General features: G+C 41.7%; 1 protein-coding gene and 2 long non-coding RNA genes across 3 annotated transcripts in view; all 3 read left to right on the forward strand.

Annotated features, from left to right (window-relative positions):
• The window catches only part of utp6 (UTP6 small subunit processome component), an 8174-nt gene extending 2193 nt beyond the window's left edge, over window positions 1-5981 (forward strand). Inside the window, exons 7-19 of the mRNA XM_034583793.1 lie at window positions 1-111; window positions 305-382; window positions 504-585; window positions 1133-1214; window positions 1344-1522; window positions 1814-1893; window positions 2115-2192; window positions 2940-3119; window positions 4059-4139; window positions 4423-4532; window positions 4633-4699; window positions 4949-5021; window positions 5383-5981. The exon at window positions 1-111 is cut by the window's left edge and continues 8 nt beyond it. Coding sequence (XP_034439684.1) covers window positions 1-111; window positions 305-382; window positions 504-585; window positions 1133-1214; window positions 1344-1522; window positions 1814-1893; window positions 2115-2192; window positions 2940-3119; window positions 4059-4139; window positions 4423-4532; window positions 4633-4699; window positions 4949-5021; window positions 5383-5537 — 1356 coding nt within the window. The 3' untranslated portion in view covers window positions 5538-5981. The remainder of the gene's footprint in view (window positions 112-304; window positions 383-503; window positions 586-1132; window positions 1215-1343; window positions 1523-1813; window positions 1894-2114; window positions 2193-2939; window positions 3120-4058; window positions 4140-4422; window positions 4533-4632; window positions 4700-4948; window positions 5022-5382) is intronic.
• Window positions 5982-15365: 9384 nt separating this feature from the next.
• On the forward strand, window positions 15366-45301 carry LOC117763376. The gene is made up of 3 exons (XR_004614151.1): window positions 15366-16456; window positions 44436-44598; window positions 44790-45301. It is a non-coding gene; the product is annotated as an uncharacterized LOC117763376 (long non-coding RNA).
• On the forward strand, window positions 33206-35104 carry LOC117763426. The gene is made up of 2 exons (XR_004614162.1): window positions 33206-34888; window positions 34945-35104. It is a non-coding gene; the product is annotated as an uncharacterized LOC117763426 (long non-coding RNA).
• Window positions 45302-68399: the final 23098 nt, after the last annotated feature.

A 68399-nucleotide genomic window follows, 5' to 3' on the forward strand; every position in this document is an offset into this window, starting at 1 on the left:
ATCATGGCCGCCAAGAGTGAGTTGGAGGATAGAAATTCTTCTGAAAGTGCCAGACACCTGTTTCTGAGGGCCCTGCGCTTCCACCCAGACAACAAGAAGGTTTACAAGGAGGTAGAAGAAGCAAATTTACATGTTTTACATTGAAAGTGATTCACTCTCTTGTAGTTTAAATGAGAAAACCTGTAGTAAAAAATGTGGTCCACTGGTTTTCTTGAATGAAGAAGCTGTTAAAAAGTAAAAATACTGATGATCATGGATTTTTTCAAATAAATCCTTTTAATTTTCTCCTGCAACTCTTTGCTAGTACTTCCGCATGGAGCTGCTGCACTGTGAGAAACTGAGGAGGCAGAAGAAGGAGCTGGAGCTGGCTGAGATGGACCTGGTGAGTGCGTCATGACCTGAATACAAACCGCGTGAAATTCAACAAACATGTACTCAGAAGATTTCACTCTATTATCTATTACTATTCAGTGCCTGAGTATCTGCTCTGTCACTCCCTTCAGGGTGAATATGAGTTTTCTCCAGAAATCCTGAGCGGTAAACTGGCTGAGGTCGTGTACAGTAATGCTACAGGGAAAATCAAAGGTGGGTTTTTTAAAATTGGTTTGTGATTCTTTGCAAAAATATAAATGCTCAGAAAGTTTTAGTGTTGAAAAATAAGATATCCTTGTTTGAAGTTCCTTTTGTAACATATTTGTTAGATAGACAGACAGATCGATGTAACATGGTGCCATGTATTGAAAACCAAAGTACCACAGAAGCACCATTTATGCTTGGGTCAGATGTTCTGTATTGATTACATATTATTTGATGCACATTTTTCCTGATTTACACCAGAATATTATATCTATTTATTCTCAAATACACTAATTTACTGGAGAAGTTAAGTGGAGGGGAGGGTGAATTACCTTGTTATTGAACCTGGCCAATTGTGCTCCACTGCTTCCAATTCTAAGCTAATTCTAAGCAAACAGGCTGCTGGAGCTTGAGATTTAAGCATTTAATACAGACATCAGAGTGCCATTGATCTTCTCTTTTTTCCCACAATGTCAAACTATTCCTGAAACAACATCTTTTCCTGGTCCTATCTGGTCATGTTAATCTTTGTGTTGCTGATGATTTCCTCCCACAGAGGCAGAGTTTGTCATCTCACTTCTGACCATCGCAGCCATCTTTGACTTCACCAAAGAGCTTCAGGACTCCATCCTGCAAGAGTAAGTTTTCTTCACTTACAAAATAGCTGCTTTTTCTCTCTGTCCCACACACACACTCTGCACTCTTGAACTCTAATATATCTTCAGCACCAAGGATGAACACACCCTCTCCCTTCCCCTTGTTTCCAGCTTACAGACAAACTACACAGAGGATAGCCTGACGTGGGATTTCATGGCCAAAAGGGAGCTGGAGGCTCCCGGGGCAGGGGAGGAGCTGACGTCTGCCAAAGGCCGAGCGTCAGATATCAACCGCAGAGAGGAGCGGTGCTGCCAGGTCTACGAGGAGGGCGTCAAGAGCCTTATCACTGGTGGGAACAACACTCATACGGAAAAAGTCTTGATTACAGTTACAATGAGACGAGGATTACTTTAAAAAAAACTTTTTGTATGGAAGTATCCAAATCCCTGAGCTCAAGTTGACTAAACTCCCTTCCCCTCAGTTTTGTGTTGCTGTCGTTTCCTTTGTGTAAAATGTTCTAAAACATCTTCGGTGGGACTTTCTGATGCCTGTAGGTGCCCTCTATGAAATCACTGCTGATGTATTCACTGACACCAGGTTGTGTCCGTCTAACACACGACTGCTGTGCTTTGTGCTCTAGAGCCCATGTGGACGTGCTACGCGACCTTCTGCTTGGAAAGGCAGAATCGAAAGACCAACGTCCAAGAGCTGAAGGAAAAGGTGAGTCTTTGATTTAGCTCTGAACAATATTTGCATTCTTTTATAATATACTACATCATTTACTTTCATAGCAGGTAAATGACTCTGCTTCATTCTCACGACGTCAGTACGACTGCTCCTGAAGTTAAAAAGTGCACATGTACAGCAGGAAAGTGTCTGTTTCTGGAGTCTGATGATCTAAAGTGTAAATACTGATATTTGTTCATGTGTTTGTTTCACAGAGGCAGGAGAGGGCGCTGGGAGTTCTGCAGCGTGCCCACGACTCCTCACTGCTGAAGGAGGCTTATTATAAGAACTGGGTAAGATAACGTCTTCATTTAACTAGAATCTTTGGGGCCTTTAGCTCTGCAGGGTTTGGTCTATCCTCCATTTGAAGACTTCATGTTTTATCACAGTAGTCCAGTTTGTTTGCAGTTCATAAGGCAACGTAACTTTACTACACTTAAACAAAGGGTGTGATTAGTAAGAGGAGAACAGTGATGACATCTCAAGCTAGAGTTACTAGACCCAAGCATAGTGACAGCACAGACAAGTGGGACTCTTTGCCAGGACAAGGACCTTTTAATGTCCATACAATAATTTTACACAGACCTCCTTTAGACCTTGCTGCCAAATTATAATTTGAGGACGCTAACACCGATGACACTGTTAAGTAAAAAAACAGAATTTTTACTACCAATGGTATAACTTACAGTGACTGAATTCTGAATTTTACTTTTTACATTCAACGTGAAGCTAAATAATTCAGATAAAGAAGTTGTAGACGTTTTTCCACCGCGATTTTGAACAGAATTAACAAAGTATGTGCGATGGCACCTCAAGACAGAGTATCTGGTGATAATGTGTAGATCTTAGAACACTTTCCAGGTATTCATTTTAAAAAGTATTAAATCATCTATTTATTTACCTGACTGAAATAACAAGAAAGTAAGTTTTATACATGATTGTAATCTTTCTTCATTTAACCTTTTCTTGATGGATAATGTTGTAACAAACACTCTGTACTGATATTTGGAATCAACGAACATTTTTCCCCATGTGACCAGCTGCAGATCCTGTTCTTATCTGGAGATGCTGAGGGAGCAGCCAGCGTCGCCATGGCAGCTACAGAGCGCTACAGCCAGTCTGTGTCAACGTGGCGCCTGAGTCTGCAGACGCTCATACAGCTTGGGAGCGGAGACATAGCGAGGCTATTCCAGGATGCTCTCACTCGCGTAAATCCCAAGGTACTCAGTTCACACACACAGGCACATGCACTCACTTTGATTTCACATAATTTGGTCAAAATCACACCATGTTTGATTAGTTTCTTTGCTTATGTGTATAGTGTAAAACATATTCACATCAGTTATGCTCCAGAATAATCCTTGGAGAATAGACACACACACACACACACACACACACACACACACACACACACACACACACACACACACACACACACACACACAGAGAGAGAGAACTGTAAAGTGGGCCATCTTCTTGGCCCAATTTGTCTCTATTCAGACACTTAAGCAGCCTTCAGCTAACATAAACCCAGAGAATCCTTATTTGTATATTTAAAGCCAGATTTAAGTTTTCTTTCACAATTTAAAAAAGTACTGGAGGGTCATCATCAATAAAGCATATTGATGATTTTATAATTTTCACGAATGTAACCTTTCCCTCTGTCAGTGTTGGACAGTACATGACAGTAGTGTTATACTGTGTGATTGTGAATACGAATGTCTTGCTCTGCTCCACGTGCCTCTACAGTAGTGAGCAGAGTAGCTGGTCGTGGTGGGGGTTTCATAAGACTGTGAGAAGTAGCTGTGTGAGGAGGATTACGACTCGTTGCTCATTACACAAGACTTTTCTCTCAAGATCAACACTCTCTGTTCAAGTGTTGGGAAACAGTATAAACCTCAAGGAGTTCATGTGTGTCGGACAATAAAATGTGACCATGTTGCACGATAATTACAGATAATTTCACGAAGAAAATAAAGCGTGTTCTAATTCATCTTAAGGGTTTATATTCATGCACTTTCTAAAAACAAAGACTGTTGAAGGTAATGGAGAATGCATTGACGACACAAATCTCCAGTGAGTACAGGTGTACTCCAGCTGGGCAAGATAGTGTTTAGAAATCCGCTAATAGCTCTATCTTCTCCTTCCTGCTCTGACAGGAGAGTTTACCACTGTGGCAGCTGTTGGTGCAGTGGAGCACAGCCAACCAGAGTCCTGAGGAAGCAGAGGCCGTCTTTAAGGTAGCCCACCCAAGTCCTTCCCTGTCAGTTTGACACCGACTCTCAGAACTCTCTGATTACAAGTCATATGTTTTGACAGCATCTTCAGTGTAATGTATTTGTAATCACTGACTGAATGGAAGAAGTAAACATCCTTTATGACCCCACTCACACCTGGTATTAAAATCCATCCTGGGGTATCAGACCTCTCAGGATGGATGTTAATGGCAGACCTGACCAGGGTGTAGCTGCTCAATGTTCCGGCTTCCAAACTGAGAGTGTTTGTTTTCTTGACTTTTCCCAGAGAGGTCTTGTGTCTGTAGTGGCAGCTGTTGCCATGGAGATGAAGGAGTCCTACCTCAATTGGTCCTTCTCCACTGGAGGCTACAAGAAAGCGAGGAAGACCTTTACAAGGTAAACACGAACCACATCTGCTGCTCTTGCTGCCGTTAATTTAAATGATATCTAACACAAAAGAAACACACATTTTTAAAACCTTTTTCTTCTTCTGTAGCTTACAGGAAAACCGTCCCTTGTCCAAGACTTTTTTCACCAGGATGATTGAGATCGAGAAGGAACAAGTACGTACATCAAACATTGTCACATGTGAAAACTTGTTAATTACACTTCATTCTAAAAACTTTAGGTTTTAGAAATTGAACAGATTCACAATGACGAGTAAGAACTCTTCACAATATTTGTTATTTTACTCTCTTATCTGCCACTGACTAAAGGTTTCTATGGATTTCACTGAAGGTTTGATTGATTATGAGGACATACTGACTGAATGATTAGGATTGATGAGCCAATAATGTTGTTTGTTCTTGTAGGAGAATCCAAAAATGAACAGCCTGAGGGACTGCTACGAGAGGGCCCTGCAGGAGTTCGGCACAACAGACGACGGTGAGTGGAGTTTCAATGTCTTAAAGGAACACGAGACAAGAGGAAAAGTAGTGTTAGTCAAAACAAATTTATTCACAATATCTTGTTATTCAAGTATGTAGGACAAACTTTCCATTTATAACAAAACTAAAAAAAAACAAAAAAGTTCTGATGATTTCAGGATATGAATATGTCTCAATGACAAATACTCAAGTTGTTCTTTAACAGAGACAAACACAAACTTTCAGTCTGGTATGTAGGCCAAGGGGAAGTTGGAATATGGCAAGTTGAAGAGCCTTTTGTTAAGCATTAATATTGAATCAGAGCGTCCTTGTGCATTGTCAGCTCAAATCTTTTTCTGTTTCTGTTTTCTTCATTCAAGACCTGTGGCTGCAGTACATCCAGGTGGAGCTGGGACCCGGCGGGCAGCCAGAGAACTGCGGCAAGATCCACTGGAGAGCCATGAAGTTCCTGGAGGGCGAAAGTGTGGAGAGATTCACTTCCAAACACACTCTCCTGCAGACTGGACACTTGTAACCACATATGTTAAGGTCCATTTATTCCAGATTAAGGCCTTCGAGTTCAGATTCCAACTACTCATGTGTAGAAGTTTGTGAGCTGAAGAAGCAGCACCTATTTTCAGACGGGGGTTGCTCTTCTTTTCTTCTCTGTGGACGACTGGTGTCATGTCCGCTTATGATTTCCAACCCAGTGGCGCAGTTTCTGAAGTTTGCAGTCGATTCTTCTTCAGTGGTTTTAGCAGATTGTTTGAAGAAATGTTCAGACATGTGATAGAAAAGCTTCTCATGGTCACAACTTCAATCAGAAGTGTTATATACTTTAGCTTTTCATTTTTGTACACAACACTGTGTTGGAAACTTGAACTGTTGTAAGAGAGGTGCAGTTTAATTGCATTGAATTCCACATTTATTTGACATTTTGAGAAGACTGTTAAAATGAAAATAAAACTGTTTCATCCTTTGCACGTTCTCTTGTGTTCCTTCTGGGACAGTAACACATTTACACAAAAATACACACTGATTTCTCTAATGCCAGGACTCGTAATGGTTGCAGATTCCAATGACTCATCACTCAGCAGGTTAGAGAAGCTGATTAAAGTTAAAATTACAAAAACATCCTTTATCCTGTAAAAGAAACTTTGATCAATGTGTCATTTCAGAAAGACACATTGATCCAGTGTTCGCAGTCGATACCTATTATCTTATTTAAACATGTTGATACATGGTACAAAATTTTGCCTTATAAAATATTAAGCAGCAGTAGTACTACATGGTAATTGCACATGTATGAAAGCTGAAAAACTGCTTGTGAACATTTAAATATATTTACAGTTTTTAAGGACACTTCATATTTAATTTTATACTGCACTCGCACCAACAGCAATGGGGATTAACAGAAATTTACTGTATATTTTAATCCTAATGTTGCACTGAAAATGAAGATGATGCACAAGTAAACCAATCATATTGAATCATAAGGGATTATATGAGGTGTCTTATCAAACACTCCCAAGACAAAACCAAATATACTTATAGTAACAGACAAGGTGTTTAAAAGGATTCATCAATTGCTAAATTTGGGGAATGTGAGAAACATCTGCTCTCTCCAGACTCTAGTTTCAATGGAATTATCGTCTCCTGTATCTTTTAAACTTAGGCTTCAAGAGAAATTATTGCAAACATGAAAACAAAAAGAAAAAAAAGAAGCCTTTTGTAAGTTAGCGAATTAAGTCAATGGAACTGTGGAGACACACACACACACACACACACACACACACACCCACACGCACCCGCACACACACACACACACACACACACACACACACACGATAGTTTGAGTAGGGGCAACTAATAATGTTGGTATATTTACTGGTTTACTGTTATTTTGAGCTGCTTCAACTATTCAAAATGTTGCAGTTATGTGTCAAATTTTGTTTCTCCCTATTCTTTAAACTACGGACATTTTGGAGTGAAATGTCTGTCATAGATGTAGAGATGCTTATTTAAGACAAATCTGGAGTGGTTTCTTATTTTCTCTGTTACTGCTGGCACTAGGTACGTTTTTATATATTTACATATTTAAGTCCTTTAATAATTTTAATTTAATCCAGTCTGTAAAACCTGCACTGAACTGCTGAGTCACAATGTCCTGTGATGATAATGATGATGTAAATGGTTTATTTTATGCTAAAAAAGGTTATAACTTAATCTTCAGGGGGGAACAATGAATCATTTTTTGTGCCTAAGCCATTCAAATGAGGTATTAAATTAAAATTTTAAATGAAACTGTAAAGATCCTGAATACTGGAGCATAAAATCTGTCAATGTTACTTTTTAGACTGGCCTTTAAAAAGCAGCTGGACCCTGTAGCCCCACATGCTCACCTCCTCCACAACCTGCTACACAGACATCAACATCAGTGTTTTTCCCCAAAACAGATTCATGCAACATGTGGCACCGCAATGAGGTTTTTAAAAAAGTAGCTTTTTAAAAGAACTTTAACTTAATGTTATGTGTCTGCTCCCTTGAAAACTGCACGTACCTTCCAGTTCTTATGAGCGAGTCTTAAGTACCCAAAGTGTAAATTTCCCCTTTATCTGTCTGATCAGTGTTTGTTTTACCACATTCAATGTCAGTGTCTGATTCTGTTCATTCCACCTCTCACACGTCAGCCCCAGCAGGCCCCTTCACACCTCCTCAGAGCTTCTTTAAGAGGATGTAAGTGAAGAGCGTCAGCACGCCGGCAGACAGCAGCCCGATCACACACTGGTGGATGGTGATGACGTTTTCCAGGGCGTGGATGCGCTCCTCCATGGCGTTGGTGTGGATGTAGTCATAGATGGAGGCCCCGATGCTCCACACCGCCCACACAGCATCCACCACCGCTTTCATGGTAGGAGAGACCATCGAGAGGGCCGCCTGCAGCCGGGCGCAGGACGAACCCGCTGCCGAGAGAAGAGGGTGACACACAGAGCAGTGAGGAGGGAGAGTCATGTGTGGGCAATGTGACGGCCTCTAAAACATCAACCACAGATAAGTGTGTACGAACAAGAAGCAAGATTGTTTGTGAAAATAAAACAAAAACTGTCTGTTAGGAACTTCTGATGGCACAGAAGTCAATTATTGTTTTGCATAAAACTCATGTGATTGTATTTTTAATATAGTAACTACATTATTGCTTTTGACTGATTAATGTCCCTGAAATCACAATAATCATCATTGATTAATCTGCAAATTATTTTGACAATTAATTGATTGAGTGCTTGGTTTATAAAACACCAGAAAACTGAAATGACTTTGCTCAGGAAATGATCATGCGCATTATAATCTCCTTTAACCTGATTGGATGTTTTCAAAGTCTTGTTTTGTTATTCTAGATATCAAACTTACTACAACAGGGATTTATATTTGTACCATGCTACAACAAGGAAAAACATCAAACTCCCACATTTACTCTGGAACCATGAAATGATTTGATATTTTTTGCTTGAAAACTGACTTAGTTTATTGATTGATTATAAATATAGTCGCTGATTAATTTTGTGCCAATCGATGAACCAATTGATCAACTGATCATTGCAGCACTATTATATCTCAAGTGCAGTTTTGAGGTACTTTCACAATGCGGATTTCCTTTTTGTTCTACTCCTTTTCTTTGATGAGTATAGCTGGTGCCGACATTGATCGTTCTTTTACTCATCTTATATTATCTAATAAACTTAATAAATATGACAAATCCCTTTCGATGAAATTACACCACTAGTATACATATCATTGCATCATTAATAATCATTGATAATCTGTCTGAAAGCTGTTATTCTGGCTGCTTTTACCTTTGAAACTGCATTTCAATTCCATAATGTACTTATATACCAACAATGGTATTGAAACAAAATTGGCCCTCATAACGACACACACACACACACACACACACACACACACACACACACACACACACACACACACACACTGTATCTTTGTTAGTTTTGGATTGTAACACTTCACTTCACTTCAAAGGACAATCATGTTGTCCTTTGATGGGGGGTATAAAGGCAGAGCTTTCATGGACAGTGTCTATTCCACAATTTGCAGTCGGAGAGAGACGCAGGATTTCAGATTGATTCTCAGCCTTCTCAACCACATTATTGAACTGAAAAGAGTTGACCCAACAGGATGTCATTGTGGGATTCCTCTGCTGCCTCAGGTAAAACCCTGAGAAAATAAGATGAAGCTGAATGTATCTACTGTGAAAACACACACAAATTTGTTTAAAACTGATCCTTAAAGGGAAAATTCTCTTTTATCTACTCATCACTATGCCAATGGAGGGGTGAGGGAAGTGTTTGAATCCACAAAACACTTCTGGAGTCTCAGGGGTAAACAGTATAAGAGCAGAATCCAATACAAATGAAGTCAATGTAAAAGAACAACAGAAAAAAAAACATAGAGTGCCTCCATACTGCTCCTGTGGTGTCATCCAAGTGTATGTAAGCCCCGACATTCAAATTAGACCCGAAACGACGTCATTTACCCCATGTTTAAGCCTAAAAGTCATTTACTGGAAGTAGCAATGCTAGCAGAAGTAGCGATGCTAGCAGAAGTAGCGATAACCATTTACTTCAACTGTATTGGATTTGGCTGCAACACTGTTTACCCCTGAATCTCGAAAAGTGTTTTGTGGACTCAAACACTTCACCACCCCCCCCCCAAGAAATGTCCAAGAAAGGATAACTCATTGTATGTTACTTGAGGCCAATGCTGTTTTTGCTGTTTTATCACACCATCAACATTATCTTGTCTGATCTGTTTACTAAAAACATAAATAATTTAAGTCATCAGAAAATCAGCACAATGTTGGTGATGTTTTTAGTCTTCACTTGGTCTTAAAATGACATCCGCAGGACTACAGAGACATGTGACTCCTGGTTCAGTTGTGCGTTTGTTCATACTGCGTTGACTGAACGAATCTCTCACAATGACATATTTTGTCTCCACCATCTCTCTCCACTGTTGCACTGACAGAACCTGAAGTTCAGGTAGGAGAAACGCTTCACAGCAGCTCTTCCTCGTATTTGGTCCTGGACTTTATAGGGCAAGGCGGCTTTGCCACAATCGTTGAGTCCATGAACCTCAGGACCAAAGAGAAGGTGGCTGTGAAAATCCTGATGAAGAACACCGAGTTAAACCAGGATGCTGAGGCTGAGGTAGATGACTGAAGTCTATGTATACAGATTCCTGTGCTCAGGTGTTGTCTGCTCCATCAGAAAATGTAGCTGATCACAAACTGTTGATTGTCTTGTCTTACCATGCCTCCCTTCTTCTCTCCAGGTAGCCATGTTGAAAGTCATCAGTGAGCTGGATTCAGATCGCACCAGCATTGTCAAGTTCTATGAACACTTCCAACACATGGAACAGACCTGCTTGGTGTTTGAGAGGCTGGACATGAGCCTCTTTGACCTGCTAGAGCAGCGAAAGTGGAAGCCCCTTCCTCTTCGTAAGATCCGCCCAGTTGCCAAGCAGGTATGTAGCCGCGATCAATGCATCATGAAACAAATACTCTTGTTAAAGAGAGTCCCAAAACCTGAACCGAACACCCAACAAAAGCACATGGAAAAAAGAATTCTAAATGTTATTTATTCCTTCTGCAGCTCTTGGTGGCCTTGGATGCCCTGAAAGATCTTGGCGTCCTGCATACGGACATCAAACCGGAAAACGTTATGTTAGTTAACATGCAAGTCCAGCCACTCAGGGTGAAGCTAATTGACTTTGGTTGCGCTCTGATGGAGTCCCAGGTCGAGCTGGGGATGGATCTCCAGCCGTATGGGTTTAGGTGAGTTCATCCTGCACAGTCTCTGGTTAGACACATTATTTCCTCTGCCCTGAAAATGTTCCAACAGATTTTTCATCTTTGGCTCATGTCTTTCCTTCTCAGGGCTCCAGAAATTTCACTTGGTCTTCCATTCACCGAGGCCATCGATGTGTGGGGGGTCGGGTGCACACTGGCCTTCCTGTACCTGGCTCAAAACCTGTTCCACGTAGATTGCGAATATCAAATGGTATATATCATCTAACCAAATGGATTTTTTATTTATTTTTCATATTCATAGAGAATGTAAGCTGATGTGATTCTCATAATGTGTATTCTGTCTGCAGATGAAGAACATGGTTGCAGTGCTGGGCCAGCCGCAGGACCACCTGCTCCGTGCTGGCAGGTGCACCAAGTTGTTCTTCATTGAAGAGAAGGCCGAAGGTGGCTCATCGTGGAGACTGATGGTAGAGTAACCACTTTCTTCTTTGTTTGAGAATTTTGTTGGAGTATTTTAAAATCATACTGCCCTCATCTCATCTTTTTTTCCTTTTGTTCCTTCAGACTGCAGAAGAATGTACTGTTGCAAATAAGAATAAGAAATCCAACAGCTTTATCAAGCTGCCGAGCTCTTTGAATGGCCTGATCCATGTGAGTACTCTCTCTCTGAGTTACTTATCTGGTCATTTGGGAGCTGGATCATCTGACCTGAAACCTCTTTTCAAATCCAGATCCATCCAAAATTGGGGGCCGCTGAGATTGAAGACCGCCTGGCCTTTGTGTCCCTCTTAGAAGGGTTGCTGCATCTTGACGGGGATGAGAGGATCTCTCCTCGTCAAGCTCTGCAGCAGCCCTTCATTTCAATGAGCCACCTGAGAGAGGACGTCCACAGCAGAGACTAGTGTGTGACCACATGTCGTTCCACACTGGAACTAAAACGCATTAAGTTGGATGGACTGATGGTTTTAATTAATTCACACTGACTGATTTACTAATGGATTGTCTTACCTCATCCAGTCTGACCAACTCCCAAACTGCAATGAGGGTCTGCCCGACTGAGGACTAGGTCCACTGTGCAGCCCCAGTCGGTGGTTACACTGGCTCCATGGACAACGTCTCCTGGTGTTCTGACGAGGCTGTAGACGTCACCGCTGCAGCCACAGCCTCACAAGCTGCTTCCGTCCAAACGTGGACTGAACTATTATTTCTTTCTTTATTGGGGCTTTTCTATTTTAATATATGTTTTACTAATTATCAATAGTCGTATCGTTGTAAAATACAGAATTTAACTGCACAACAGCTGTTTTGTGTTCTGTTGTGGTTCAGGAGGTAGACTGGATCCTCCAGTCATGAGAGTGTTGGTGGTTCGATCCCTGGCTCCTCCAGTTTGAATAGTGACAGAATCCCAAACTGCCCTACAAATGAGTGATAGTGAGAAGTGGTGTGTTAAGTGGAGAGAGAGAGAGAGAGAGAGAGAGAGAGAGAGAGAGAGAGAGAGAGAGAGAGAAATCTTCAAGATTTTACCAATAGATAAATAGAAATCCTTATGTGGTGGTATGTGGTGTTGATGTGGCGATGACAAAACACAAATCAAAGTATGGTCACTAAGAGGAGTAAAAATATATTTGATTCATTGTGCTGCGGGTCAGCTGAGTCGGCGTTTCTTCACATATGCCCTAGGATGCATTTTCGTTCACACAGCAAAAAAAGCCCCATGCATCCCAGAATGTGGTTTGAGTGACAGATCTCAGGATGCATTCAGGCGCATTCAGATCTGAATCGTAGCATCGACCACTTGTGACTGGATCACTCAGGATGGATGTTGATACCTGGTCTGAGCGGTGACTTAGTGATTCTCAAACCATTACCCTTCATTCCACCCACAGTTGTTCTCTGTTGTTCTCTCATTCTTAGTCTCCAACAAAACCAAATTCCCCTGATGAGGCCTTTCAGCTCCACCAGGCCTTCAGAATTAAGACACTCATCATTGAAGCTTATGTGACCTGAAGCAGTCAGCGTGCATGTCACCTACAGTATACACTGGTGAGAGAGATATCGTTTGACGGTGACAGGTGAACTGTTAGTCATTGGAACAGGAGATTATGGGTGAGAAAGGCACCTTGTGTCTGTCTGCACCCTGCTGCCACAGGGGAAAAGGAAAACACGCTTTCCTCTCTGCACAGTCTGATATATCAGATTTTGTGCACAGATTCAGCATTTTTGTGTAAGAGGTGCCAGTGTTAAAGTACAGTGGTCAGTTTCACACGCACGCACAAACACGCAGGGTCTTTACATTCCTGCCCCCCCCCCCCCCCCCCCTCTCTCTCTCTCTCTCTCCTGCTGACGTCATTGCAGTATAAATAAATGAACTCAGTGGATTCACGTGATTTGACGTTGGAGCTGCTCGAGATGAAAAACTCAAAACTCTGCAGAGCAACAGATAAAGAGTGTTTCTCTCTCTCTCTCTCTCTCTCTCTCACACACAGACACACACACACAGACACACACTAAGACGAAGAGTGACCGGATCAGAACTCACCTCCCTCTGTCAGATTTTACTGAGTGGAAGAGGAGGGAGAGGATGATGAAGAACATCCGTCCTGCTGTAGAGGGTGTGGTGGATGATCTTGTTTAGAAGGAGTCTTGTTGTTCCTGTCACAGACCTGCTGGTCGGACATTTCTATTTGCTGTCAAGTCAGTGAAAAATCCCACGAATAATTTCCGGTCACGTCCTACAAAATAAAACCGCCTCTTAAAATAAATGGCACCAGTTTAGCGTGACAGATATGTTCCAAATGTGTACGGAAGAGGGGGTGTGACGTTAAAATTGTTTCAACACGTAAAAAAGTCAGAATGTAAATTCAAATAAAGAATACAGCAGTTTTTTTCTATTTTATTTTGATAAAAATTAGACAACTTCCGGCATTACTGTGGAAGTGTCTTCCACACTGAAGCAGCTGAAGGCCAAACGAGAGAGAGCGTCACTACAGGCACTGAAGTAGAGCAAAACTTAGGCTACAGAATAGAAGAGAATATTTTACAATAGCTATAAGAAAACTAAATGCAACTTTAATAATAGAAAAGTAAACTATCAATACAATGGGATTAAATTATAATATAATATATTAATATTCACAATAGTTGTAAGATAATTGATTGCTAATCATCAATATAGTGTTAATAACGACAATAGGATAGAAAGAAACATATCAATAGAATGGGATAAAAAAATATGATAATGGAATAGAATAAAATAGAGTCAAGTCAAAGGCAACTTTATTGTCAATTCTGCCATATGTACAGGACATAGACGGGAGTGAAATGATGTTTCTCTCTGATCCCCGGTGTAAAGATATAAGTAGACAGAACATATAAGTACGCAACATATTAAGTACTCAAAACATAGTACACAGTACGACATAGTATGCAGTCATAAGGCATGCAGTGGATACGATAAGATTGGAATAGTGCAAAAATGGATTGAGAGTGCAAAAATACTTCATGGGAAGTTTTGTAATGTACATCCACAGGATGTAGTGAATCAGTTTAAGATAGCAGCATTTGTTGTATGATACAGTAGACAGCAACCAATGGAGAGAAGAGTCTGGGGTGACTGCACGACATGTAAGGTTGAGAGGGAGATGAACTACCTTTTAAAATGTGACAAATATATTATTATTCAAGTGGAATACTTCAAGAAGTTCGATTTGATAAACCCAAAATTTACAGAGCTTGATTAATATCAACAGATTATATTAGGAGAGGGTAAAGTAAAGTAAATTTCATTGTGACAGTAAAGACTTAAACTCTTAAACTAAGCTGCAAAATATGTGACTGTAAGACACACACACACACACACACACACACACACACACACACACACACACACACACACACACACACACACACACACACACACACACACACACACACACACGTTTGCCATCATTCTCATCTCATATTTCACTATGGAACTGGACTGAATCCTCACCTGACACCCATGCCAACAAAACACACTGAACTGAATCCAACTGAACAGAATAGAAAGCAAATGTGGGTTACAACAGAATACAATACATCTGAACAAAACAAGAGCATGCAAAAAATGCAGATTAGAACAGAGTTTAAAAAACACTGCTAGTAAATAGGGAAAATTCAGACCAGAACCACAGAATATACTGTACCTAAGGTAAAATAAAAGATTAGGATGAATGCAAAAGGACATAGTGAACAAACAGATTATAGAGTATAGAACAACCTAACATAACATCACATATCATAATACAAAATATATAATACATGTATGTAAACTTTGCTAACTTCATAGAAATCAGATATAAAGCCACTGGTTAAATCTTTCCAGCAGGCTCCAGCTGTCACGCTGTTATCGCGCCCGATGTGCAGCTTCACGTGATCACCCTCACTCATTTGCACAAGACAATGCAACTCGTGTTCGCCACATACGCGCACAGTGGTGTGCCACGGCGCGCCTTCGCCACCAGGAGGCGCAGCACGCTCACATGTTGCTGGTCTGGGAGGTAACGGGGGAGAGGTGTGTGATGAACCTGGGATGCATATAGTCCCCTGAGCAGCATCGATAAAAGAGGGGAACACCTTGAGCGCACCGCAGACGAGCAGCCCGACCCGGAGACGCAGACGAGCGGAGCGCGGGACCCGGCTGGCGCGTAACGGACGGAGGGAGCCCGACGCACCGCAGGCATGAGTGCAGTTCCAGGCAAAACACACATGCTCGGACATTACTCCATGTGAGTGCCCTCCGCCGTGTTTATCAAAGTCCATAATAATTGGAAATACGGTGCCACGCTGCTGCGCCCCCCACGGAAACCTATAATTGGAGACGAGCCAATGACGCGCTGAAAATAACCAGGTTACCACTTAGCACCGGTCCATTTTGGGGAGGGCCCAGCACGAGGGCGCAGCACCATATATCAGCTCCTTCCAGCTGTTTGGGAATATCCTGCTCACTGTATCGAGGCTGCAGCAGCAGCAGCATGGCAGCAGCAGCAGCAGCAGACTGCTTTCTTCTTTCGTCTCCCTGTCGTCCCGGCTGTCTCTTCCCACAATGGATATTGGGTGACTGACTGGGTGCTGGGGGCGCACCGGGGATCTCTCGGTGGGGAAGCTTTTCTTTAAAGGGAGGGCGAGCAACAGAGAGCGAGAGAGAGAGCAAGAGAGAGAGAGAGAGAGATAGGGGGAGACTGGCACAAGGCGCGACACAGTTTTTTTCCTCCCTGGGCAGAGGGGAGATAGGCCAGGGACTGTCCGACTTATTCCCAAAGACAATTTGTCCTCCCACCCACAAAGGGATAATCCTGCTCAATCTGGGATGCGTGGAGCGCCAAGTGATCAGATATGACTGGGGCGCCAGTGGTGCTGGTGCTGGGTGAACGGTGAAGTTCAACTTCGCTTGCAGACGATCTCCTCCATGCAGCCAGACAAGCTGCCAGACAGTCGGCGCTTCATTTTTTTTTTTTTAACGTGAGGTCCCCCCCCCCCCCCCCCCCCCCCACCCACCCACACACCATATGGCTACGGGATGCTGACACCTGCCCGGTGCGCAGGTAACACCGACCGGGCATCACCTACCTCTCCAGGCAGCAGATCTGTGGGTATGTATCGGCGCGTAAACCCTTCACGTTCCCTCCTTTACCTGGTGTGGAAGTTAAAATGCTGTGGTACAGAAAAGAAAAAGAAAAAAGACGTGTGTAGAAGCCACAGGTAAACCTCGGGAGGTGGTCCTCAGCGTGCATGGGACTGATGATGTTGTGCGTCAGAGGCTGGGTCTTTGCGGGCAAGGTGAGTCCTCAGTTAATTCAACTGGCCTACAAAGTCCCAGTTTCTGGCTCATGTGATCCCCCCAGATCAGACTATAGACTTGAGCTGCACACGAATCTTTTAAACGACAAAGCATATGGAAGAGATGGGAGGTTTTGATGGAAAGGACAAACGGGAAATCACTCAAATACAGTGATGTGTTAGAGGAGAAAGTCTCACTGTAAAGCACGCATGCAAAAACGTAATTTAAGACCATTATAGCCTTATCAATAATATATATATATTTATAAAACTTTACAAGGGAACTGTCAAGCCTAAATACAAAGAATAGGACGATAGGGTCATTATAAAGTCACTCTGAAACACCATATAGGCTTATTGTAAACCCCAAGTAATGTAATACATTACAATATATTAGATACACTTAAGACAGTGAACTAGACAAATAAAAAGGACAAAAAACTGCAGGTGCTCAGTCAAAAGAGAACCATGCATGTGAGGGTACGTACAATTCAGTATTTCATAGCTCAAAAGGCTCTAACCCTGAATGTCACTTCAAAAATAATTTGGCTAAAAATCCTTTGCCAAAGCTAAAAGAGAAGCGTGTTGCTCAACAGTGTCACAGAAAATCCAGAGCAGCGGCTGTCCTCTCACTACAGTGATGAACAACTCTCACATGCCAAGTGAAAAAAGTGGCTCTGCATTTCCTTAGCTGGCCTCATTCTGCTGAACAGTTTCTGATAAATAGTTTTTCGATACAAATCAAAAATATTCCAACCTTTTTTTTTTCCATCGCTCCATCAAAAATAGGCCAAATGATGAAAGAAAATAGAATAAAGTTAAACTTCCCATGAGAATCAGTTAATGTTATTTCATTAATCTCCCTTCAAAGACCGCACATGATAAAATCTTGAATTAGTACAGTCACAAGCAAATTCCTCCCTCCCTCCTTGAATTTAGATGAGCAATTTAATTAAAAGAAATGTTTAATTTTTTGGGGCATAAGCTCTACAAAAACATTCCTGAATTAAAAAAGACTAAGAGGCAGAGTTTTCAAAAAAATTTAAAAATCACAAAGTGCCAAAGTCTATTACGTTGAACAAGTGTGTCAAGTGGGGAAGAAGTTGTTTTGGAGGCCCGTTTCTATATCTGTCCTGACCCCAGCATGCCATACATACCTCACTAATGAATTTAGCATCCTGACACTAGATTCTTTATGTAATTAATAGAGTGGAGGGCCCGTGGTGCCATCTCTGTGCCGCAAGTGACACGTAGGTGAGACATTCGCTGAAGCATGGGATTTTTTATTTTAAAAACACACGAGACCTCCGCCATGTTTCAAACACACTCAAAACAGCCCTGCGAGCGAAGCACGTGCCAGCAGGTGGGGAGACGTTAAATCATTCTCTCTGTCAGCGTTATTTTATTTGTAAAATTAGTACCTGAGCATGACTTATTTGCAGGTTGTGTATTACACATCAGTGGCAGGTCATCCGTTTTTACACGCCTGCCAATTTCTTGTTCCGTCAGTAATGCGTTCCCTTCGGACAAGAAAAGGTTACGCTTTCTTTCTTTCTGGCTATAGATGACATCCTCACGCTAATTGAGAAATTTACATGTAGGAAATATTGAAATCACCCTTAACATCCTTGTGGTCACATGGTTATCCCGCAATATATATAAATTCAAATGTAGCGGATACGTCTCTAGCCCACCTCAGATCGGTCGGGATGCAGTCAGCCATCATTGCTGAGTGCCTCCAGAGAAGCCCACTAAAACGCAATGACGCATCGCAGAGAGCAGATAAACCCACTCCAGGCAGAAAGTCCATATATGCTGCAGGAGCGTGCGAGGCCGTGCGAGAGTGAGAGAGCGGAGGGCCTAGTAAGGGAGGCTTGGTGGAATGAGCCTGGTTTGAATAAGCAGCGTGGCTACGGGGAGCTCTGGGATAGTCACCAAGTGTGCTGATTAAAGTTGTGATATTAAACAGTGCTGGCTGCTGCTGCCTGCCAAGCCTCTCGCAGTGGCATTTGCCATTGTTTAAAAGGCCCAATTGGACTCATCTCACCACTTGCTGCACAGTGTTGCTTACATCTTGGTTTTCTTTTTCCACCATGCCTGTCTCATATTCTCTCCTCACACCATTCGTTAGCAGAGTTGTAGACTTGCTTTAAATAGACTTTTCCTCACATTTCCCCAGGTCGCTCCTCCGCTTTGGGTCACAGGGTTCGCTTAGTTCTCAAATTGACCGTCACAAGCGGCGCATGTGTACGATATTGGGAGCATCATATAGACCTTTCCGCTATAGTAAAAGCTTCAGATTGTGTTTACATTTGCTGTGAAAGCTGAACTTCTAATGAACACACGGAGCTCCCCTTCTTGGAAATGGTGCCCTGAACTCATTCAACCCACTTTAAAAACGTCACTGCAAATCCCAATAAAACTCTGCCATTATAAATATACAATTCATAAATACTGGAACGCTTGCTTGCTTTTTTTAACGAAATATCCTGCGTGACCCAGCTCCGTGGAAAAGGTCAGACGCTGTAGTCACTCCAGGTTGCTACATTTCTCCAGCCTTGAACGGATACCAAAGTTAAGCACTCATGGAGCCTGCAAACGTTGTAGTTTGATCTCAAAAGTTTGGAATGAGACATACAAAGATTAAGCCATGGAGGGAGGGAGGGAGAAAGAAAAGGCAGCAAGAAAAGTGAGGGACTTTTAGGGGCAGCTGTGTTTTATTAACCCAGTCATAATGCCCCTAAAAATCCTTATTGCTCTTGCAATGGTCAACAAATCCCCGATTGCAACATGGACAGGATCTCTGAGCGGCGTGTAGGGATTCACTATCAACAACCTGTTGCACTGCAGGGCCAGAGGGCGAGTCAGCGTATATGCATGAGTTTTATATATGTGTATATATGTATATATATACTCAGAGGTTTGTAAACCAATGGTAGAAGTCAAAGAACTGAGTGAATTGCATAACACATGGTTGGAAGGAGACAGCATCAAGGGAGCTGCTGAAAGCAAAGAGTAACCTTTGTCAAAAGTTTCATAACATGTTTACGGTTTCAGATAATCAACAATATGGAAATGTTAACAACCTTATCTGGGAACTGCACAGGTCGAATGAAAGGTTTGTCTTTACTAACATTACCAATGTTTACTTTTGTTGAACGTATGACGTTTATTGCACTGTTTTCATTTCTCTGCACGAGCCTAGTTGTAGTTTAAAATGCAGACGGGGCTTTGCGTTCTTCACTAGTTTGACTTTGCAACTGTGTGCCAGGGGACAGACTGACTGAAAGACAGAAAGGCAGAAAGGCAGACAGGCAGACAGGCAGACAGGCAGGTAGACTGACAAATAAGTCACGCTGTCAGAACAAAACAAATTCAGAGGGTATGAAGATATACAGTATGGGCTGCTGGAAATACAGGGAAGCAGAAAGGAGTGTGAAGAGACGTAAACAATGAGAAATCTTGACCAGACAGCGGCCGTACGGACAGACAGAAAATGGCAACCAGGCAGACAGGCAAGAGGACACCGAGGGATACAGGAAAACAGATATATAGAAATAGAGACATCCAGACAAGCGGGCCGTAGAGGACTGGGATCCAAGGCCTGGGTGTGGTGTGGTGGGCTGTCGTGGTTGGAGAGCGAATGGTGTGGAGCGGAGCTCTCGATGTTGGTGAATGAGTCATTGGATGGAGGCTATTCTGTTGAGCTTCCCTGTGGGACGGCTGCTGCTGAAGGAAGGAAGGAAGATTCCTCTCTGCATCGAGGGGAAAGAGAGAGAGAGAGAGAGAGAGAGAGAGAGAGAGAGAGAGAGAGAGAGAAAGAGAGAGAGAGAGGCAGACTGACAAGGGGAGAGGGAGTGAGGGAAAGTGTGGACGATGACTCAGGGCCATGAAGCACATGGTGATGGAGAGGGGAGGGAGGAATTACTCATCAGAGCATGTGGAATCTCATACGGCTATCACAGGACTGACAGTGTGCTTCCCCCATGGCTGCTACTGAGCCACCATCTCTCCCCCAAGCGCCAGCTGAACGCCAACCAGCCTAGTTCTTACCAGCCAAGAACAGAGGGGAGATAGGGATCAGGGTGAACCGCAGGTCAAATTGACACGAGAAGGGTTTTTTTCAATGCGACCCCCGCTTTTTCTTAATGTGCCCCCTATAGATTGGCCACCTCAGGGCGTCATGAGGGACAAATGACAATAAATTCGTTTTTAACTCTCTCATCAAAGTGGACTCCATACCAGCAGAGTCGAGTCACACGACATTCCCCCCCCCCCCCCCTACCAAATGTCTCCATTCTTGGTCAGCTGGCTCTGTGCAGCCTCTGTGTGACTGATGAGTGCATGTTGAAAATACTGTGCCATCATCTGACAAAGTCATCTGACCTTCAGCAGAGGCTGCAGCCGCCCTCCTGACGAGCTTTAATTCAGCTTCAAGAAAACCCAGCTTGAGGTTAGCAGCTGAAGTTTCTAGAAACACTTGAGTGTGGGCCGGCAGAGAGTCTTGGGTATAATCAGAAATGAGAAGTATTATTGATGTAAATATTGAGTCATTTTGAACAGGAACAGTCGCTTCAGTCCATTTGCTTATCAGCGAAGGTCACTCTGTTAATGCTCCAAATAAGGCAATAACTTTTCAAATAGAGAAGAGAAAATGTCTTTATTTATTTGTGGCCCTGAGAGCTCAACGCACTACAATTTAAGAAAACACAATTGATACACATGCGAATGGAGAAAACATCAATTTGACCACACGTACATGGCAAATAGAAAACACAACCACATAATCACAACACAACTAAAACACAACAAGTGTTTCCAGGGGACACTAAAAAGTAATGAACATGACTAGGAAACTTAAGCCTGCAAATTTATTTTTATTATTTTTCAACAACACTGAGGGATTGCAAACTTCGACTACTATCCATGATTCACAAACCATGGCAAAAAGTGGGTCCCAGCCATGTTAATCGCTTTTTAGTGTCTTCTGGAAACACTTTCAATGTGTTGTGAGTTTTCAGTTGTGCCGTGCAATTTGGTTGTGTTGTGTCTATTTGCATGTGTTTTCTTAAGTTGCTGTGTTTTGAGCTCTCAGGGCCACCGTACTTTATGAATCCACGGTGAACCGAGGTTGACATTTTCAGCCCAGCAGCTTATTTTTCTCTCTCTGTAGCTCAACTTACAAAAGAGCTTGTTCATGGCAACATAAATGCATCTTGACAGTGATGAATTGACAAAGTCGCACTGAGTGATGACAAGACATAGAATGGAAATGGGTGAAAGGGCATCACAGCCTCTGTTCATCTGTTCAAACCTCAGCTGAAGGTGTGGTGGTAGCGGGGAATTAAGCATTAACAGAGAACTGACACAGAGCCTAGGAGTCAGCAGAACGTTTTTGGTGACTTTGAACAAATGTACCCAGGTCGGCTTCATACTGAATGACTGCATGCATCTATGCTACTTATATCCTGTGCACCTGTCACATTGACTTCTGGTGTGCTACAACCTATTTTGAACTTTTAAATGCACATGCAGCGAAAACCGAGGGTGATGAGTAAATCGTGGTGGCATGACTCAACAGGTGAAAGAGGCACACCCATAAGACTAGTTTAGCCCCCACCCCACCCTCACCAAAGGCGGCACAGTCCCAGATCTCTCTCGCTCACAGAGGCTGCCATTAAGGTGTGGGCTGACGGCTCTCTAACTGCACAACACGAGAAATACTCAAATCCAGAGCAAACACCACAGACAAAAGGGCGAGGGCAAGAAAAACCGGAGCAGACCTTCCCTGCGTGAATCCCTCCAGCACCGCTCTTTAAAAAAATGAGAACGAACCCCCCTGACCTGCTCTGAGCCAATCAGCCTGTGAAACCTGGCTCTGGTATGAGTAGAGTAAACAGAGAGGAGTGTAATCTGCTATCACATATCTGCAATGGTTATTCCCCCCTCTTGCTAATCACCCATATTAATGGGATGCAGTTGTTGCTGTCCGCTGCCTTTGTGGATCCTCTGGAGGGGTTCAAACTGGAGGCCTAGTTGTAATAATCTGAGTTTATTAAGTTAGAGCATTGGCATTGCTAATGTAAAATAGGTTGCATCACATATTCAAGCTGCCAGTAACTGCCATGTGTAACAGGTAAACTAATCCCAACACAAAAAGTTAATGTGTGTAAAACTGAAGAAAATAGATTGTAAGCATTGTTAAGCGGCCTGTGTAGAAAGCTGGTTTGATTAAATTAGGAGCACATCTGTTCCAGCAAAGGTGCGAGACAGATGTGGTTGAAATGCCTCCTGAGTATAAATAATGTAAATGATCAAATAACTTGAGCCAGGATAACATGATCTATTTCCCTTTTATTTAAACTACATGGACACTATGAACTCTCCATATATGCACATACAACTAAACGATACCAATATTTCCAAAGTATTGGCAGTTAAGGTTAATATGTCCTTTGACTCCCCCTATAACTGTTATATGTTGGATGTAATGCTAGAGCCTGTGATGCTACAGTGACTTTGATCTGAAGTCTCTAATAGCGAAGATATTGTTCAAGTTTTAATGGTGTAACCCAATTTGGTGAGTCTCTATTTTGTTCTTTACTTCCACTTAGTAAAAGGTTGGGAAGAACTTTGTTGTGATGGAGTTCCGGGCCTTTCACCAACTGTTTGATAGGAGAGATCCAATTATGGATTCCAGCATCAGTAGATAGACTGTGGAGTAAACAAATTCCAGTTGCACCCTTTCAAAAGATGCTGGAATGGTAAACAAATAGAATAACTGGGCTGTGCAGTGCACTGCAGTAGGTTTAGGTGATAAGCAGGTGAAAGGTTAAAATAAGGGCTGCACATAACTGCCAGGTTTCAGCAATAGGTGCAGGAAGCGTGTCTCTTTCTGTCACACACACATATGGAAACGAGATCTCGGACTCAGGACTCAGACCTGTGTACACACAGATGTGTACTCAGCGAAACGTGCACACACAAGTGCACACAACCAGACACATTAACCCTCAAACTCTGACCCCGGCTTTATTCACAGTTTGCTTTTCATATGGAATGTCAAACTGCTCAAAGGTATTGAACTTTTCCGCACTGGGCTGGCAGCAGCTGTTTGTCTTTGTGATTATGTTTGCGAATACATAAGCAGAGGGCCTTTTCATATATTAGCCTGCTGATGTTTGTATTGTGTGAATCTCTGATAGTCTGAGGAGAACATATAGTTGAGAGGTGCTACATGTACAGCCAAATATATTTTTGGGACACTTCTTCTTTTTCCCCCTCGCTCTTGCCCACCACCACCCGGGGCCTTCTGGTTCCCTGTTGTTTCTTGGCTATCGGTGGATCGACCGTGCACATTGGCACACCTCGTTGGTACTTTTCTCTTTGCATGACAAAATCTGTTGGAAGCTGAACTCGGCTCAGCGTTTGTTTGCCCCGTGTTGAGAAACAAGGAGCTCCGCAGGGCGATTGGCAGATGTCGGTTTGAAACAGCAGATACAGTCATGTGGAGTCAGCGAGTGAATGTGTGTGTTTACGTGTATATGTGTATAAGGGGTGAGGGAAAATAAAGGGTGTTTGTTTTGGCGCAGAGAGCAATTGCCAAAGAAGCCGCTCCTCAGCCAAATCTTACCAAACACACCTGCGAGTGTTTTATTTCACCATCCTCTTCAGTCGGCACAATGGGAAGGTGGACATTTTGCTTCCTGCTCCCACCGCTTCACAGCCCTTCAGTGAGCTAAGGGGGCTAATGGTCGGCTGTGGTGTTGTTTAAAATAAAAAACAGACAGCAGTGGAGGTAAGACGCTGTTTCCCCCTCTGTAACGTTTGAAGTTAACAAGGGGACGAAGTTAACATATTTCCGCTAATCAGTGGCATGAAAGAGCCTCATGGTCACTCTGATCTTTTCTTCTACTGGCTGTAGCTCATTTGAAGGCCCATTGTCTGGCTCGAGCCAACATCCTCCAGTCCAGAGGTCCTCAGTGCCAAAGACTGGCTCCGAGGACATTACAAAAAGGGAAAAGCCATCCCCCCCCCCGAAAAAACCTTCTTCCATTACAGAGAGGAGGTTTTCCGCTTCTATCGAAACTGTCAATGGAAGTTATTCAAGCCACTTGGAAAACATCAACTGCTGCTTTTTTCTGTCTTTATGTTGGCAAAATCCTCAGTCACAAGGGCAGCAGGATCCTTCCATAGTTGGTTTGCAGAAGAAAGGGAATATTTTGTGCGAGTGCATGTGTTTTTCTATCCTTGATACTCTGTGGTGTTGTATGCGAGTACTGTTGATCTGCGGAGCACATGTGCAGCTGACAGGTCTGTGAAATATCCGCATCTACGTCGGTTTTGTCAATGTAAGCTCTGGGACTGATGTGGACGTGAGAACACTGCCTAAGTGCGTAAGGAGTATATATATTTATAAGTGTATATAAGTGTTGAATGAAGAGCTGTTTTGTGTTGGCAGAAGAGTGATGGGAGCCACAGTGTGACGAGTCAGGCCGTAGGCGACTTTAAACCCAGAGCAATGTGACTTCTTGGAACTTCATTATAATTCTTTGGGCATCGGAGCGGTGGTCTCGATCCAAAACCAACAGTTTGGGAAATATCTGTTACTTCTGCATCCCAAATATTCAGATGTGCCTTTTTGACGCTCTTATTTGGGTTGACAGTGTTTTATTTTTCTTCCTTCATGCCTCTTGTGTTTTTCTTGTCATACTTGGCTGTTTTTGTATTGACTCATCTCCTCTGCATACTGCACGAGTTATTTTGGGCAGTAAGGATGTGGGAACAGAAAAAAACTGCACCACATACAGTATGACTACATGCAAGAGCAGTATATGCATATTCGTATACCAGATTGATGGTGAGTAGCTCCCCTTGTCATGACTTGTGACTACCTCCGTGAAAATCATTAGTTGGACGTTTTGGAAAATATGCTTGATTGCTGTCTTGCGAGTTTTCGATGAGAAGATCAAAATGGCGCCCATGTTTGTCAGTTAAACACGAAGCTACTGCGCATCCAGCCAACGCCATCAGACGTGAACAGCTCTAAACCACCGTCAAAGCAGGCAGATTAATATGTTATATTTCAGTTGTGTAATCTGTACTAACACAGAAGTGTAAAAACTAAATTTTATGGTTTCACAGTGGCTTATGTTCCATGTCTTGGTTGAGCACATTTATTTCCTGGTTGTCACAGTGAGGTTGCCAGGCAATCAGAACCCAGCCCGGACACAGTCGCACACTTAATCCCTGGAAAACCACAACATGTCACTTTATTACGCTTGGATTTTGGTACCAACTACAGAATCAAGATATAATTTGTGATCTTTGGAAGTGGTAGTAAGATGGATTTTGTTACCTTTGGACCGAGCCATGCTAGCCGTTTCCCTGTTTCCAGTCTTATTGCAAAGCGAAGCTAACAGGTTGCTGGCTCCAGCTAGTGCTCACATGCTACTGCTACATTCACTGTATGGACGCGAGAGTGGCACCACTATTCTCATCCACTCTTTGCAAAAGATTGAATAAATATACATCTTGAAAAAGGCACCATTGCCCAAAGGGTTCATTATGTTTCTGACAAACTAGTTTGTCTGGACACATCTGAAAAGTGTTTATGCCTGTTCTGGATGGCTGCACTTGAATTCGGGGGTGAAAAGCCTGCTGTCATAGAGAAGGTCAAGACACAATGAATCATCCAATGGGGATAAGTTGCACACAGTCAAAGGCATTTATGCTGTTGCACCAGGCTGTACACATAAAGAGACTTAAGCTGCTCTCAGACATGCAGTAGAGGCATCTTCTTGAAATTTTCCAGGGGGGCTTTAGTTCGAGAATGCAAATGTACGAGTCAATTACTCCGGACATTTTCCAGAACCTTTCCTGCCAGTCCCCTAGTAAAATGTCAGCGTGAGTCCATGTGAGAATACAACAGGAAAATGTCTCGAAAATTCACATTGAGCAATTGGTTGTGTTGATGGCGTTTCTAACACATGACAGACACGTGATATATCTCAGGGTGTAAAAGAGGGGCCATGCACGTAGGAGACGGTGATGAAGACAACAAGATTCAGGAGCGTTTTGGAATGATAAGTGACATGTGTCCACGTGCTGTGAACAAAAACACTGCTCTGTCCACAGCAAAATGTATTTGTCATGTCTGAAAACAGCTTCAGTGACAACTTGAGAACCTTAGTCGTACCTCTGCACACCTGGCCCGTCACTGCATGTTGCTGGATTGTCAGTTCTGTAAAGTTGTCAGATGCAACCCCCTCCTAAATATTAAGTTTGAAATGCGTGTTGATGGTTTCATACGCTGTTGAACTTCGCTTGAGGCATACTGATGTCTTTACGTGGAACTACAACACAGTGAGACTGTTCAGATTGCGAAATATTGATATGGTGATGAATACCTGCATCAGATCTCTCATTCTCTCTGTGTTTACTCATGTCTGGGGACATTTCAAACTCTCTGTGCGCTTAATTGTCAAATAGCCTCGGGCTGTATTAAGCAAAGGGGAGAGTAAACAAGACATCTCAAGGCAGCATCAGCTGAGGAGATGGAGGCTAAAATTAATGCAACAAGCATCGAGTCCTTATTCCGCCAGTGCAGCCTTAGCAACAGCTAGAGTTTCATAAATCAACCGTGTTTTAAACGCACATGTACATAGTATAGAATAAACATTACCCCTGTTTCCATGGCTGTATGAGGAGGTGCATTCTCCTCAGCCGTCCCCACCTCCACCCATTCATATGAACCTGCTGTAATGCTGTCTGCAGAGCCAACACAGTATTTAAGCTATTCAAGAACCTGGGTGGCTTCGTTTTATTATTCAAAAGCTTGAATACACACCTTTTTATACCATACAAATGTAACCATCATATTAAACCTCATATTATTTTAATCTGAAGAATGCTTGCAGATTTTACCAGCTTCTTATTTTCTCACATAAAATTATCCAAGACCACTACAAGCATCCGTCAAATTAAACCCAACCTCGGACTCAACAAACGTAAATGGAAAGACATTAATGTCCCATGGGATTCTAACCCCCTGAAGTTGGCGTCTTAAGCACTGCTTAGCGTCCAGGCTGTGCATCAATCTCAATAAGCTCGACCGGTTGAAATATAAGCAAACTATTTGTAACCTGAAACCTACACTTAACCACCAACTTCTTAAAAACCTCATAGTGGCCATTTGATTTATGGAGCTGATTGCAAGTTGCACTTGGCACGCAGGATGTTCTTCCACAATTATATCTGATTGTGCACTTTATTTTATATATTTAACACTGCAGAACATATGTCACATGTGTCATGTTGTCAAAGTAGGTGAGAGGCGGCCAGAAAATTCTGACGCACTAGTCTATTTGCAGGGATGTTGCGAGTGGTTCCCAGATACTGTGTCGGTTGATTTCCACTATTGCAAAATACGAGGGATAATATAAGTAACCGTCGCGCCTGAAGCTCATTTTTGGTCCCCACCTCTGCTGGGTTAGGTTTTTTAATGGCCTGATAGTGTTTGATTCCTGAATACGTGCAAAATCACTGCCAAATACGGACACTGACCTCAGCCCACTCTCCAATTGACAACTTGCACAAACACAAGGCTGCAATGTTTATAGTTTATATGTGCAATTTTTACATTTTAAACATGTCTCTGTTTGTGATTGTAACATATATTTGATGTCTATCTTTTTAGGAATATTTATAGGAATCTATCCATCTGAAACTTCTGAAGACCATTTTTGCTTTTATAATTCTTACGTGGTAGTTTTACCAATAACTTATTTTTTGTCTTTTCTAAAACCTTTTAGCCATTTTGAAACATTATCTTTATTTATGGTAAAAATTTAAAAAGGTCATAAAATGCATCAGTGCTTCTGAGGAGAGCAGTCACATATTAAATCCCTTTTGGCTGCATATATTACATGTGATCTTTGTGGGACAGAAGAAAGCAAAAGCTGAAAGGAATAATCTTTTCAATATTTTACTTTGGATCTGGGGAAACCTTCCACCTGATGCCTTCAGCTGAGGTGTTTCTGTGAGCATGACTGAGTCCAACTGGTTTCTGTGAGCAGTTACGCATATAGCACGGTTTGTGACGTAGCTATCGGCATGTTCTTTGTCAGTAAAATAAGAACATTTACATAAAACAAGTTTGAATACTGACAACTTGTGGTCTACTCTTTGATTGTTGCACAGTGATCTATGGCTCAATTGAAGTTGAGTGTTGTTACACTAAACCTCCAAATACCAAATCAGCAGAGTACTTGGATTCTGTTTTAGAAATGCTGATACACTTAATTTTACACAGCGAAGGACACCTTAGCCTAAACAACAACTTGTTAAACATACAATATGTAACTTTGGCCACAAGGGGTCTCTCTTTCTAAACAATTGGAACCTAATGTCGTGAAGTAGCGTGGGATCATGGGAGTTGTCCTATCTGAGGCGACTTGGGCTCCAATTATGTTGACATGTTGTAATAGAGTATTAAAGTTTTTGTTCACGTTTCGCAGCAAATGACAAACAATCGTGATCCATTACAAGTGACCAAAAAAGCCAGTGGAAGGAAATAACAGCCGACTGGCTAACCGGCTAGCAGTGTGTGTTTTTCCTTCTTCATACGTCGTTTAGCCTGCAAGTTATAGCAGAGCAAGTAAAGCTACGGGTGAAGTGGATATGAAGCAGTTACAAGGCGACCAAACTGAAACAATGTCCTGTTGGGGTTTTCTCTGTGTTTACACATTGTTGTAAACATTTTGGATTAGTACACAAGCCAACAAAATATCATCGGACTAGCTGTCTTTTGACAATAAGAAGCAAACATCAAGTGTTGGCTGCAAATCATTAAACGTTCAGTATTTTGTTCTGACTGTTACATTATGAGGCCTGATACATACACATATGTTTAGGTTCACTTTGGGAGTCATCCACTAAGCCAAGAGGGGACTCTGGCTGGCCTCGACCAAATTTTCACCGGTGGTCTCTTTAGCTGGTAAAGCGTCTTATTCTTTGTGTGCTCTGGCTGACTCAGGATCAGGGGGATGTGGTGTGTTGCAGGCATCAAGATAATTAACTGGTCACAGTCTCGGTTTCCTGGAAGTTGACTGCATTAGCGAGAATCTTCTCTATTTTCACCTCTTTTCTTTCGTTTTTTTCCCCCCTTACTGACAACTGTCTCACAGAAAGCTTTGGAGTGGGTTTAAATAAGAGGATGTGCATGCTTAATAGTTAAAAATACTATTTTGGCCATGTAGCTCTGCTCACTGAAGTGAACGTGAAGGCAGTCGAATAGCTTAATTAAGTTTGTCCGTTCACATGGAGCAATGAGAAGTGGCATTTGCTGTTGTGTCCGCCAGGCCGTATCTGTTTAATATCATACTTTCCATGAAAAAGTCCAAAACATCTGCAACCAAACCCTGAGATTTCACCTTCTGAACTCGCTTGTCAAACAGATTAACATCTGACTGTAACTTGCCAAAAGGATATAATGAGTCCACATTAAATACTGACAGTCACTCCTTGTCAGAGATATATACAGTGTACGGAAAAGTAAAAAGGGAGAAAAAAAACAAGGAGAAGAAGTCAGGAATGGTCTTCTACTCTCAGATTTACAACCACGGGGTCACCAGTGGAAGTGGAAGTGGAGCTGGAGCAGAGTGGTGCAGATCTCTCCTCCTCCCTCACGGCTTCCTTCACCTCCCGTGCTCCCTGCTCCCACCCATTTCTTTACACTCCCAGTTACTGTATATGGGCCGTACTTCAGTTTGTGTATACATGCAGGTGAATAAGTTCATTTTTCCAATGAGCATATGGAAAGAACGACTCAAACCCTTCACTTTAAAGTAAAATTAGCGACACAGTGGAACAACGCTCCATTGAAAGTTCTCATCTATATGTACTTGTTTGTAAAAAAAAAAGAAGAAAAGTGCCTGTTCTGAACTAAAAAATATTTATTCCCAATCCCATAAGAAGTTCTTCTGTTGTCATAGTTCCTCCAGCTACATACAGTGTTCATGTGTGACTGGATTCATAAGCTGCATCATGCATCATGTTTTTTTTATGAACTGTGTGTTAAAACCCTCTTTCCTGTACATTACAGACTCGTGATAGCATTGGAAAGTTCATACAATGTCTACATTGTAGGCAATTGAGAAAATGAACTCTTCTGTTATGCTCCACTTCTGCTCTTATCATGTATGTTATCTGTGTGCATGTATGTGTTGATGCATGAATAGCCTGAACCTTGTGTAATCATTTACAGTAGAGAATCTATACAGAGCACCTTGTTTGAGGAACCTGCCTGTGTGGTGCAGTTCCTTCCTTCAATAAAATAAAGCACCAGTTAGAGAGATATTGTAATTTAGAGATTTAATATGTCACAATTCCTCATTAAAATGACTTAAAATGACTAGACCTATGTTGTATAATTTGTTGACTTGTGTTCTTACGTTATCCAAAATGTTTCCAAAATAGTTCAAACCCAGAAATCCTCAACTTTATTCTAGGTAATACGATATTTCATTTTGTCGCCTATTAATCGCATCATATCCTCTTTGCTATAACGTCTGGGGCCATCGACATATAGTAAAGGACAAACCCAATGTTAGCCAGTCAGCTGTTTTTTCCATCCACAGTTTGTATTAGTCACTCATAATGCATCATGATTATTCATCGTTGTTTGCTGCGTAACGTGAACATTATTTGCGTCATGTCAGGGAGATTTTCATGGGCAATAGTGGTGAAGACAACTCCGATGGTCCCACACTGAATCCCAAATCCTTCTTCCTCATGGGAAGCCACCACACTCTTAGACCACGCAGGAAGGCAGGATGTTTTTGATGAAGGAGTGGGCTTAATTTAGGTCCAAGCATTCTCAGTATCTGTCACCTAACTCCCAATGATCTCAACACACAGCACTGGAGGCATTTGTGAGTGTGTGTGTGTGTGCGTGTGTGTGTGCGCTCATGTTTATCCACGCAGGCAGGCTATAAATTCAAGAAATGCACACCAACACTTTGCCATCCTAGGAAGACTAGAAAGGCTGAGACGTGCTTCATTTTTACTTGGCAAATAAAAAACAATAATTAGAATTGCAGCTTCACTACAGACTTTAGTGATATGGTTTTTATTTGATATGATTTTATTATGAATTATTAATACTGGCTATGAAAAAGAAAATAATCCCCCTTCACCATGCCAACCACTGAAAATCTTGATTTCTTTTTGTAAAGGAAGTGGCTTAGTTGTAGCTCCTGCTTGGCCATAAAATAACCAAACAGGCCCAGGCAATGCCAGCTAACCCAAAAAAGCAAAACACAAATGCCAACAACCTCTGCCAAAGGCTTCAGCTCGCACCCAGTGTTCTCTGCCTGGTACATAGAGACATTTTTCTGCCCATTTCTTTCTATTTCTTACGCAATTTTCCTGGCTGTGTTAAATATGGTTTTATTCATAACACTTCAGAATGAGAAAAGTCTGTTGTAAAAGCAGCTACATGCTGCAGAATGTAATTACTACATTAGATTATGCTGGCAGCGTCCATACAGGCCTGAGATGTCATACCTGCTTGATGAGTGCATACACTCGCTGTGAAAGGAAAAATCTGTTTTTTTAAAAAAGAGAATCTAGTGATGGTCTGACCTTGAGCATGTCGTCGTTTTAATGTTGCATTAAAACTAACGTTCACGGGCTCGTCAAGTGACTACACAGAGTGCAGAGAGGAGGCGTGTGGTCGTCGTGCATCCGTGGCGAATGGAAAGAAAGGAAGACCACACAGCAGCATGGTCAGATCAGGTTGACAGAGACCATATTTAAAATCTGGGTCAGAGTCCAGGCCGTAACCTCGGTCTCTCTCACTCACTCACCAGTGCTCCACTCGCCCTTTTCTTCACCCCCATTTCTCCTTCATCCATTCCCACTTACCCCCTCTCTGTCTTTTCACTCTCTCCTCACAACTTTACCTCCTCACCCACTTTACATGTCTACATGTCCTTATTTCATCCACTCTTTCTGTCGCTCCATATGCCGTCCTGGTCATGTGCCGGGCCACAGACGCAGCAGCTTTTGCCGTCAGCCTGTGTAGAGTTTCACATGCAGCGTCTCGGGGATAAGGATCTTATTAGTCTCACTGTAAATGAATGAGATGAAGATCAGCATTGCATTTAAAAACATAGTAAGAATCTAAAAAATATCATATTGAGATTTAGGAATTATTGAGAAAACAATGGTGGATTTTTTTTTTTAACTCTTCTCCCATGAGGAATTAAAAGCATTTGAGGCGAGTTTAAGGAACAGCCATATGATTCATATTCAGGTCCAGTGGCAGCCAGATGACTGAGAGTTATGAGTCGTACAATAAGCCTATTCAGAACTGCTCTACAACATTTAAGAAAAAGCAGGCGCAGCTGTTCCTGTAGTTCTTACAGCGAACTTAAAAGTCACATACTTCAATTATATGATAGTCATGACTAAATAAATCCAGACTTGGGTAGTGGGCCATATTCTGTATTGTGATTTTGGTAATATGCTCGATAGGACTGAAAAGTAGAGACTGATCCAGGACATGTTGAGGGGAAGAGTTTGCCTCTTGTTATCTAGCAACTCCGAAACCAGTATGTCCAAAAATTACGTTCCGATTCTTTGCAGATGACTCTGTGATATTACATGCAGCCATTGTTTGTCAGGGAACATCATCATTGCATTTCTGGAGTTGCTGCGTGTCTTTGATGGAGCTTGGCTAGCTGTTTCCTGGTGCTTGTGGATATTGTGGTAAGAAAGGCTAAATTTAAACACAGATTTAATGGAGGTTTTATCCTACTCTCTAAGGCAGACCTGGCAGGTCTACAGCGACTGACAGTGCTCCTGGAACTATTCATCATGAGCAAATGGCAAACACTGTACAAATCAACTGGTATAAATGTCGGTGCATCTTTTGAGCTCGATGGCTCCGCACATCTCCTCCTAACATGGCTGCCAACAATAAGACATGGTGACATTGTCCTGTTTTCATGCCTGAGGCCTCCCGGTGAGGAGGTCTCTTGAATAACTCTTCAGTGTGACATGGAGAAGGGCCCGCAGCCACCAGCGGAGCCGAGCTGAGCTCCAGAGCTGCTTTAGAGCCGTGCTGAGACCTGCCAGACCCACAGAGCTTTCCCTGCCAGGGGCTTCGGCTCGCAGTCAGAGTGAGTTACAACCTATGTTTCTGAAACACACATGTTAATACGGAAACACGCATACAGATAGCTTAAACTTGTGCATTATATAGGCATGTAAGCACATGCATAGATGGACCTCATAGTTAAGTGTATGAATTTGTACTTGTACATAATGATGCTCCGATGACACAAAGCGTAGCCTCATCGGATCAGTTCACACATGAGGTAGACCACTGGGTGCAGCTTCTTAAGTCCCTAAACCTTTTATTCAAGTTAGCACCTCTCACAGTGACCGCTGGAACTCACACATACCCCCACATAGACAGACGCTGCATATGTACACAAAATAAATGTCAGTGCCATGTTGCACAGATGCAATAAAGTGAGCGTGTCCTCCTGCAGGAGCTCTATCTTTCAGGGTTGGTGTGAGGTCAAGGTCCGGCAGCTGCTGGTTCAGCTGGATTGATCTGTCTGGGTAAACATGTAACGTGGAAACAAGCATGCCTGTGATTTAGGGCTTAGCAGAGGGCGGACGTGTGTGTGTGTGTGTGTGTGTGTGTGTGTGTGTGTGTGTGTGTGTGTGTGTGTGTGTGAGAGCGCGTGAGAGTAGAAGCATCAATACATGGCTGTATATAGAGTATATTGTGTAGAGGGGAGTAAATGTGTATCAGCTGCATATAGGTGTGTCAGTACGAGCTTCTAGAATAAATCTTGTTCATAGTGGCTCGGGGAGAATCTCTAACGTCCTGAGGTGAATCATGGAGTCTGTGTTTGTTGAAGAGCATCGATCCCACAAGCTCCTGGTTCAGTGTTCATGTTTCTCTACTGAAAACAATGCATTGAGCAAATAAATTGTCTGAAGATGAAACGTATGCGATAATTCATTGTGAGTGTCTCTACCCTGTAAACACAACTATTCAAACAAGAGCCGTTATGCCATGCCCTTACACATTTATTTTATTTAAACATGAATTTCTGTCTGGGCATCATGGGCTGTTTTTTTCTCAGCTCACACAAAGTATGAGGTAAAAGGCCTGTGTGGCTGCACCAGTGTTTGGTCCTGACTACTAAGGAGAACAGACTGTTGTACACACGGTGTTACAACAGAGCAGCACAGTTTGTATGAGGAAGATACCACACAGACAAACATCACTGAAGCGTATGCCAACAATTCTCTCCAAAGGCACGGTTGAGTTTTAGAACATCACTATCAACGTGACCGAAATCATTGATCAGACCTCAGGTTTTTTCTTTAACATTCACTGCCAACTTTTGGTTGAAAGGGGAGATTGTAGTCAAAATAAATAGTTATAGCAGCCTGAAATCGGATAAACTGCCCCAAGTGATGTCATTTTGTTGCGTGTGAAAACTACAGAAGGTTCAGACGTGTGATTATCAGACGTCCATAGCCCCCTTTTCGCCTCTGTGTGAAGCTAAAGGCTACGCTGGCCACTACTTATATCTCTGGTTCTGCTGTCAATCTTTTTTTTGTTTTACATTTAAAAGAAATCTGACCATTGTAAGTCTGGCAATGTTTTAGGAATGCAATGCTAAATTGGTTAATCACTTTTAAGCTAAAGGAAAGTTGATGTTCATGTCATTATATAATATATTTGAGACTATACTATACACCCAAAAATATTTTTGTTATATGTATATTTGGGATTGAAATATTTCATACTATCAAAACACAATCACGTAATATCTGAACCATAACTAAATCCCAAACCTCACACTTCTCAACGTAAAGGGGAGGAGTCAGATGTCTGTATTCAATATATCTTTGATGTGATGTCAGTGGCGGAGGGTCGGGACATTTCCCAGAGGCCTGAGGATCCGCTCTGAAGAGTCAACGTGATAATGTAGTCAGCAGGAATGAATTTCTCTTACTGCCGTGACAAAGATGACCATGTTTCTCTGTGACGCATACAGCAGCCATCTGTTTTTCCACCAATAACATTTTTAGACGCAATGATCAGAAGGAAAGTAGGTGGACCGGAGATGGAGAGAAAAAAAAAGAATGAAAAGGTCAGGCAATTTCTGCTAACTAAGACTTGTTGAGTTTCAGGGAACGTGTGTGTGTGTGTGTGAAGTTTTTAGATTTTCTGAATATTAAGTTAATCGTTTGAACTTTTGAGCTGATTCGTTCTCTTTTTAAAAAGTGTATCCTAATTGTCAGGTGTCCAGCCTTTTATTGCGTGTGCTATTATGGTTTATTCTTGAGTGTATTTTATTTTAGGGTCCCTATGGTCGTATTTTGTAATGTTCAATGATCATTTTCCTCTCTGATGAACATCGTGGCCAAATTTATGGCTGGAACCTGTTCATCAACAAATAAGGTTAGCCTACAACATTAGTGGTCAGGTCAGCTCCTGAACAGAGTGGCCTGTGCTGGAGTCAAATTTCTGGCCTCAATATTGTTTTAGTCCACCACTGTGTGATATGAGGAGTCCACCCCTGATGGACTGAAAGAACATCCAAGTACTTTCCAGAAGCTGATTTGGAAAAGGGGTATTTAAAGCCCACAACTATCATTAACCAAGATATTATCAATTAAACTACAACAATACAAATGGTTAAGGAGAATTCACATTATAGTGCTGGACTTGCATTAGTAGAGGTTCTCTGTTTCATATCAGAGATTGTTGAATCAGAGCTGAAACCTTCTTAGGAGTTTCTGCGATTTAAGAATCATTGTAGTTGCTGTTTGAGTGTTTTTGATTGTGCATGTTTTTTTTCCTCCTGTCCTGTTTGATTCATTATTATGTCTCTTTGTTGGATGTGTGAAGTGTGTGAAACACATTTCTCTTTCTTTGATTGTGAAAGTTATGGCTGCATGTTTTGTGGTTTCATTGGATTATTACTGTTTTTATTGTCTATTTCCATGTGTGTAATGTGTGTTTAAAAGTCAATAAAAATATATCAGTTCACATGTGTGTGTCCGTTCTGGAGTTCATCGGGGCCTTTCGGCAAGATGTTTCACTGAGACGTCAGTTTTACGACAAAAAAACTGAAAAACAACACATGTCAGGCGCTCGGTGCGACAGAGGAGTAAACCATCACTCCGAGGCTTTTAGGAACATTCAAAGCTGCTGACAAACCCAGCATGGTTCTTATATATACACCTCACAAATCAATGGGAATTAGCTTATAAATTTGGTACGTGGCTGCAGCTATGTGAATTATGTAATGACGATGATGATTATAGAACATAGTTATCAATCTCTTTAACAACTGAGCTACATATGGACATCACCATATTTAGCACTTGCATGAGAGCTGACAAACGGTTTTAGCGCAGGCTCCACAAATGTATCTCACAGACTTGATCTACTGTGTGCACATGAGTAGCTATAAGACTTGTGTCTACATTAATCCCAGGAATGTTAATGTGATGTAATAGTGATGTAAGAGAACAAGGCGTGGGTGTGGAGTAAGAGTCCCCCCGGAGCAGAGTTAAGGTCTTAAAGTAATAAAAAGCCTTGACCCAGACCCTGCACACCCACTCGCAGGGACACAGCACCTCTCCTCCTGCCCAGCACATGCTTTCATACTTTGGCTATGCTGCAAGGAAACATGCACGCAGACACACCCACAACAAACACAGACCCCAGAAGGACAAGAATAGGATATGGACTTAAATAACAAACATATGTCTCGCTTATATACGAGGATGAGCACAAAATGTACCCGAGCCACAAATGTCAACACGACCGCTCTCCGTCCTCGCCTAAAACAAAACGCACACACAACTGAAACACATCCTCGTTGTCTTGTGTTGTTCGTCATGCAACGAGGAGCACATGACTTAAATCGGGTGTGGTGCATGACCTGTTATCAGACAAAAGCGTCCCACAGAGAGAGCTGACGGGGGAGGCTGTGCCTCCCCGCCTGTCCCGTCTGTCGGCAGTCATGAGGTCTCCATCCCGTTCGCAATGCCGTGTCTCGTGGTTCAAAGCCCATAAAATGTTTGAGCTAAAAAATCCCCTCGCTGTTTAAAACATCCAGGCACGGCAGCGTGTTGTCAATAAATCAGCTGCTTTAGCCCGAGGAGAGTGGCATTAACCGGAGGAGAGGCAATGCAAAAGACCTCTTTTTAAGGCATATTGCCTTTGAATTCTTTTGGTTGGGTCCCTGAGAGTCTGATGTCTCTCAGTGAGAATAGTTGGTTTGTATTTCCTGCTTTAACCCTGAATCCTCTGCATACTCTGCAGTCATGCAAAGTTAAAGGCAAATATTTTAAGTTATATTCTGTTTGATCTCATTTACTGATCCTTTTTTTTATTGCCTCACTGATTCATTCATATAAATTTACTGTCACAATAATGATAACATCTAAAGGTTAGTGCAAGAAGTCATTGTGACATCTGGTTTACTGAGATCTTCTGTCAACCAAACTAGTCATGCCTCACCTTAGTGACTTAGCACCGTCAGTCTCAGTGACAGAACTACCTATCCAGGATTAATGATGCATCCTTACCTCTGCAACACTTTTTCACCCTAATAAATACGTACTATATTTTTATGTTGAATGCTAGGTTTCATAGGCAGGCAGTTAAAATGCTTCTGCAAGTGTTACAAACCTTTTTAAAGCAAACTGTTCCACCAGCAGTGAGGGGGTACTGTGTAGAAATGAGTGAAGATGGAGGCCAGGGGAGAAGAAAAGGACGTGACTTATAAAAGTTTATTACTGAACATCCCCTCTTTGATATGGTTGATAACTGATAACGGCTGGCAAAGTGTAACTGAAAGGACGAAATCAAATTGAGCATAAATAAAGAAATGTGTGTGTGTGGGTGTGTGTGTGTGTGTCAGTGAAAAAGCCACTCGTCCCATCACAAGGTATCTTCATTGAGAGGCAGAGCCCCCAGGCAGCTGGCCGCAGCCTACCCAGGGCACTTTAAATTAAAGTAGTGTTCACTAACACAAGGTTAGCGGGTTCGTCCACTGTGCAGATACTGTATGAAAAGGGCCAATTGTCTGGTGCAGTGCTGATGGCTGCATGAAAAACAAGCGAAGACACTTTGAATCGCAGGCCTGTATGTAACCATGGCGAATTGTGGAACGAATCAAAGAACGAAAGGACGGATCGAGGGACGTAAAGGCAGATGCAAAGATAGATGGCTGCAAAGACGACTGTCCCCTAGAGGGACGGCTGATGTAAAACATTTCAGGTTTGGATTGTATGTATTCATTCTGTGGAATATGTTAAATAAAGGGTTTGTTCAAAAATACTAGCCGAGTTGTCTGTGTCAAAAAGTTATACATTTGAATCTTTACTTAACAGGATTAGCTCTTTTTCTACATTATACACACTACCCATGTGTGGATGGTTAATAAATAAGGTTGGTGTTATATTTTTCTAATTGTCAATAAATCCCACAAATATGTTAGTCCGTCCATCTCTCTATATATTTTGTACTTGTCGTCCAAGCTCGTGGCTTTCAGTCCCAAAGCTTCCTTTTGTCATTACAATAAATAAAAATAAATATCTCTTTAAAATACCTAATGAGTAATTTCCTTTCCCGACAGCTGGGCATTGTGGTTTTTAACAGACACTATAGTGCATTTCATGAGGAATAATTATCACAGTTTAATAAGATTCGGTACATTTATAGGAGATGTTGAATGTGTGAGCAACTATAGTGCCTACGTTCCGCATGATGAAGGAATGTCACACTGTCCCAACATGTGGTGTGTTCATAATAGTTTTTGCACAATAATGGACGTCTCTGGCACAGGGAGATACATTGAGTCAGATGTTAGCAAAACACACTTTACTTCACTCCGCCATGGAGGTTATGTTTTCACCCTTGTCCATTTGTTTGTTAATTTGTTCGTAAGCAAAAAAATACCGGACGAATTACCATGAAACTTGGGGGAAGGATGTGGGATGGGTCCCATTAAAATTTGGTGGAGATCCAGGAATTTTTTTTTCCCACTTTCTTTAACATTGCAAGATCGTTTATTTGACATTTTCACAGATTTCTCAAGGAATAATTCATGGATCTTTATGAAAACAAATCACTCATATTTAGGGAAGTGATATGAGTTTGTGTAACTTGGTGCAGCTTGATTGCATTTTAGAGGACTGTTGGGCTTTGTTCGGAGGTATGAGTTCTGCTGAGTGCCATTCTAGTTGTTATGTTCTTTTAATAGGATTCAGAAAATTGTAGAACATTACCAGACTTATGTAGGTTAGTTAGTTGGTGAGCATGGTTACTGATGAAGAGCTACCACAGGCTGAAATGTTTGTACCACGTTCCCAGTTGATAAAGTACAATAACCAGTATGATTCATTTGCTTAAAGGCAGGTCACGTGTAGCTTCACATATTCCATTTGTAATAAATAGTCACAAAATGGGGTTTAAAAACGCTGATGGAACAAATCATTCATTTCCAGCATATCACACACACACACACACGTGCACACAAACTTGCGCAAGTATTTATGAGGAAGAGGCAGAAGGCTTATTCAGTAAGGCTTATTCTTGAAAAGGAAGAAGCACGTTATCGGTCTTCAACTGCCATGCAAAGTGGAGAAGTTAAGCCTCTATTCACTATGCAAAGTGACCGCTGAGAGACAGGAGACAGTGCGCTGAACTCCGTGGGGAGAGGAGATGTGTAAATGATCTAACCAACCTTGTTGAGCTGAGCCTCGCTGAACACGCACACACGATAATGAGTAAGATATTACATTAATTGAAAATAAGCAAGTCACCATCGTAGAGATTCTAAATGTGACAATGTTACATGATGCCGTCTTCCAGTGAAACACTTTCAGTCACAAAACAAACAGATTTACTGTTTTCGGAGTAACTTTAAAGTACATGCTTTTGATTTGCCGTTGTTTTCAGAACCTTATCTGGTGTGTTGATATCACTGTTATTCATGTCTGAAGATTCTGTGGCGATGGTTTGTGTGAGTTTTGTGCTCATGTCACAGCTTGACAAACCACAAAATTCCTTCAATCCCTTCACTGCTCGGAACAAAGAGAATTTTCCAACTGCTTAGAAATGTCACATGACGTCTGGTTTGAATGAAACAAAGAAATGATGGACACAAGCAGAATCTTATCGCCCTGACAGGAAGAAGTGTGATCCTGACTTTGTAGCATTTTGATAAATCATGTTTCCTGTTTATGAATGTGAAGACCATGGCTGTTTATTTTTAGCAGTACTTCTCACTAGTTCTAATGAAACCTCATGTCTGATCTGAGCTGTGGCAAAGAACCTATCCAATGGATTCAGAAAAAAAGTGGGAAAATGATATTTAGCTGCCAACTATCCTACTGATCCAAATTTTTAAAAAAAGACTTGAGTTTCTGCCAAAGACTGTAAAAGCCTACGTCTACGAGCCAGAGCCAGGAGCTGCATCAGGAGCCCCGCTCCTACAGCCTGCGATCCACACCCTGGAGCTGCATCGGAGGAACTGCTTTCATAGTCCAGTGGGACCAGTCGAAGATTTGCAAACATGCAGACACGCCTTATCTGCGCCGCATTTCTGCCAGATACAGAACAGACACAGGGGTTTGCTGATAAAACAGCGAATGCACAAAACCACGTGAACCCTCACACCTCCGAACTTCACACACAGCTCCTCAGATCCTATATTCAAAAAGCCCCCCTGTTAACAACAACTAAACACAGTTACAAGGCGAGAATGTCCACAGCCACTTGTGTGTTTATCATTGGTAAATACACACAGCTGTTAGCGTCCAGTGTAGCAAGCGAACAATGCTGGCAGCTCCACACCTCCAGCACAAGGGACACATTAAGAGAAATAGTAGGAGGAACTGGCCCACTCACTCTACAGAGCAGTCCCTATGTGTGTGTGTGTTCAATGTAAAATGTCCTCATTGTTTGATATATGATATACAGAAGTAGATTAAGACTTTTCAAGAACATTAATCAAGAGCTTGAAAGCTTTGCAGGAAATGTCTTACTGTTCAGTTCATGTGCAATCTCTCAGAATCAGGCCACTTGTGTTTCAACTTGCTGCATCAACTTTAAAAGTGTCAAGGATGATGACTTGCGCCATTGACCATCACAAGTTTTCTTACTCGCTTAAGTCGAGTAAGAAATCATCTGAGATGATGTTTCAGATGCAGCGCGAGAGAGAGAGCGAGCGAGAGAGGCCAACCTCACTTGCTGGCGTGTTCCACTGCTCAACCTGTTGATCAGGCTTTTTCCCAAAGGGCCTGAATGCATATTTCACTATGGGCTGTTTCTGTTAAAAGCGCAACAAGCGCAGGTGGTGTTGTCTGCCAACTTGCCCCAAGCTGAATGGATATATTTATTAAACATTTACATTCTGTAAGCTGGGCATATTTTTACCATAAAACATGCACAAACCACATGAGCAGGTCTGTGCAAATCATGCACGCACACTGATATCACTTTAAAGTGAGAAGGGTTGATCTTCCCCGAGCAAAACATCCCATTTTTTTCCCTTTATAAAATCAAGATGTTGATAATGATGTGGGTGAAAGGCTAAACTGACGACAAGCAGTTGCCAGAGAATGAACTTCAGCAACTGCCTGGCTTTTGCAAGAGTATGAAATCTCCAATTTCAACAGCAATCCCTATGGCCTACAGCGACACAGGACCCCGACACTGCACTTGGTTGCTGGTATGGTTGGCTGTGAACACACATACTCAAACACATGGACACATACACAGGAGGACCTCCCACTCACTTTTCCCCAACTCACCCAGTGAGCACTCCCTCTTAGCAATCCCTTTTTTTCCGATGGCCATTGCGAGTAGCAGACGGTTTTGCCATCCCTCTCCTAAAATAGCAACCCGTTAGCACAGCCAGGTCAGATGGTTTTGAAACATCCCTGTCAAACGGGGCTGGAGTGGAGGGGTGATGGGGGCAACGAGTGCGTGACCACCTCCTGGAGAGCTTGGAAGAGGTTGTCATGGGTGGGCCTCAAGTGGAGTATTCTTTCACACTTGGGTGACAATGAGTGCTGGGGAACAAAGTAGGGGAATCTAAAGCTGCTTTCAGACACTCACTGAACTCCAGAGATCCTCCTGACTCTGACTCTGCAGGGGTCTTATGTGTAAACGCAAATGTCCACATGAGAGCATTTCTGCAGAATTTTCTCCATCTGGCCCCCTAGTATAAAATCCAAGGAAACCTCTGGAGTTCGTCCGGAGATCATGTCTGAAAACGGCTCAAGAAAAATCAGTGGCGTGTGAGTGTTTGCAAGAAACAGGTGGTGGCCATTTGATTATCATTTTAACAGTTGAGTTGAGAGAGATGAAGTCATGTAACTTTTGTTATTTTTATCAAACCTATTTCATCAACCCTTCTAACCTCAACAGTTAATATGTGAGCAAACAAAAAACCCAAACTACAGCTCAGACTTGTATTTAGCTGCACGGCAGCCCGGGTACCTGCCACAGACTGAAAAGATGGACAACACGTCTCCATTTCATTCCACTATCCAGAAATGAAGCAAAAATATCCTGGATAGCCACGCTGATGCCTTTTGGCGTCCTCACAGTAGCTGTTTTGATGAGGAGCAGTATCGAGGTTCCACCGCGTGACTTTTTAGTTTGGCCCATCTGACTGCTAACATGGAGGAGATGAGGTTCATGACCTATACCGCTGCCAACCATCAGGGGGTAATCAAGATGCCATGGCTTCACTTTTTGGAAGCTGTCACGTCCTCCATCTGTAGTTTCTCAACTGAAGTTTTTTTTCTTTTTTTTCTTGGGTCCTCTTCCTTCTGGAAATTACTACAAAGTTCACTCCTCAGTCCCGCTGCTGTTTGCCGACTTGTCTGAGCTAATCACAACCCCCCTTTTGTGGAGCTGTGATGTGGTTTAACCGGAAACGACCTGGGGCTGATGTGAAAAGGTGTTTGGTAGATGCTGCTAAAAGCATATATTTGACAAGCAATGATATTAGATCATGAACTTTATTTAATTACTATCCTTAAAAATATGAAAAGAGCCACGATTGAGCACGATGTTGATTAAGGCTCTGTTCCAAAGTATTTCAGGTTATTAGTTGAGTTACAAATGTCAATGGAATTCTGAATGTTTTTCAATTTCTTGAACACAACCCAGAGTTATGGCTTCACTTAAGCTCTATGAGTTTATCACAACTATGTGTAAATGATCCTTAGTTGTGCAGGACTTTTGGGTTCTTACACAATTGGAGCTTGGGACTACTTCTTGTTGTACAACAACTTGGAATGTAATGCTAACAAATGGATATTATCACAAAAATGTAAAGGAAAAATGTGGGCTAATACTGCTAACAGTATCCTGCGACGGTACCAATCTGTTATGCGCCAACACTTGTAAACAAACAGGCAAACAGTGGTTTCTAAGAAACACAACCAAGACATATTTCTTGTTGCATTCATTTGTGTTTTCACAGACTAATCAAAACCATGACAAAAGTGTTTATCAGCATCAACTCGAGAAAACCTGCTGATCAATTTATAGGCAGTGGTGAGCAATCACATGCACCATCTGGTTTGACTGATGTTGTGCTGAAAGTCCTTTGAGCCATGCTGCGCAGGCACAATCTGGAGCGGAGTTTGCTACAAGATAAAATGCTCCAGAGCTATAGGCAAACCAGAGGATGGATCCTTTACACTGCGTGTCCACAGGCCGGCATTTGACGTATTGATTCGTCAGAGAAGTGGTCCGAAGCTCGACATGGCAACTGAACATCCAGCCTCCTAATGACTTAACCACATCAACTCCTTCTCTTCTGCGCCATTCACCCTCCCTCCATCTGTCCCTCCAGGCACTAACCGTGGATAGAACACGGTGAGTCACGTTGGAACAAAAAGCTCCATTCAAAACACACACATAAACACACACACACACACACACACACACACACACACAAACTCCTGATCAACTCTAGCCAGCTAATCCTAATAAAAAGTCCCTCTCTTCTTCAGTAACAACCCCCCCACACACACTCACACCACTGCTGACGCCCTCTCAATCTCCAGGCAGAACCAGATCACCATGGCTGCGGAGACACCAGATCAGGCCAATCCAGTTGTTGAGCGTGGATCAAGGATCAAGTAACCATGCACGCTGGTGCAGCTCCCAGAAACCAACAGGAGCCAAACCTTCAGAGGTTGTCCCACCACATCACACAGCCTGTGTGTTTGTGTGTGTGTGTGTGTGTGTGTGTGTGTGTATATGTGTGTGTGTGTGTGTGTGTGTGTGTGTGTGTGTGTGTGTGTGTGTGTGTGTGTGTGTGTGTGTGTGTGTGTGTGTGACAGAAGCAGAGAAAAGAAACCAGGATTAAAAGATAAAAACCATAAGAGCAAACCAAATCTATTTTGAAGTTCTGACTTCCTTCCTCAAACAAGGCCTCAGCTGCCTTTTTTGTCGTCCCACATGACACACCACCATGATCACTCACTGGCCTTTTCACAGGCCTGTGCTCTGGTCAAGGGTGATTTGTTAATTTTATGGGCTTCTTCTCACAAGGTTGAGAAATATTTAATCCAGTAACTGCAACACATTGAACCTACCTAGAAAAGGGCTGATCAGTCATGACTTTTTATTAACTTCTTTATTTTCTGCCTTTGACAATATTCCTTTAGAAACCCATAGTGTGTTATCTAAACTAACCTCTTTGTTTCATAAAAAATCGGATTCTTCACCAAGATTAACATATTATGAGTAATATCAGTTACATAACAGTTACAGCTACTTAACAGTCAAAGTATTAATTATGCAAAATGGCCCATTTGATAATATTAGTGAAGTGCCCTTTCTAAAGATGCCTGTTTGGAATGGGCTGTTGGTTTGGCCTGTTGCGATGTTGGTTGCAGCTTTTCTTTCGGAAACTGTAAAAGTGACCTGCAGTAATTGAGCCGTGGCAAGGAAAGACCTGTTCCTGGACTCAGTCCTCAGAACCCTGAAGCTGCACCACAAGCTGTTGTCGTGATCAACAACGTCACTTGCATTGGTAGTTCAAGCTGCCGCTGCTACAAAGCACTGGGCGCCTGTTAAGTGTATTAATATTGAACATTTCACGAGTTTACATCACACCAAATTCGACACTACACTCCCCTGGGCCCTGAACAATACATATGCCATGTGAGAAGGACATAAGATGAACAGTTCTCGACACATTCAGACAGATAGAGGTTTAAGGCATTATAATAGATTATATTATTTTTATTATTATTATAATATGAAACGATAAGTTCAAGATTTTCAAGACTTTCTTAAAATAAACATCAAGAGTCCATGTGAACACTAGTTTTTTTTCTTGCTTTAATCCTTCCTCCTGTTCATACTGGCCACCAAATATGAGGCTGCAGCAGACTGAAGTAGACAAAACAAGGGAGTATCTTCCAAAGTTCCTTTTAGTATAAACTTCCCTCTTTTTGTTTGACAGTGAGGAGTGAAATTTGTTCTAAAAAGACTTTGGAGGATATTCCACATCATTTGTGTATGTTGGATGGCTCAAGCCCCATATTCATTTCTGATAAATGTCTGAATAAATGTTTGCACAAAATATTGAGGGTGGACTTTTTCCCCATCACTGATATTGAATCTACTATTGAATCATCAACTTTTATCTTAAAAGCATAACTGAAAATATAACTAACAGTGTGGTTTATTACAATTTATAGCCATTTCAAGGTTCATGAATTAAATTTAGGGGTTTACTAGAATAGGTCTACATGCTGTTTTTTCCCAAAATATGCATTTTATGTCTCATACCGTACATATACATAAAACATGAATATGTTTTAGAACTTGGCCCGCCTCCCAAAAATCCCAGTTCAGAGCTCTGATTGGTAAACTGGTCCAATTTTTTGCAGCTGGTCACCTGCTTGGTGTAGAAACTATCCCGCTTCACGATTCACTGTAAACATCATTGTAGCTACGGTAACAATCGGTTCTGCCAAGCCAATTCAAGCCAAATTAGCAGCTAGGTGGGTATGTTACATGGGCTTGGCCGACCAGTGGTGTAACTTGATCACTCTCTAAGTCACTCACTCACAGGATGTTAACCTGGACTGGGGCCAGTGCAGCCAAAAAGGATTTCATGAAAAAGCATCTCTCCAACTGTTGAAGCACAGAAAACACTAGAAACTGTACTGTATATAAAAAATGGTGAAGATGAACGGGCAATTGCTTGTACAGCGGGAGAATAATCTTAAACATGCCTCAAGATCAACAATGGACTACCTCAAAAGGTGCAAGCTGAAGGTTTTGCCATGACCCGGTCATTTCCCCAACCTAAACCTCAACGAACATCTGTGGGTAGAGCTCAAAAAGGCAGCGCAAGCAGGTCGGCCCCAAAATTCTCACTGAACTAGAATCTGTTGACACTTGCTAAGGGGGTGTCACCATGCAGGGTGCCCAAACTTTAGTTAAGTTCCTGTTTTGTTATTATTAAAGTGTAAAAGAACCAGTCTGCTTAGTGTTGGATGGAACAGAAATGTTGACCAGGGGTGCCCAAACTTTTTCATGCCATTGTAAAACATGTTTTTCCTCTAGGCACTGTGCCAGTATTCACACCAGCAGTCTATGTGGGAGGAATCTCTGTGCGGGTCACAGAGTTTGAGTCACACACTGGTGCGTGTGTGTGCCATGTATAGACTGTGATAATAAGTTCATAAAGAGACAGTTCACGGTCTGCTTTATGGCCTTTTGGTCACATGACTGTTTAGGTCTTGACTTATTTTATGGCGCAAAGATTTTGACAAAACATTTGTTTTCAGGCAGGAAGCCTGACAAATGGGAGATGATAAAAATTGTATTCCCCCTTTTGTTTCATTAACTGTAATTATGTTTTAAACTTAACATCCATCCCCTCGAGTGACAGCTCCCTAAAAAATGACATGAGGAATCTTAAAGAAAAAGCTTCTGTCCTGACAGTTGAGCTCATTTGCCAGGAAAACGCTTGTTTTCTGTGCATGGTTGTCCTCTCATTGTTCTCTCTAGGATTGTTGCCAAGTTCCCAGTCAGAAGTAGATTACTCAGCATGTTTGCTTTGACAGCGCAAAGACGAGGTTCGGGGTGCAGGAGTGATTTCCAGGGGAAACTGTCTACCTGTGACATATTACACAATTACACTGTTAACTTGCAACTTGCTGTTTATAGTCACAACAAACCCAATAAATGGACCTGTAAACATCTACTCTTTTATAAAATCAGAGCATTTCAAACGAAATTAGTTTTTTCATTGTAAATCTTTGTCCTTCTTGAATTTATGTTTTAATTTATAACTTAGCCATTTATTCATTTTCAAGTGATATTTGTATTATTTATTGTTATTTTATATACTGCCATATGTTCAGTTTGGGGGAAGGTTCATTTATGTAAGTAAATTGATTTAAATGTATAAAACCAATAAATATATGTTTAGAATAGAGCATTTCAACTAAGTCAAGAATCTCCAGATTTGCATATTCCCTATTAAAGTATAGTCATAAAAAGTTTGCATATGCAGCAGATCAAAGTCCCATTACATCTATTAGTGATATACTATTTCCTCAGAGATATTTCTCTCACGTAAAGGAACTGTGGCAGCAAAATCAGATGCACATTTATTTTAATTCCCTGTGTATGCACAGCCTTACAATCATGATCTAGGTTATACTCTTATTGACATAAATGGCACGTCTGTAGATTTATCTCATGAGGTGTTTTTCCCTGGGGCAGCGCTTCGCAGGTATTTCTTAAAAGTGAATGTCGTGCATGGGATGTTCGTCATTACATTGAATGTGTTCCTGGAATTGACATGTATGTGCCGCGAGCTTATATTCTTCTGTAACACAGACAGTACAACAAGTTTCTGTGTCTAAAGAGACTGAACATCTACAGCCCTGCCAGCGGTCTCTCTTTGAGACTGTGCTTAAACGCAGTGGAGCTTTAAGCTAAATGCTAACTTTAGCCGGCAAACATCCTCACAAGGACAACACAGTTCTTTGTCTCTGTGACGTGAATGAACAAACAGTAAGTTGCAGAAGAGGCCTGCAGTTAGTACAACAGACGTATACACATCTATGCACAGTATAATGGAAGCACAGTGCTGTATTCAGGGCGGCGTGGTGGTTGGCAAGAAGGTTTCCGGTTCAGCCAGGGGTCCTTCTGTATGGAGTCTGCATGTTCTACCAGTGTTTGCATGGGTTCTCTCCAGGTACTCCAGAATGGTTGTTTTTCTCTTTATGTTGGCCCTGTCATACGCTGGGGACCTGTCCAGGGTGTACCGGGCCTCTTGCCCAATGTCAAGCTTGGATTGGTTCCAGTCCCCCCCCCCCTCCGACCCTCAAAGGATAAGCAGCATAGATAATGGATGGATGGATGGATGGATGGATGGAGTACTGAATTAATAAAGATGGTGATCAGTAGTTGGAAGCTTAAACAGATTTTTCAGACAATTGTGTGTGCTTATCTGCACCATGAGTTGCATCACTGGGAGTTCTGTTCTCTCAATGATGCAACTCTTCTCCTTTCGCATGACAAATTATATATATACAGGCTACAGCAGATTATATCCTTCCATAGATACAGGAAGTATCTGTTAGAAAAAGCAAATGCAATTGTTTTAAATGCCAATTTTCTCAGAATATTTGAGAGGCACAATTTTAATATTCCCTTAACTCTCAACTGGGTCTTGACCCAGATTTACAACAAAAAAAAGAAAAAGACTAGACAGTAGTCTGTACAGTGTGTGTAACACTGGCAGGATGGGGTGCGGTGAGAACAGGAGTCATGATGGAGAATACTTATAAGAAAAATCTAGAGATTCTTGTCAGGGATGACTCAGAGTCATGACACAGACTGCATCTCGCTATGAAAGGGAGGGGGTGAAGAGCTGTCTCCCTACGCCCACTCTCCGGCCTTACGCCCGACCATCTCCAGACACTCACACAGACAGGGTGAGGTAGAGGCAGGAGGCCAGAGGCTGGTGGACTCCACAAAACCCTGATTCAGAACAAGCCGACACCAGATTAGTGTGAGTCACAAAGGAATTTCCCTGACACATTTTAACCACAGAAAGTCTTTTTCACTCTCAAATTCTTGGTGGAGATGAGCGGCATCAAGTGATCTAGGTCATGTGCACCGAGCCCTACAAATTCTAGCTCCGCTAAAGACAAGCCATAACCGACATGAGCAATCATTTAAATATGTATAAATCGGTCTTCACTTGATTCTCTCTGATTATGGAGTGCCTAAGTCAAAGAACAACTAACAGCACAATATATTTACGTATACAATTATTCCGTAATAGTAGTTATTTGGTCTTAATCCACTGACTGTTTTCTTTTCTTTTCTGGACATGATATAATCTAACCTCAGAGGAGTCGACATGGAGCCAACAACAAGCCAATGAGCAGTGTGATTGACAAGGCAAACTGTTAATCGATGTAGGTTTATAAGGTAAACAAGACTGATGAACTGCCTCGAATTGAGGAAGAGGTGAAAGCAAAAATACCTGCGGCTACAGTGTTCGAGATGTTTGTGTCTCTGCATCTGCGATAACTGTGGCTGGAGTCATTGAGGTTTCAGGTTCCCATTCTCCTCAACATGATATGGATATTTCTTCAGATTCGGCACAATTTATCACTTGGACTCAAGAATGAACTGGTTCAATTTGGTGTTCAAAGGTCCACAGGTCAAGGTCACTGTGACCTCCTGTCTGCCCAATTCTCATGGGGCCTTGTGACACATGGAGGGTATTTCATTGCGTCTGGCACAAGCATCCACTTTAACTCAAGGATAAACTCATCAGAATTTGGTTGTCAAAGGTTAAAAGTCACTGAATAATATTTTTGGCCACAGCTCAAGAATTCATAAGCTTATTATGACAATATACAGTAAAACCTTTTATTAAATTCTTTCTGAACAGACATGAATGTAAACTGCACCCTGGTTGGCAGAGCCATACAACGAGGGCTGAATGCTTGGCTGGAGTCAATCCAGCTTGCCGCTTTCTTGAGAGCATTATCCAAACAACTTCCCACTGCATGTTTGTTACTGCTGGAGTTGGCTGCTCCGCTCCACTCGGATTGTGTCTGGGTAACGGTCTAGAAAGTGATGCCGTAGCTAAATTACACCTTTCTTAAAACCCTGGCATGTATGTGTTGTAAATTGTCTGGGTCCGTGTTCTGCCTTTTTCCTCACGTTAAGTAACATGTAGAGAGGCAGTGTTTGAGGCTTTATCGAAAACCACTCATCCAAAAAACATTGCAGCTGATTCCTGTACTACCTTGGGTTCTCAGCAACATCCCCACCAAGTTTGAAGTGGATCAGATGAGCGGATGCAGAGAAAATGGAAAGAGAGAGATTATTCCATTTATAGTTCCAAATGAGAAGGAAATAAGAATTATAGTGTGTATTTTGGACCCCCACCCCCACCCCCACCAGGGGAGTTCTACCAGCAGCAGAGCCAACCATATAAAACAGCACCTAACAAACCCGCACACACAAACACACACATTTGTCTGCGTGTCCAGCAGCTGCATTCGATATAAATCATGTCCATTAATGCACACAGATAAAAAAAATAGGCCAAATCAGGTTCATCATTAAAGTTTTCTGTGCAACAAGCACATGCAAGCTCACTATCTACTTCTGTCACACACACACACACATATAGAGCGTGCACCCAGTGGTGCTAAGTAAACAGATACAGAGGCAAGTATAGTCTCTTTCTCACATCCACACATTTAAACAGCGCCCAAAGTAGCTTGGCAATCATACTCTTTCCTTTAACAGATTCATCACCAGTGTTGCACAAGCCATTTGGTCAGCTCTGTGAAGGACTGTGTGTGTGTGTGTGTGTGTGTGTGTGTGTGTGTGTGTGTGCGTGTGCGTGTGTGTGCTTTCCCTTTGTAGGAGAGACTAACAGTATCCCCTTTTACACTGCCTGTTTAAGGCAGGAAAGATGCATTATTATGCTTATTTTGTCTTTCCGGTCTGTATGAAATGTATGAGAATTGAATAGGGGGAGGAATTGTTTTACCGTCTTTGTGCCGGCAGCGGGGATCGTCACGGAGTGTGAAAGGGAAAGACGAACAGCAGGACAAGACAGCGCCGTTTCAGACTCTGGAAAGTCGGCACGCTATCTAAAAAAATCACGCACTGGGGCGACAATATGCCGCCTCGTTTGATTTAGTGTGCAAAACCAAATGTAGCATAAAGAGGGGTATTCTTAACAGGAATATAGCGGTATCTCTGTGTAAAGAGGACTTGTGATAGTGTCTCTGTGGCCGCTTATCTGTGTGCATCAGACGGCCACAGGCTATTAAGATCACTACAGAGGTTAGATATGTGATCTGAAGGATGATACTTCAGAGCAGAGAACAAAGCAGATGTTTTCACATGGTAGAAACTGTGCAAGGCTGGCATTCAAGGCCTGGGGGGCCCATCAATAAATGCTAGCTTTAGAGCAGTTATTGTAGTTGGCCAAACATATTACAGGCAACAGTTAAACTTAATACACTGTAAAGAGCTGCCAAGAAAATCTGCTGCGCTATTACCGACACATTTAACCAACTGTGTCAGTGCGTTCTAATTTTATATTTTGGGGGGTTTTGTCAAAATGTCTTATTTAAAAAGATGATGAATTGATGGCCTGCTGAAGGAGGAGGGGGGGTTGTGACAAGGAGTTCATATTTCTGATAGAAACTATCAGGGCCATTTGGTTGGGTTGTGGGAACTCTCCTGAATACAGAGGTGGGTGATGAATAAAAGAATAAAAGGAAAGAAAAAGAAGACCAAGAATGGAAAGATAAACAGAGATGACGAATGCAAGATCATACAAGATCTGTCCTTAAGTACTATTTGTTCTTCCCAGAGACAAAGAAAAAAATGTGCGTGCGTAACATTTGGGCGAGACGGAGAAAGATAGATGATTTGAAAAGTGAGGAGGAGCAGGAAAGAAGGGACGAGAAGAAGAGAAAAGTGGAAGTCTGTTAAGTTGACACAATACCTTTCATTGACAGCTAAAAGTATATTTTCTCCGTGAGATGTGCTACATACAGTTTACCACCACACACAGTGATGGCACACAGTCCCGCAGCGACTTGGCCGGGGAAAGTCTGCGAGGCCAACTGGACAGACATACCACGGCTATAATTTCAGTGTGCCCGAGCTGCAGATTAGCCACGGTGACACATAAAACCTGAATGAAAAGCCAAGTGGTCAGACAAGAAACAACACGAATGATAAGTCATCGAGAAAACGCTTCGTAAGTGATTCTGCAAAACCATTTCAGGTCCCAGTGAAAGATCTCCAGGCTCTCGTGTTCTTAAATATTTGCCAACATTGCACTAGAATTGCCATACATATATTATTCATTATTTTATTTAATTAAGGACAATGTATAACGCATGTGTAAATGTTTTTTTAATACGTTTTTACATTTTAAATCCTGATTTACTCATCCTTCAATATTATACTTATTCAATTTTGTTTAGCTTACAACAAAAATTTAAACTAATAATAAAACAGTTTGATTGCTTTGGTTAATTTTAAATTCTAATATTATTGGATACAAAAATATTGAATACATATGTACCTTTTTAATCCCTTTTTAATCCTCTTGCTGCCATACAACATTATGAAGAATAAAAAGAAAGAATATTTCCTCAATTTAGTGATGGATTATTCTCAGTAGGTGGCATCCTTCTCATGGAGACATGAGACAACAGTGACGAGTCAAGTTTTTATCCCAGCTTTGGTTTGCATGTCTGTACATGTCGAGCTGGTGGTAACAATCAAAGCAGATAAAGATCTATGAAAAGAAATTACAAATATTATCCAAACAGTAATACTATACAGTGTAAATCTTATTCAACGTTGAGAAGAAATTAATAATTAAACTCAACAATTTTACCAGTGAAAAATCAACAAGTTCTAGACACAGAAAATATACTGTTGGGCCCAGTTTGATTTACATGACTGTTAAGCACAACTTTTGGACTAATTCGATTTTAATGTTTTTATCAAACATAAATCATTTCATACATTTAATACTCTTTTTAATTAATAGGTACCTTATTGATCCTGAGGGAGATTTACATATAAGGAGAATCTTTTGCTGGGGAAAAATAATTTAAAAAATCTGCTCCACAAACTGAATTGCATGATTTACAAGTTTCTAGGTTTAAAATGATTCTGCTGAAACAGTTTTAACATTTAACAATTTCTATTGTTGGGCCATTTGTGTCTTTATTGACATTACTAACTTTTTTGGAGCGTATTATGTTATTTAGTTGCCGCACCAGTCTTTATTGACACATAATAAAATTTGTAATATGAGAGTAATTATGTTACATTAGTTTCAATCTCCAGTCAACTCTTTGATAACTGACAAAATGGGATACAAACATACAACAAATAAGGAGACAGAAAAACAAGAGGCACTTTGAGATAAAATATATAAAACATCTTTCTTTGGTATCTTTTTGAAGCTAAATATTTTCTTTTTGCTTAAGGTTGAGGAAAATAGATACTTGAAAATACAGACATCGCAGTGTCAGCAAGGCACACAATTTATATCCATCTTATTGAAAACAGCCATAATGACTAAGCGCTAAACACTTATTTCTTATCAGCAGATTTGTGTCTCGAGAACTCAACAGCCTTGAAACAGAGCAGCGATGTTTGCAACTGAGCTTGGCAGCAACTGGCTGCCTTCAACTGGCTCCAACAACCAGCACATAAACATGCATGAATAAGTTACCAATCATGAACCCGTTTGGTCCATCTTCAACAAATCTTTCGCTTTTATTGCATCTATTAACCCGGTGCATCTGAGAAAGTTTACGGCCTTAATCCAGCCAAATTCTCATAAAGGACTCTTCTGTTAATTTCACTCCGTTTTCATCAGACTTTTGGTTTGCGCTTTGGCATCGGGAGCCAAGCCAAGCACATTTCTCTGAGTCATCAGAGAGGGGAGCGAGAGGGAGGAGGAGGATGAGGAGGAGGAGTAGAAAGAGAAGGAGGAGGCGGTGGAGAAGAAGAAGGGAGGGGAGGAGGAGGAGGAGCAGGAGGTGACAAGTCCAGAGTTTCCCTCTCGCTCTCGCAGGCGAGGGCCTACACCGAGCAGCAACAGGCTGAGAAAACCATGCTCTATTGTTTCAGGCCTGCTGGCAATGTGAGCCTTCCTGAAACTCAGCAAACAACTATCACACACAAATGAGGGAGACGTGCCAAAGCTCTGCTCACTGAGAGACCTGCCAAAATGGCAGAAAGCTGTTGTGTGAAAAGTTTAGAGGGACTTTCATATAATCTGTTGTTTTCTTTGCCTGGCAGCCTGACAAGAACACTTTCAATAAAGTCTAACAAAAATCGATGAGAACAAGTGGTCTACAATTCTTTGTAGCTCATGTTCAACACATAATAAGGGACATATTTTAGACCTATTTCCGAAAGACAACACATTTCTGAGGCTGCAGTGATGTTGCCACCTTCTGATCAGTACTGCACACGTCACTCCTCCATCCCTTCTGAACTGTTATCCAGTCTTTCTTACAGATTATATTTGTAGATTAAAAAAAGGGTTTGTCCACGTTGCCTGGGCCTCCACACAATAAATTGGCACAACACTGCTCGTCAGGCTGACAAAGTGAGGGGGGGGGGGGGCTTTCTGTGCTCCATCCGTTCAAATCATGTTTACAAGATATATATAATTTGTCAATTGGTAATTATGAGTGTGAAAACCACATTGTGGTGCTGTTTTACTTTGTTTTAAAGCAGCTGCAGGTGAGTGATGATGTGTGAATCCTAATATTCTATTGATTATTCTGCTTTCTGCAGATTTAAAAATAAACCTCTTATAAAACATGTTGTATTGGTTTTTTTTAATGTCTCACAGACAAGTGTCCATCCTAAATAGAACATTTAATCTTGTTGGTTAATGATTAATAGTCGATTAATGAGTATCGCAGATAATTATGCGGATGACACCCACCTCTACATGGTGACTACAGTATCTTACATTCACTGATTAAGTGCATTGAACAAATAAAGAAAGTGGAAGAAAATGTTTAAACAGACTCAAAAATAAAAAGCCACAAAATCAGCCTATTAGCCCGTTAAAACCACAGTGGGAATTAAAGGATTTCTGTCTAAACAAGACACCAAAAAAACAAGCTCATGTGTTTATTTTCAGCCTGATTAAGTATTGTAAGTGTCTTTATGGGTAAAAAAAAAAAAAGGACTGATTTGTAAATGATATTACTTGTCTATAAAGGACTAAATGGTCTCCGTCTTAAATTTATCTCTCATTAACTTGTACGATATGAAGCTTCAGACCACTCAGGTCATCTGGGTCAGGTTTACTCAATGTTCCCAGAATAAAAACGGTGAAGCAGCTTTTACTTTCGACGATAACAGCCTGTGGAACCAGATGAACTGTCAGTTCATTTAAATACAAAAATATCAACACAACCACTTTGTCTTAAACAATTACATCTTTTTGTTTATGTTCTGTTTTCATTGTCGTTTAAATACAAGTATATGATTGATTTTCATGTGCTGTTATTTTTGTCGCTTCTTATTGATTTAATTACATTTTTCAATGATTCTGTCTGTGTTAAGAAGTTTGAATTGGATTGTTTTTATTTTCTTTTAAATGTAATTTTAACATTTTGTCAAAGTATTATTTTTGATGTCTCTAATGTCAGATTATTATTAGATTACCCTGTGACTGAATTGTGCGATATAGATAAACCTGCCTTGCTTTGCCATGGGATTGAAGTATAGAAATAACATCTGTCCTTTTCTACTTACAGGTCATCATTGTGTTGCCTAAGTGTAGCATTGATATGGAGGTGACTGTGTGTGTGTGTGTGTGTGTGTGTGTGTGTGTGTGTGTGTGTGTGTGTGTGTGTGTGTGTGTGTGTGTGTGTGTGTGTCTGATCACCTAAAATTATCAATGCTGGAAGCCGCCCAGCTTCACTCTGTAGTGGGAGCACAGGTTGTGGATTTATGTGGAAAAAGACTGGACCATGATTAATTGTTGTTTCTAAGAAGCAAAGCAGGACCATCGCCTTTCTTCTGGGAATCATCACATCTTAATATAGTTTATAGTTATAGCATAAGAGTTTATATTGTTGTAGCAGACACTATTAAGTCAACACATTGAAAAGCAAAAAACCCACTTGGACCCAACCCTCCACAGCGTGTGCGTCACTATTTGTGTTTTTTGTCGCTCTTGCAGCTAACACCTAGTTGGCATGGCAAGCAATGTTAGCATCGCTGTATAAAAATAAGGTGCAGTCACAGTGTGTCTGGTTTAGGAGCACTGCGTTGGGCAGGTGACAGGATGTTTACTGCATTTGTGCCACCCATGTGTCATGTCATGTTTACGTCACTAAAAAGTGGAGCTGGCTATCAATTTTTTTAATTCATTTTTTGCAAACATAGGGAGGAGCAACTGTTTTACTGGGAAGGACACACATACACTAACAGAAGAAGAAGCTCGGATCACAGCGCACGCGGAGGATGTGTGACTTTCATTCTTTGAGAGACGCCATCCGCTATTTCTTTACAAGGAAAATAGGAGTTGGCTGCCGTATTCTTTTTCAAAATCTCATATCTATAACCTTTTAACACACTCAAGTCCTGGTGGCAGACTTAATTTGGCAAAAGGTAGAAGGTGGAAGAAATGAAATATGAATAAGAAGGCCAGGATAGAGGGAAGCAGGTAAAACGCAGCAGGGCAGCTTTGAGGAACAACTGTTCGTTTCTCATCATGAGATTAGTTCAAACACTCCTGCAGGTTCTCATGTCCCCCTGGACCCGTCAGGCAGCTCCACTGTTTGTTTTCCACTCCAACGTGGGGACCGATTTGGACAAGGGTGACAGCGGAGTCTATTTTCTCCACCTGGAAGCTCGCAGCAGAGGGGAGGGAAACTCAAGACTGGTTTTACCCGCTTCCTGGAAACGGTAAAGCAAGCGGGAGGCCCCACTCTCAGGGAGAAGGGTAAAGAGAGACTGTGCAAGAGTGTGCAGAGAAGGAGAGAGAGAGGGAGAGACTGAAAGCTCTGGTCAACAGATAAGGAATATGTGTGAATGCATGAGTGGGAGTGTTTATGTGCCTGCCTGAGTGTGCGTTTGTGTGTGTGAGAAAGAGAAAATGATAGAATGGTAAAGAGCACATGGTCCAGCCAGGGGGATTTGCTGATGCCCACGAAGATCTGTTTACAGTGAGCCCCCAACGACCCCCCAGAGGATGCAGCACTCACTGCCAACACGCACACAAACACACACCCACATGGACACACATCATCCCAGGCACATGTCTCAGCAGACATAGATACATGGTGTCTAAGGTCACCTGTTAGAAACATCCGGACCACTAGATTCCAAAGCATGGACCTCTATCGTAGCACTCAAAACCCCCGGCCTGAAGGTAGGACCTAGGTGTGTGACAGCGGAGAAGGAGCAAGAAATGTACCGCACATCCAGCTGACGTTGATGAACACACACACGGTTTTGCAACTAAATTGCATTGTGAGGTTCAACATGAGGAGATGAAACAAGCAAAACTTGCACAGCAAAAGAGGACAGCAAGGTATAAGCGTGGGAGTTTGAAAGGCTCGTTCAAGGGCCTGAAGGCTGGAGGAAGGATGAGAGAGATCTGTGAGACACGACAGCAACAGAACTGAAAGGTTGAAGCGCAGAAACAGAGGATGAAGAAATGAAAGGCCAAATGAAGTACCGGTCTAAAAACATGGTAAAAAAAACAACCTAATTAGTGGCTGCATTGAGAAAACTTAGTTGCAAAGAGTTTGATGATAAGATCACATGGCTCTCATGTCTGTAGGCTAAATATGAAGCTATGGCCAGCAGCCAATTAGCTTAGCTTAGCATAAAGACTGGAAACAGGTGGAGAAGATCCATAAGAAGTTACAGTGTCTGGCAAAAAAAGTAGTTCCATCCACCCCCCCACCTCCCTGGTAAAACCTTGTTTTGTGTTTTTTAACTAACAAGATGGAATGTGTTGATTATTAATAGTTTCCCCCGGCTTCCAAAGTTAATGCTATGCAGGGGTTATCAAAAATGTTCTGGCATGTGCCAAACTAGAACTACATGCCTTCTGATTGTATGCCCCCAATTTTGACTCATGTCACCGTGAGCTTTAACCTTTGACTCAGTTCAAACTTTGACCAGTTGCTACTTGGACTCAAAGATGAAGACATTTTGTAAGATTTATTTTGTAAGACCATTGTGATGTTGAACTTTGACCCTAGATCATCTAAATCGAATCACTTAATTCGTGAGTCAGAGTGAACATTTTTGCCAAATTTAAAACGATTCTCTTGAGGCATTCTGAAAATAACTCGTTCACAAGGCAAAAGGGGTTTTTGCAAAGTCACAATGACCCTGACTTTGGACTTTCGACCACTGAAATCAAATTGGTTCATCTTTTACTCCAACTGAATGTTTGTACCAAATTTTAAGAAATTCACTCAAGGAGTTCCTGAGATGTCGCATTCACAAGACAACAGAACAGTTTTATAAGGTCACAGTTAACCTTTGACCCTCAACCACCAAAATCAAACCAGTTTAAGTCCAAGTGAATTTTTGTACCAGCGGACAACCCTATGACATAAAGCCTCCGGCCAATGGCTGACGTGCGGAGTTACTCCCCCCAACCCTGAATTTTTCTTAAATCATTCTTATCATTGTAATATGACATTAATCATTGTCATTAACAACTAATAAAATTGCATCCAAGTTTATTTTTTAGAGAGATAAATGTAAATGCAGCACAATAGCATCAGAAAACTGATGTTTATTTATTTTCCCGACATGACTCAAATTCACTCAACTTAATTTTACTCCATATTTTTCCCCTGGTCATCCATGACCCTCCTGCAGTCATCAATCCCCCCTCGAGGGAGCACCCCCCCCCCCCCCCCCCCCGATAGAGAACCATTACGCTAAGCTAAGCTTACTGCCTGCTGGACCTTGATATCTAATATACAGACATGAGAGCTATCACAACCTTCTCGTCTAACTCTCGGCACGAAGGCAGATAAGTCTACTCCCGCACTATTCTGTTAAATTATCACCTTGCACTCGCTCTCTGTCTGCAGATCTGCCCTGCTGTGCTTTTCACATTTGCACATGACGGCCAGGTTTTAAACCTGCCTGTTACATTTCAGTGGTGGAGCCGTTCGACACACAAGGACACGTACGCCAGCTGACTCAACAACCTGCTCTTCTGGCACAGAGATTAAGTGTGATCAATGCTCTGCGACAATCATGGCTGTGCTAATATACAGTAATAATATGGCCTGTACAAAAAGATGGAGATGGCTGAGATGAATTATGTGACAGACAAACAGAAGGCTCAAGTTAACATAGGCTCGACATTATAGGGCGTTGCTTCGATGCTATATAGTGGTGATGGTCAAAGCCCAAGGTGTTTATATGTGGTGTGTGGTCCCACCAATGTATACTCAATATGTACACTGTATGCAGGAATGTAGTCAACAGAAGGAGAGAGAATTGAACTGTGCCCTGATAAGTCTGTGTGGAAGTTATATAGTCATATATAGTATACATATTGTACAGCACTGTGTAAATACGGGAGTGTACGGGAGCAGAAAAGGTGTCTGTGAGTGTAACCACAGGAACAGAGATGGAGACAGGAGAGAGAAAGTGGGACAGACAGCAGCGATACAACCTCTCCTCTCCTCTCCGTTCTGCCACTGAGGGGAAGCGAAGGAGGTCACCCACACCTACGAGCACTCAATCAACCTGCCGGCGACCTTGCTCGTCCTGGATACATTGCCCGCTCCCTCTGTTTGTCTGCCTGCGACGCTGCCATCTCTCTGCAGCCGGTGCCAGGTTACACCGCCACGGGCACAGAGGTGCCATTCCACCAGATGCCCACTTTTCTGCCCACGCTGTGCCAAAAAAAAAGAAAGAAATCAACGGCAGACAGCTCTGTTCTATGTCAATGCATCGCGCTAAGAGAGGTCTTAGACAGGGATCACGACAGAACATGGCCGGGTTAATTAGTATGTAGGGGGATCGCTTTCCTCTATCTGGTGATGTATAGCAAAGTGATTCATTCGCCAAATGCTGAGAATGTATGAGACCCAGTTTTTATGTGAATAAAGAGACATGAATGTTGAGCATCATCTGAGGACACCTCCAAGGAAATCCTGTCCTGACTCCTAAGGTCACATTTGGTGATTGATAACCAAGCAGAAAAACAATCTGCTTTGATCAAGCCAGGATTTACATTAGTGTAAAAAAAATATTAATCAAAAATAATGCAATTAGCAATTTCTTTTCATTTCTGATCAGTCTCTCAATTATTGTCCAGATTAATTGATTATTCTTTTGGAACCTTAAAAACTCCATTGGCCATTTACTATTCATTAATACAGGAGAATATTTTTCATGTATCATCTTAATTGTTTGCTTTATAAAATGAAAATTGTTATAAGTCCTTGTAACGCTTTCTAAGGGCTAAAGGCAGCAATGATGTCATTTTGTCCGACCAAGTTGTATTGAGAAGCCGATTGTCATTTTAATTAAAAAAGTGTCTCAAACGAAAAATCAATTATCAAAATAGGGGCTGATTAATTTCCTGCCAACCAACTAATTTATAATTCCACTTGACGTTGACATTTTCAACTTGTTCTGTCCATATCTCACACATACTCAAATTATCATAAAGGAAACCTGCAAAGAAAATCCCATTTCATGAGATTATAATAATAATAGCTTTATTTATATAGTACTTGTCTAAACAAGGTTACGAAGTGCTTCACAAAATACAGACTTCCAAATTCCAAAGAAAATGTTTTCTCCAACTTATTGAGCTATTAAAGTAGTCGTTTGCCCTTAAACAAAATCACAACATTGGTTTAACTACTCTACATGTCAGCCCGAATGAAGTGACCCCTAAAAAGAGAGTGAAATTAGCATGTGTGGTCGTGTGCCCACAGCCACTGATGCTAAAGTTTATGGATGACATGACAGATTTAGGAGAAAGTGTCAGCGTCCCCAAAACAGCAGATCACCAAGAACAGATTGCAATGCAGGTTTCTGTCACTAATCTCATCCACTTTAGAGCACGAGTCAAGCTGTGTTTTCCATTGCAGATAAAAACTAAACATTGTATAATTACAGGCTTGTCTAACAAGGCAATTATCAGATCATGTAATAAAGGAGGAAACAGCTGAACTCCACCAGCAGCTATTGCTCGATAGCTAATTAAGACACAAGCGCGCAGATATCTCTATCAGCTGTGACAGTCAGGTCACATTCCTTTGTTATGTGCTGTTGGACGGGCCTTCCCCTTTCGGAAAGTTAGTTATGACTGTGGATACAGCTGCAAAGATGGCTCCGCTGACCACAGCTACAAAAGGCATGGAAAGACAACACATGCACCGAGAGAGAGAAGAGGGAGGAAGGAGGGCAGGAGAAAACAGGGAGAGGCAGACTGAGACAGGGGAAGTGAATGTAATTCATCTTTAAAAGGGCAGATTCCTCAGTGATGTATGGTGTTCAGGATTGCATGTTCGTGTGTGTGTGTGTGTGTGTGTGTGTTTTTGTGAATTGTAGAAATAGGTGTGGGAGGTGTACATTGGCGAGCTACTACTCCTCTTATCGCTCCACAGAGTAATGTGGAGAATGAGGATTCTGGGTTCAGCCCTGCTGATCAAAGACACACACAGAGGCTGATACAACCCCTCCCCCCCCCCCCTTCCTTTTCAACTCTGTCACACAGACACACCCACACACACACACACACACACACACACACACACACACACACACACACACACACACACACACACACACACAAAGACATAATTACAAGCTCAGCAAACAGCATCGAGGCTAATGCTACGAGCAATCACTCTACACTGAAAAAAAATGTATGATGATTGAACCGATGTACGTATATAAAATTCTCTCTTTGCTGCATCTCACACATTGAACAGGACATGAAAATCAACTCACAACTATTTTCATCATCAATTAATCTATAGATCTGTTTTAATCAATTACTTGTTTGGATCTAGAAATGTGGAAAAAGCCCATTATGATCCTTTGAGCGCAAAGTTACATGTTCAAATTGTTGGATTTTTTGGTCGACTAGCAGTGAAAAACACAAACATATTTAATTTACAATGATATTAAAATAGCAGCAAATAAATTACTTTAAAAAAAGTCACAATTAGGAATGCAATCTCAACAATCCCAGCTCTACTCAGAAAACTGAAAAAAGCCCTTGCATCTGTTGTTTTGCGCCAAACTGACACATTTTCAAATTATCATAAGGACCAAGGACACTAGCAAATATTCACGTATCATGAAATTAAACTATATAATTTTAGACATTTCTGAATAAGAGTTATCACTCTTAATAAAAGGTACGATGAATGAAGAGAACCAGCTCTTTCGTATGCATCTCACACATTGAGCTGCACTATTATTTTTGTCATCAATTAATCTTTAGATTTATTGTTATGAAATATTTTCTGCTTGACAAGCGATGACAAACACAAATATATTAAAATTCCAATGATATGAAATAAAATGATTGATTTAAGAAATGTAAAAACTAGGAAAAATAATATAAGCACATCGTCAGTATTGGCAGATAAAGGCTTTAAAATGAAATATTGGCCAGATATGAATAATTCTGCCGGTATGACAGGCAGATAAGACAATACAGAATCCCAGACAAAATCGTTTTCTTAATTTGCCCAGTGAATATGTATTTTGAAAGGAATTGCATGTCTGCCAGTGGGTCAACACAACAGGAGAAAGAATAATAATTTGTGAATTTCGCTATAGGACTGAATGCTCTCTGTAGTTGCATATGTGCATATATTGGTATCGACAATCAGTCAAAACGAGTTGGAAAGAATCTGTATATCGGATATCGACAAGAATTCAATATCGCGAATCCCTAATAAAAATAGTTGTATTTTCTGCTGATAAACAAACTGAGTATTGATTTCCTTTTTCAACCTATCCCAGGATGCATTACTTTATTCATAAGCTAAATAAATAGCTTAATTCCATACCCACTTATTTTAAGATACTCATTCTAAATGGGGTCGGAGCAGAGAAGGAGATACTCCAGGCCCCGGTTGCCTTGATGAGATTAACTCCAGTCAAAGTCATGTATTATACAAGTGAGTTGTAAATGTGTGACTCTCGACTACAGCACTTTACACTAGACAGTCTCATCTGTAATTCAGATGCAGGTCTCATCACAGTGATTGTGCGCAGAGAGACCCGGGAGTCTGACACTATAGGCGACTGCCTGTGTGGGTGTGCATGTGTACAAGGTGTGAGTGCATTTTGTTGTTGGATGGTTTTTGTGCATGTAGAGTCCCTATAGTCTCAGTGCTGTTCCTCAGACTGACTGTACGCATGTGTGTTAATTCAATAAAGATAAAGCAGTGGAGAGTTAGCCTCTTAATAAGCAGTACACCCCTCTGTCTCCCCATCTCCTATCTGCTTTTCCACCCTCTGCTTCATCCTCCCTTCATCGTCTCTCTCTCTGTTCCTCTTTATCTCCACGTCTTCCTTCCATCCCCTCCTCTCACCCTCTCTCCACACCTTCTCTCGCTGTGTGTGCTCCCTCCCTCTCCTCTGTCTCTTTTCTCCATTTATCTCTCCTTTCATCTGTCACAGCGCCCTCCTCCCTCTTTTCTCTCACCCTCCCCATTTCCGTTCTTGTCTGTGAGCGGTGGGTCTGCGGGGTGCTTGTTATCCAGCACCCATCCAGCCGCCCCTCGACTAGGAAGCCAGACAGGCGAGCGGGTAGAGGTTCAGACAAAATACGCCCAGAGATTGAGCGGAGAGTGACAGCCGCCGGCTACTGCTGCAAGACTGACAGGCAGGAGAAATGCAACTGGATGGCAGGCGTCCAGAGACGCAGCCAGCCAAGTGGTCTGAGTAGCAGAGTGAGAGGCTCTCAGTCAGAGACTACCAAACAGGTAGGAAGACCGATGAAGGCAGGCAAGTAGGAGGCAGACAGGTAGGCAGAGCAGCCAGACATGCAGGTCGTCACAGGCCGGTGCACAGCAGCCAGCCGAGCTACGAGCCCAGCATCCCAACAGGCCAGAGGGTCAGTAATTGCATGGCTGATAAACACTGCCTCTGTCTGGGGCTGGCACAGTACTGCAGGCTGTAAATGATGCCTGCATGGCAACTAATAACCCTTTAATTACTGGGTGTTCCGTCCAGAAGAAGTCTCAACTGAAAACCTGGCTTTAGATAATAAGAACATTGAAAGAATTCAATATGGCTGAGACAGTTTTAGCTCTCAGCAGCATGACAGTAGAGCTGAAATGTTAAAGCAATTACAACTTCACAAATTTTGATAATAATAGTAAAAATGCCCAAAGTCTCATGGTTCCAGCGTTTTCTTCTACAATAGCAGAATTATTTTGTGTGATTTAATGTTCGCGATTAATAATTAGTCATCTCCTACTTGATAGATTTAATTAAAGGGGCTATGGTACAAAAAAAGGGTTAGGGTTAATAATTTTCTTTTAATCTCAAAAACTGTCCAGTTTTTCAACATTTTTTTTTTTCAACATTTTTAAAGAATTTATAGACCTACTAAGCCTACTAAGATGTTGAAGAAGAGCTGCATTTTACAGTTGGAAAAGAAATTGTAACTTGTATGCTGCAGAGGAGGGCACGACAAGAGCACATGCAAGTCTAAACCAGAGCAAAACTAACCCCAGGCTGTTCAAACCAAGCCCACTTTGTTTGCAAAGGGAGAAAAAACCATCCACACAAACTCTTAAATATTATTCTCTTCAGCATACAATGGACCCATAACCCTGAGGAATTATCCAGACATATTGTGCTTTTTAATATTAAACACTGAAGAATTTCTTTTATACCAGCCTGACTGTGGCTGCAGCACAGCAGACATATGTTGCTATAATTCGAATCAGGAGGGAATTTGTGTTAAAACATACTGCATGTATTTCCTCTACTGTACCCTAATAAAAACCATCGTGCTACAACAAGAATGTCCTAGAATAGCAGAAGAGTGACACACAGGAAGCAGGTTTACCAGAGCCAGGGTTGCAGCGCTGGTGCAGCGCTCCAGTTTCACCATATGGTGAAGATTTGACTCCAGGCAAACGCCTCCAATTCCAATCACTCTGACTCAGCGAAATGCGTTGCCCTTCTTCTGTTCACCAGATGTGGCAATGGTTTCTCTCAGAACAGCTTACAACAAAACATATATAATATGTTAAATCTTGATTACAGCGCCACAGGATTTGAAAATATAAAAAGCAATAATGTTGTTGGATATTAAGGCAGAGAGATGATTTAGTCTGCGACAAGCTAAGATAGATGAGACTGTTGAAGCATTGCAAGACCTTTTCCTCTCATCACAAAGTTAGGAAACAGTGAACGCGGTCATCAGGCTATTGTAACCTTTACAGTGGCCGACTGCCAACTCTTTCCACAGGCAATATGCTTTTTTCTTCCCCTCAGTGGTCCATCACCCACATCTTTATACTCTGGCTGTCTTCCTACTGGGTCAAGTCACAATGACAGGAAACCATGAACCTTCTTCTTTGGGAGTGATACAGTTTGACTTCACAGAAACTCAGAGAAATCAACGTGCTCACAACCTCACAGCCTAAAACAAGCCATTAAACACTATTCACCATTTCCAGGAAGTGGAGAGAATCTAAAATGCCAAGGAGCCATTAAATTTAATGTTGCCAAAAAAAGAAAAAAAAAAAGAAAATCCCAAATTAAATAACACTGGCATGGATCTAGCCCGACTGAGGCAGATTTTCCAAAGGGCCTTGTAGTTTCCATCTTTTACCAATTTTCACGAGTGGACTGCAGATAATTGTTCTAATTTACTGGAATCCCTGCTCCCCAAAACAGCCAATTTATTTATGTTTTTGTACTGGTTAGCTCTGGCTGTGGTTAGCTGCCCACAGGCATCCTCCTGTACTTGCCAACATGCCATTATAAGATCAATCAAGAGAAGGCGCAGAAAATGACCGGACACGCTGAGGAGAGATGAAAAAGCCTCGACTGGAGGTGAGTCACAGAAGAGAATCAAGAGGGCTGCCTGTCTGAACCGGTTGGAGGATTTATCACACGCTGTGGGAGGTCATTTACAGGATCCTATTGATTCAGCACATACTGTATTACATGCTGTTTGTGTGGAAAGATGTGAGGGAACTTATTCATCCTCATGGTGAACTACTAGTATAACCTAATACTGGAACTACAGTACTTTGTTACATTATGGTTCAGCATCTTAGCTTAGCTTGTATTACTTTGACTAATATTACAGGAAAAAATGTATGATTAGGGTGAAGTTCTTTATTATGGGGTTATAGCAACTGCACCTTTGTTGAGTGTATTCTGCAGTTATTTAAATATTGGTGTCTTTTAAATAACTGAATTTAATGTAGGGTTAGGCTTATGTTAGCTGAAATTAAATGAGATATGCAACGATAACTATTGCATCATTTATGTAACTGCACAAAATACGCCAACAAGTGATACAGTACATTAACACTTCACAGAACGTCACAAGAAAGCCGTAAATACTATTACTATCAATATTCTATATTACTCTTCCTGTAAAACAATTAAAAGAAAACACCAAAAGCAACATGTTTAGTGTTGCTTTCAAGCATAGCCTGTATATAAAGGTGGATGATGCATCTCCACCTACTCTCACTATCAAGAAATTAAGCTAAATATCCTGAATACGAATGCAGACTTTACTTTTTTTTAATATTGAATTATCTTTGGTTTTAGTCTTTACATTAGATTTGTTTACATTAAGATGAATATACGGAAGAGTAACACTTGTATGTATAGACATCTGGCTGCAGCATCTACGTGGTCAACAAGAAGAAACATCCCTATAGGACCGCACAGTCAGGGTGATGGTGATTTTCGTGACAAATGTCTATCCACTACCGCAGCGTGTTTGCCTTGGTTTAGCTGCAGGAGGTTGAGCTGACCACAGTCCTTCTTCCTGTCTCCTCCCGGGTCTCTTCTTGTGCCAGGCTAACAAACCATTATGTTGTCAGATCAATAACGATGCTGAATGCTAAATGACTGGTCACACTGGAACCAGATGAACTGGTGGTGATTCACATGTGAGAAATGTGGCGCTACAGGCCTGGAGCGGATTTCCCAAAGTCATCTCAGCATGAGAAACTCTTGTTACGATCAAGGTCGGGCCATTAATGCACTTATATTACCTGGGTGGGTCATTGTACACACAAGACCAACACAAGAAATATTTTATCCCAAGTGCAATTAAATTGTTAAATTATGAAACATAGGTTACTGTATTCATGTAATTTTTGTCATGGGTCTGCTGTACTGTCTGTGAATAAAGTCCAAGCTCTCCAGATTTACAGTTTTTTACTATTTGTAATCTATGTCCTTGAGCTAAAGACTTTTCCACATTGTGGGCAATAAAGTCCATAGCAGCAGTTTGACTGGTCAGCTCAGACCTGCGTTATGTCTGTTTATTTATCCACAACACAGGATGTGGTGAGAGGATTCACTGGGTCATATAAGACCATTAATAAATCGCCAAGGTTACAACATGTATGAGACATTAT

Source organism: Hippoglossus hippoglossus, chromosome 1 (assembly GCF_009819705.1).
Source record: "Hippoglossus hippoglossus isolate fHipHip1 chromosome 1, fHipHip1.pri, whole genome shotgun sequence".
NCBI lineage: Eukaryota > Metazoa > Chordata > Actinopteri > Pleuronectiformes > Pleuronectidae > Hippoglossus > Hippoglossus hippoglossus.